The sequence below is a fragment of the Spinacia oleracea genome, chromosome 5, assembly GCF_020520425.1.
Source record: "Spinacia oleracea cultivar Varoflay chromosome 5, BTI_SOV_V1, whole genome shotgun sequence".
Classification (NCBI taxonomy): Eukaryota; Viridiplantae; Streptophyta; class Magnoliopsida; order Caryophyllales; family Amaranthaceae; genus Spinacia; species Spinacia oleracea.
In genome coordinates this window covers 57,288,283-57,360,371 of record NC_079491.1, presented here as the reverse complement: position 1 = coordinate 57,360,371, position 72,089 = coordinate 57,288,283, and the positions used below count along the sequence as shown (strand labels likewise).

The window sequence follows — 72,089 nt, the reverse complement described above, 5'->3', positions numbered from 1 at the left end:
GAGGGGCCTAGCATACGACCCGGGGGCACCACAATCACCCACACGAGCCTGCAGCGCTCCAGTCTGCAAAACACAGATGACAAGTCAGCATGCATACAATCAACTGACAAAACAAGATAAAGTGATCAGGCACACTACCTGAGTCGAGCTCGGGTTGTTGCACGAAAGAGCCGCCCGTGCCGAGGACAACGCGACCTTCAAATGGTTGACCACCGTAACTACCTAGTTGACCATCCTAACAGGTACCTGACACAAAAAAATGTGTCGGCAATCAAGCCTAAAATAAACATGCAATGGGTATGATTGCAAAATAAAAGCACTATACCACACGAGCATCCGCAGGAAATAAGGGATGGAGTCGCCCCTCGTTAGGAATGACGGACACCTCCTTTGTCATCATGAACCACCCGTCGTGGTATAACGAATCACACAGTTAGGCGGCACCCAACCGTCGTGATCAGTAGGCTCAAGCTGCAACACAGACAAACAATTAAGTCAAAACAAGGCAAAGAAGAGAAAAATACGTGCATATCGACAAAATCCAAGATTACACGTACCTCGACAAATGGAGGAAGAAAAATCCGATTTGCGCACGAAATCGGGATAGCTTTCCCCGATCCGCACCAGCTGTCCCGCAGGCACATCCTGTCGTAACTCTGCCCGGCAGCTAGGACGAATTCCCGTGGGACGCAGCATGCTAGTAGGCGGCGACAGAGGCACTCGGGTGAGCTCTGAAGTCTGCAGAAGTACTCGCTCTCCTAGAAACCAGGCAGGACCCCTAGGACCCTGGTACAGAATATGGCACCGTGACTAACGCCGATCCTCCGCCAACGCCTCTGTCTCATCTAACTCAGCCCAGTAAGACCAGTGCACCTGTTTGTGAAACCAATAAGAAAAAAGACAGGTCAAATAACTCGCATAAAACGAGATAAAGGGAAAAGGGAAGCTAATGATGCTTACCAAGTTAGGACGCCCAACCGCGATCATATCCCTGAACCTCTTCATAGGGGGTCGTCTCTTCAGTTTCCCTTCACCAACCCAACAGTTGGCCACGGGGTAACCCCTATCCACTCTACCGAACCGAAGGGCAAAGAACGGCAAGCGCTCGAAATCCCACAACTGGAGAAAAATGATAACAGTGAAAACAAGTTAGAATAAATACCCAATCCATTTAGCATTCATAAATAAAAATAATAAGGGCACGTACCTCAATAAGTTGTGGCACGGAGAACAAGGAAATGAGCCTCATAGGCCTATCCGGGCCATCTAGAACCCACAACGCCACACTCATGTGGTTAATCATAAGCTGGCTCACCCCAGCAAAACGAATCCAGCCCGGCCAGATTCCCCACCAACGGAATCAACCAAGGATCAACTCTCTAAGAACGGTTCTACAAGATCGTCGAACTCAAGAACAATAAGTAGAAGATGCGAGCATATAACCTCGCCGAAACACCAAAAGGGTCGCCTTCCGCCCAAACATCCACCAGCAGGGAATAAGGCATCGCCTTCCCTCCGTACTTCTTCACCTCAACAGACAGCTCCTCCTCGATACACTCGCTAACCGTCTTCTCCGATCGCATGTCCCCATCCCTGATACTGAAAATCGAGGTGCCCGTGAAGGACATACCCGTAAGGGCAGTGTAGTCCTCAAGGATAATGGTCATCTCCCCCCACGGAAAGTGAAAGGTGTTGGTGGTATCCCACCACCACTCAAAGATCAAGCGCAAGAACCGCCTAGATGCGTTAGGGCCCACTACCTCCCGGAAAACGCACATGGTTGAGAACAAAGGGAATCCCTCCACTACCCCACGAGTCCCCTCGTCCAGCTTCGCCAAGCGCTCCACAAAAATGGACCCACCACAAGGTCGACAAGTAGTATCCGACCCGGCTCTACCAAAGCCGAGACACCACGTGATGCTCCAAATCATGGTGTCGATCGACACCACCATACTCAAGCGAGCCCCAACCAAGTTGGCTCCTCCTCGGGGTTAGGATCCCCTCCTCTTGTAGACTCCAACGGAGGAGTCGAAGAACCGCCCCTCGTGTAACACCCCACATTTTCAAAACATGTTTTTATTAATACTAATTATTATTATTAGCTTAAAAACGTCAAATTATATATATATATATATATATATATATATATATATATATATATATATATATATATATATATATATATATATATATATATATATATATATATATTATGAAACGTACTATTAGTAGAATAATTTTTACAATTTAACCTTTGTGAAATAAATATTTTTATTTAAGATTTTAGAAACTATTTTGATATTATTTTGACTAATATATCATTAACCAAAGCCCAAAGTATAAGCCCATTTAACCAATCTAAAAATCAGCTATAGTTTGTCAAATTAAGAAACCACCCATTAGTCAACAACTAGAAGAACCAAAGTCTTCTTCTTCCTCCTAGTTGTCGTATGCACCTGCATACTTGGAAAACATGGAGCTTGCCAGACAATCTAACTTGTGACTCCTTTCACCAATTCAAGCCAACGCATAATCCATAAAAGCCATTGTATACTACTGGTTTTTCCCATTGATTCTCCATGTCCTCTCTATGCTCATTGTTTCCCGACAAAACCACCAACAATAGCTCATGTGTGACGTTTTTGTATCCCTCGTGAGCTCTATAAATAACTTACTGATTCACCAATTCAATTCACAACCAAGACAACCATCTTATTCCAGTTTTCACCATTCAAAATGGTGAAGTTTTCTTACCTTATTAATTCCTCTAATTTGATCTCGAACCACCACCACCATCGCAGCCGTCCCTTCCTCAGCTTCCATTACCACCGGAAACCTCCAACAAGAAACACCAATTAATTTGAGACCACCACAAAGGCCACCCACGTCAACCCTTTGCCGCCTTTACGTTTTTTTCATCTTGGTCTTTATCACATTTTACCCCTGCCTTTCTCTCTCTTCTCCGCCCCAGCCAACAACCACCAGTTTCGCCCTTCCTTCGATGTTCTGCTCCGTTGCTCACCGTCATCCGTGGGCCATACCCAATTTGTCGCCTCTCTTCCTCCTCCCTCTCTTGTCTTCTGATCCCTTCTGTTCCGTGTTCTGTTAGTGAAGACCAGGTTGGTCTTTGAAACTTTTTCCCCCAATTGGAGTTATATGGTACAACTGTATCATGCACCTAATTTACAAAAGTCAACTTTGTTCCTTTTACCCACCAAAATCAAATTGAGTAAGTCTCCTTTATTTGATTTTCAAAGGTCTTACGTTTTAATATATTCTCAAATAATATAAAATTATTTTCAAATAATTACTATTTATAAAGTAGTTATACTAAGTTAAATTATGTGATTTGGAATAGTTGCTAAATTAATTAATTTATATTTCTAAATTACAAGTATAATTAGTTTTCGGAGCTCGGGAAGAACGGTCCATCAAACAGGAAGTATAAAACTACGGTTGAGGTAACATCTATTGCTAACACCCACAATATATCCCCTTATGAAATGTGTTTTATGAGATTAAGAAATGTGTTTTATGAGATTATGAAATGTGTTTATAATGATATGCTTTTATTGGATTGTGGGATATGAAATGTATTTATAAAGTGTGTTTTATGCGTGATGATATTCAAATGTGTTTATGATTGATTTTATAAGAATGATATTTATGAGTTATGAATAAGATACGAAACATGATAAATAAAAGTGTAACAGATGCTGGCAGTTAGTGGGGTTACTATTTCTAGGTCGTGCACGTACCGCCGTACCGCGGGACACCAAACAAGGGAGAGTACGTGCTCCTTGAGGGTTACCGCAAGCTAAAAAAAAGAAACTATTTAGGTACGGGCGTATGTCCAACAAGGGAAAGTGCTCCTTGAGGACTATCGCAAGGTGGGAGATGTCCCGCAAGGCTAACTTGTCAGTTACCAAGTAAAATGAATGTTTATGAAAGATAATGAGAACTATTAAAGTTTCAAGTTATAAATGATGTTTTGTTATAATGCTTTTATGAAAGTGATTTACTATATTCTATTCTCCCTATTTGCAAAGTAAATAAAATGAATTGAAATGAATTTACGTTGTTAGAGGGTAGTATGTTACTGGGCTTTGGCTCACGATATTGCTTTTTATGTTTTAGGTACAATGAAGACTACGGGATGCCTTAGTGTGAGGATGTAACAGCCAAGTTGATGTATGACATATAGTAAGATTAGTGTTTCACTAGTAATAACGGATGTAATAATTAAACCTTAGTCTGATTTCAAGAATTAAGTTAGATTATAATATTAAGTTTTAATCAATGTCACGTGTATTTATTATTAAAATTTTATTTAGTTAAAGTAAGAAGTATTATGTCGCCTTGTATTTCCCGCGAGGGAGATACGGCATGTGACGCTCCGACTAAGTTAGGGTTTCCGCTGCTAATTAAAGATAATTAACCTAATTAAATATGGTTAGAAGTCGGGGTGTTACACCTCGTCCCCGAGAGGCCCGAGCAGGCCGATAAGTAGACTCTCGTCTCATCGTACGAGAAGGGATTATCCGTGGATGTACCACGTAAACCAAAACATCCCCCTCGGAGGAAGACGAAGAATCACCTCACATGCTAAATTTCGCAAAAATACGGAAAACCATAAGGCATCATACCTTAATCCCAGCAATGCAATTACATATCCAAAATTTTGAACACGATAAAACCAGTGGCAATAAACAGCTTTGTTCTCTAAGTATGAACATATTACTATGTTCAAAACTAGTACTAAAATTCATACATGCAAAATTGACCACAAAAAGTTCCAAATATCAAATTCACGCATTTTCTATCATCTATAGACTACGTGGATAGCAAGCCATGAATCAAGAACACCTACATTGTGCCCCAATACCAATTCGTTGGCACACTTGGGGGCTAATTTTTAACAAGTTCAAAATTATCCCAAATAAATATACTTGCAAAAATTAACATGCCTAGACACTTATACATGTTATAAACATCACATGTAAGCAAATAATTGCAAGAAATTGGGGCAAAAAAAAAACCAATTCAATTTGAGCATGAAATTTCACACAAATTTCTACTCGAAATTAAGCCAAAACTCAAGTTAAAACCAAAAATACTTACATATATGTGATCTAGGATGACTAGGGAACGATTCTGGTGAAGCAAGAAACCAATTCGAGCAAGAATCGACCAAGAACATTGAGAGAAAACTCGAAAATATGAAGAACAACAACAATAGAAATGGCGAACTGCCACTGCGATGTTCGTATTTAAAAAAAATTTGCGCTGGAAATTTCCAGCACTCAGATGCACACGCTGGAAAATATCTAGCGCACAAAAGCACGGGTTGGAAATTTCCAGCGCACATTTGTTCTCATTCAGACAGAATGTTGGTCCACTTGCCCATTTCACGCCAAATAACCGTCCAACTGCTTTTATTTTCCTTCCCGCGAAAAAAATAAAGGTATTTAAAAAAAAATACTTTATCATTTTCAAAAAATAGTAATTTATTTCATTAGCCCACTTGCAGGCAACGATGTTCCGGAAATAAATGTAGCCCATTAAGGGAAAACAGTTCTCTAACAATTCACTTCGTATGTTTGCTGAATTTTTCAGAAATCCTAAAAACCCTGTTTTGAAGTCTTAATCATACCGTATGTAGGGTTATGAACAATATAAACAATATAATTCATGTTGAAAAACCATAAAGCCATGAATCCAAATTAATTGCCACATAGTTGTAGGGGGTGTAATTTTCCCGCACGTGGTTTTTTTCCCCTACGGGTTTTGAGATTTTGAATTTTGAAGGAGTCTCCACCAAACAATATTTAAGGGTCCGGTTCAGAAAGACCAAAGTTTACTCTTGTGGATCAGGCATTGAATCTTAGCAACCGAATGGGTGAGATCCGGGCACGGGAACGAACCGCTTATTTGGCAAGCTTTAAAAGTACATTCAAATACAAGACAATGATTGTTTTCAAGAAATCCTAATCATGACACTAAGTCGGTTAGATCATGCATTTTAGAATATCGAAGTTGCTATTTGTATGTGATCACTTTGCTTTAAAGTTAATTGAAGGAACCTAAGACCGGTTTATCCAAAAATTATCTTTGTTAAGCATGATGTAACCTTTGTATGTTGTTGTATTTAGCATGTCGGGTGATGAAAGTAATAAACGTGTAAAGGATCATCACAAGATAGTAGGAATTATTGAAATGCGTACAAAACCACATCACCTTTTAAAAAAGGTGACTAAAGAGTGCAGAATTGAAATAGCAAGCATATAGAATAAAGGTGCAATATTAAAAGTGCGTTAATGAAATTGCGATATTGGAAGTGCGATATTGAAATTGCGGTATTGAATTGCGGTATTGAAAGTGCGGTATTGAAAGTGCGGTATTGAAAGTGCGATATTGAAATGACAATATTTAAATGACAATATTGAAATGACATTATTGTACTTGAGATCCGAACGCCAAACAACTACTTAATAATAAGTGTGCCCGAAACGGATTCAATTCTCTAAAAATCTCACCTTTAGATAAGTTTCTCATCATAAAGCATCCTTGATTTTGATTATTGAAATAGAACTTGAATATTGAACTTGAATATTGAACTTTGAATATTGAACTTGAATATTGAATATTGAAATAAGGAGACTTGGTTCTTAAAGATTAGACCTTTTAATGTTGAAAAGGCCTCACCTTTAATATGCTCCATGATCTTGAAGTTGATTCTAGTTTAAGGAGGAATTGCTCTCACTTAAACATCATCGAATATTGAAAATAGAACTTGTATTTGAACATAAAGGATTGCATGTCCATGTGTTCTAGTTTGGAAAAGGGTTTGCATTTTTCCAAACATCCTTTAAATTTTTTAAAAGATTATATTTTGCAAAATTGTATGATGATTGTTGTAAAGGAGAGACTTTTCAAGAGTGAAAGCTCGACACTTTACTAATCATTTTTAAAATAAAGCTTAGATCTTGCATGTTGATATAGAAAATGTGCTTAGAAAATCATTTAGGAAGAGTTTCAAGAATGAAAACCTCCCCAAATATGGGACATTTGACATGTTTCCTAGTTAGTCATGAGTATGAACTCAAATGACAACATCCTTGGAATTGTATATTGAATTTCAGAAATGAGGAAGAGTAGAAAAAATCAAAATGATTTGATTAGGGATTCTGAATTACCTATTTAGGAGTAGGTTAGTTTTCCAATTAGTGCTCCCAATTGATTAAATATTTGAGGAATTGTAATGGAAATTGTAGATTTGAACTTGAATTTTGTATTTGATTTTGAGAGGAAAATTGGAGATTACGACGTTGTATTAAAAATACGCCTCCCATTTTGTGTGGAAATGAGGGTTTATATAGGGGATTAGGCGGCTAAACGCCAAGACCCACCAGCGCCTAGCGCAGGTCCAGCGCCTGGGGCTGGTGACGTGTCCCAAATTCCACCAAAACAAGGACGATGACACCGTCCTTGGTTTGTTTTGTAATGTTGTACCTTTGTAAGATTTGTACGAATTTGGCACGTAGTATTTTCTTGGAGGTTAAGTCTTGGGTTTGCGTCTAAAAGCACACCTTTTTTGAATTCGGATTTCGTGTTTGGACTCGGTTTTACGGGACGGTGCCCGGCATGCTCGATTTTGTGGGTCGGCGCCCGATTTTGGATTGCTTAATGTCATTTGACTGGAAAGGGCCTTGTAAAACCAATTGAGAGGTCCATTGGGTGAGATTGCGTTTGGTTTTTAAAATTGATTTTTGGAAATTGAACTTTGTACCGAGTTCCGAAATGGGAATGGGATCGAGAATTGGACTTTGGATTTTGGATTTTGGAATATACCTTAGCAATTTGAACTTCCGCACGAAGTTTCACCAACCACCTAGCAAGCATAATAGTATCGTCATCATCCCATTAGGGGAGACATGAATTAGGTGTCTACAGAAGCCAAGCCCCCACTTTGACTGAGCGTTCGGTTAGGAAAGAGAAAGTCAAAGTTTTCGATTAGGGCTGGAGAACGGTAAAGGGAAAACGGTCAAGACGCTCTGCAATCAGGACCATTCTTTGTACGCCGGTACCTGCACAAGACAAGTGTTAGAAAAATGATAGAGTCTACCTCCGTGCGAATTTGACGACTCTGATTTTTTTGTATTTGTATTGCTTTTCCATCTTTTACTTAGAATGGAGCTTGGCATCGAAAATTTTGAATTTTGACTCTTGAATCTCTATTTTTGAATTTTTGAATCTTGAATCTTGAATTTTGAATACCTGGAGTTAATCCGCTGGGCTTTTATACGAAGTGATGTCCGAGGGTTGATCCGCTAGGGAATATGTCCACTGGGGAAAGAGTTTTTATTGACTCTTAGAATTTTGAAAATTTTGTTGACTTTCCCGGTGCTTGGGTCCGCTAGGAGCTGAATGCTTAAATCCGCGTATTTTTCGGACTTTGTATGATTGAGATATTTACCTGTCAATGCCGGAGAAACAGATGTATACCAAAATTTATTAGAAAGTAGTATGATTTGATGTTTGATGCCAGGTGCAGAAAATCGTAGCAGCAAAGTACGCGCAATCGGCACGGATGACCGCGCCTAGATTCTCCGCGCATGGATCAGGGCCTGCGCTTGGCGCCAGGGCCAACGCCCAGCGCATGGCTTGCTTATATAAGGCCCCCTCCGTGCTCTTGCATGAGCACATTCACTTGTTCCGTCTTGTTTTCTCAAAGTTCGATTTCTCTCTCCCTTTGGTTTCGTTGCCCTGGCCTTGCCTCTACCATTGTCCATGTAAGTATTTCAAGTTTTGCTTATGAAATTACCTTAGAATAGGTTTTTGCTCTTGAAATGTTCTCGTATTCGTTGATGTTGTACTTGTATGGTAGTAGGCTTCTTGTATCTTGTATGAAGAAAATTGTTTGGTAGCCATTTGAACTTGAACTGTTGGAACTTTGTAGAAATTGAACTCTTGTATTTTGAATTTTGTACTTAGCACTTGTAGATAGTGATTTCACCAGAGACCTTGGTGGGTCTTGTAGGAGAATAGGCCTGGATAGCCTAGGCGTTGGTGTAGAACTTGAATACCTGCTTCGGCGTGGATAGCCTAGGCGTTGATGTAGAACTCGAAAGCTGCCTTGAAACAGGGGTCCCTGGCTAAACTTGCATTGCCACTGGGCTATTGTAGACTCTTGAATTTTGTACGGGATAGTATAAGATAGCCCCCAGATTTTGATGTTGACTTTTGTATTTTGAATGTTTTAGTATGCCTCGTCACACTCGGAGGAAACTTGTCGAATGCTCGAGTAGTCGAGTGTCCATGGAGGATGCTTCGGATAATGAAGTTGCTGAGGTAGATCCACCGCCGACTGGCATGGTTCCGAGGGGAAGACCTATTTTTGAGGGTCACGACTGGCAGCCCATGGACCTTGTATTCCACCCGGGGTTTCATTTGTCTCAGCGGCCACGCGCTGGTTTGGTATGCCTTGTACTCTGCTTTGAACTTGTACAAGTTTGTATTGATCCACCCTTTTTGTAGACTGATAGGGACGAGATACGAGTGTTTTGGTCTTTGGAGGAGCTTTGGACTATCTCTCCGACCATTCTTGGCCTCGAGGAGACCCGAGCGATTTGGGATCAAACTGGCTTTGCTCCTTTCTAGGAGGCGAAGAGAGGCTTTAGAGGGAAGGTGGGCGTTGAAGGAAATAATGCCCTTGGTCCAAGTATGCATTCTATGTTAAGTCTAATAAATGCGGTTCAGTATTAATTAACAAGTTAATAATTCAGTGAGATCAAGTGAGCTGAATGCCTAGCTAGAGGCCGCTTCAGTTCAAGTGGAATTAATGATATTAATCCACAGCTTACTCTTGACTGAACCCGTAGGGTCACACAAATAGTACGTAAACGGATCAAGTATTTAATGGCATTAGATACTCCATCTATGGATATTCGAAATCGACGGATCTTGGTTTCAGTGGGAGCTGAGATCGTCACAGGCAAGAAATGAATACTCCGGAAACGATGATATTGCCGGAAACGGAAATATGGATCGTATCGGAAATATAAATATTATCCAAGTCGTAGATGTTGCCGGAAACGGAAACATGGTACGTATCGGAAAATATTATCGGAAATGGAAATATTGCCAGAATCGGAAATATTGCCGGAAACGGAAATATTGTCAGAATCGGAAATATTATCGGAATCGGAAAATAATTCCGGAAACGGAAATATTAAATATTTGTTCGAAACGGAAATTAATTCCGGAATCGGAAATATTAAATATTGTTCGTATCGGAAATGAATTCCGGAATCGGGAATTTAATCGGAAGCGTATCGTACGAATTAGCATCAGACGAGGCCCGCTAGACGAAGGCCCAGCACGAAGCTGAAGGAAATAATGCCCTTGGTCCAAGTATGCATTCTATGTTAAGTCTAATAAATGCGGTTCAGTATTAATTAACAAGTTAATAATTCAGTGAGATCAAGTGAGCTGAATGCCTAGCTAGAGGCCGCTTCAGTTCAAGTGGAATTAATGATATTAATCCACAGCTTACTCTTGACTGAACCCGTAGGGTCACACAAATAGTACGTAAACGGATCAAGTATTTAATGGCATTAAATACTCCATCTATGAATATTCGGAACCGACGGATCTTGGTTTCAGTGGGAGCTAAGATCGTCACAGGCAAGAAATGAATACTCCGGAAACGATGATATTGCCGGAAACGGAAATATGGATCGTATCGGAAATATGAATATTATCCAAGTCGTAGATGTTGCCGGAAACGGAAACATGGTACGTATCGGAAAATATTATTGGAAATGGAAATATTACCAGAATCGGAAATATTGCCGGAAACGGAAATATTGTCAGAATCGGAAATATTACCGGAATCGGAAAATAATTCCGGAAACGGAAATATTAAATATTTGTTCGAAACGGAAATTAATTCCGGAATCGGAAATATTAAATATTGTTCGTATCGGAAATAGATTCCGGAAATGGAAATTTAATCGGAAGCGTATCGTACGAATTAGCATCGGACGAGGCCTGCCGGACGAAGGCCCAGCACGAAGCCGGACCATCGCCCAGCAAGCACGCACGCCACAAGCCCAGCGCGCACCAAGGCCACGGATGCGTGGGCCGCGCTGCATGGGCTGCTGCTCGCATGCGCATGGGCAGCCCTTGTGGCTGCCGTGTGTGTGTGTGAGTTTGTGCTCATGCGAGATTCCTAAAACTGCAAGAGTTAGTGTGTGATTAAATTCCTATTCCTAATTAGATAAATTAATTAAATAGAATTCATGTAGGATTCTAATTTCAATTAATTCGTATCCTACTAGGATTGCGATTCCTTTTCCATAACTCTATAAATAAAGGCCTAGGGGTCATTATTTATATACAAGTTTTTAAGTATTCAAAACTAAGATTTTTAAGCAGAAAAATCAGCCAATATTCTTGCCTACCTAACCGAAAATATTAGAACCTTAAGGGCGATTCTAGTTGGTCAATCTTAAGGCGGATCCGGACGTGCTGTGGACTATCTACGGAGGGACGACACTTGGAGTCCTAAAAAGACTTGTTCTTGTTCGGTTCGGGCGCAGCTAGGGAGGGCACGCAACAAAGAGTATGCATCTAAATTATGCTATATGATTATGTGTAAATAATATGTTGTCCTGGGTTAATGGTTGTTTCCGCATGATCTATGTAATGTCATATGTATCATAACCTAACAGTGGTATCACGAGCCCCTTATTATTTTCATAATCTAAATTGCATGAACATGGTTAAATATTACAAATTTGCAAGAATTAAAAGGGGTGATTAATTTTCGTAATTGTTAATTAATTGCAAATTGCGTTTATTTAATTATATGTACGCAGTTTTTCGGCAGTTTCTTCATTACTCATCCGAATTGAGTGATTTTTGTGTCAATTCCGCATGTAAAAGGCATTCTAAAATTTTGACAAAAAAAGTATTTTTCTGCCGAACCCAGAATTCTCAAATTCGAAGCCTAGCTATGACTTTTCGAAGGTTTTAGTTTTTCGAATGCAAAATTTCGTAAATTTAAGATGTTAAATTAAATATTTGCGATTCCTGTTGATAAATCTTGAATTTTTGATTGACCTACTGCATATGTTTAACAAGTTTGAATGCCTAGTCTTGTTAATTATGCAATCTAATTTGTAATTATGATTAATTTGTTGAAAATTAGAATAATTTAGAATTAATTTGATTTTCATAATTAATTGTAATTTAATTAGAAACCTATGATTAAAAACCACCATAAAAAATTGTAAATTTACGATAAATTTTAAATTTTTATGACCTAGACTTGAATCCATATCAATCGGAAATCAATTGGATAATAAATTTTCGATTTTTTCGCCCTAAAATTATGAAATTAATATTATTTATTAATTTGTCATTAATTTTAAATATAAAATTTTAAATTTTTATGCGATTCGTTCAAATAACTTGCACGCACGAAGCAATGGACGCTTCGTGTTACCCTTAAGGGGTGTTGTATAATGCGGGCATGCGACGACGAGCAAGGGAGCTCGTCGCCCGTGCGGCACGAATGCAATGAGCAAGGGCGTAGTGCACGAGCACAAGGCAGAAGCCCTGCCTTGTGTCGTGTGCCACGAGCAATGAACGAATGGGCATGGGCGAAGGGCAAGCCAAGGCAGTCGCGTGTGGGCAGCAAGCGAGCTGCGCCACAACGCGCGCTGCCTCGCACAAGTGCGCGCAGCCTCGCGCGCAGCGAGCGCAAGCTCGCGTGCCACGAGCGCTGCGCCCAGCACTGCTCGCGCGCGCAGCGCGCGATGTCGCTCGCCCAGCGAGCGATGTCGCGCCCCAGCGAGCGATGGCTCGCGCGCGCAGCGCGCGATGTCGCTCGCCCAGCGAGCGATGTCGCGCCCCAGCGAGCGATGGCTCGCGCGCACAGCGAGCGAGCCAGCGCGCCCAGCGAGCGAGCCAGCGCGCCCAGCGAGCGATCTCGCGCGCGCGCACTGCGAGCGATAGCTCGCGTGCGATGGGGCGCTGTGCGGAGGCTTGCGATAGGACAGCAGCAGCTATGCGACGAGCGCATGAGCTGCGCGCACATGGCCAGCAATGGCTGTGTGCGTGCGGCCCATGGGCGTGCAACGCATAGGGTGTTTGCGTTACGATTAGATCGTTTTGAATGTTTAATTTGAAAATTTCAGTTCACGTAATTTTAATTAATTTTAAAATTAATAATTTGAATTAATTTCTTGGATTTTAATTTTGAATATTATAATTATAATAAATGGAATTTATTCTAATTATTTTACTAAAATTAAAATCATGAATTAATTTAAATGCGACTGAAATTAAATTAAATTTTTGGATTCAATTATAAATTTATATGAGCTTTAAATTTTAATTAAATTTGTATGTTTCCGGTTAGACTAGAAATACAATTTTATGTTTAAAATTAGTAAAGCATATGAATTTATTGGTTTGAGTGGGAGCGCTTTTTAGTCATAAACTCTTGATTAGGTCTACAAATCCTTAAGGTTAAAACAACTCGATTAGAATTAATAAGGACTGAATAATTGGTAGATTATTGGTGCCCTTGATTAATTGCTGCAAATGTTTACGTGATGCATAATGTGTTTTACTAACCAGCTATGTGGGCCATTCATGATAATGAATGGGTGAATGGTATATATTGTATATGTACTGTTTTGCAGGTTATGAAGTGACTAGTATGGCCCAAATAGGATAGAAAATATGGTCTGCGTACCATTAATTTGAATGTAATTGGTCTAAAGTACCAAAGTTATTTTTCAATTCAAATATGGTCTGCGAACCATCAAATAGTTGTAATTAGTTATAGCTTATCCTATTTGAAGAAAATGGTGCCTCCCACGGAGATTTTCAAGACGGACTTTGAAGTCAAAGCTTCAAGATGAAGTCGGGCCATACTAGATCACAAATATCTTATGCATGTTTTAAGTTATTTATTGTTTTAAATATGTCTTAAAATGCATGAGATCAAAAGCTTGATTATGTTGCATGATTAAGGATTTTAGTTCACTTAAAATCTAACCAACATAGTAAGAGCCTTAAGTTCCAAACTTAAAAATTGAGTTATAAGGTGCCATGCCAAAATATACACTTGCTTGGATATCCTTTACATCAATCTAGTAATAGTTTTCGCTCAGCGAGGTGTTACTTATTGGTCCTAAAGGGGCAAGGTACACAAATAATTGTGAGTACATGTTAGTTTTGGTGAAACTCAACGATATAAGTAAGGAGTCCTTTTATGTCGTGGCAAAATCGATAGGTTTTCCTAATAAGTTCTTAGACGTACCTATCAACCAAGAGTAGTTTCTAGACTATTAGCAAAAGGCTTTTGCTTACCTAAAATGTTTTAGAATTGAGTCGACAAACTGTGCTTAATTCTTCAATGGTTTTAGGATCTTGGAATCATTTTATTCACACCTGCCGGAACAATAAAATCGAATAAAATGCTAATAACTTGTTTGAATTGCATGGTTGCTTTAATTTCAAGTTATTATTCATGATAAATGTTTAGACTTTGCATGCTTCAATGTATGTTTTAATTATTGTTTATAATTAAATATCTTGCACTGCAATAAATCCTTTTAGAAAGGTAACAGTAAATTTCCTCGATTGGTAGTGAATCCAAGAACGATTCACGGAAAAGAGAGAAAGTGAGCAATTTAAAATGTACGTTTCTTATATCGACTTTTATGGTTGTTTTCGAATATCAAAATCGAATGGCAAACCAATTGGTGCTTGTGAATTCAAAATACACTGTAGTTTTGAGATCATAAAGCATTGAGTCTAATACGCTCAGCTTTACCAATGGTTAACAACCTAATATCTTTGTCCATTTAATTCTCGAATGAGTCTAGTCCCTAGACATTCGAATAGATCGATACTTAGAGAACTTTAGAAGCTTCTGGTAAGATCATCTAGTTGAAACAAAATATTCAACATAAATTAAAATGGTAAAGAACCTTGTTGGTGACATTGGACATGTCTAACAAAGTATAAAAGTCAACACTAAAGAATTCAATTCTTAAGACTATAAGAAAGGGTACAAGAAATAGGAAAACAAAGGAACAGATGACAGGAATTTACAATTCCGTTTCTACCTATAAGTTTATGTTTAAAGAGAAGTGACCTAGGAATCAAACTTCCTTGGTATCATATACCGCTTGAGGTTCTTACTTCGGTAATAACTCAAATAATGGAAGCTAGGCTACACTAATGGCCTACAAGTGGGAAATGAAGCATTGCAATGCTACATTAGTTGTAGGGTCATCTAGTTTGTTTTAAGTCCTTTCAAAGGCTGGAACTTAATGGCTATTTTGTTCCATAATCAGCATACCTAAATTTCTGCTTCAAACACAGAAAGACTCACACTCAAAGAAAAACAAAAACAATGTTTGTTTGTTTATTTGAATGAAATGGTCAATTACAGGTTGAGTCAATATGCTTGATTAAAACAAACAACTCTTTAAAGAACTTTACTAGGTTCAAATCAACCCCTTGATTTGAGTTCCACTAATCTTTGGCATTGTTGCTTAGACCATATCAACAAGTTAACATTCAAAAACTCTATGGACTTTTGAAAGTTGGTTGATTTCTAGATCAACTTAAGACAAGCTAGTCTTACTTGTTGAAAGTAACAAAAGATGTGAACTATTGTTAGAACGCCTAGACAATAGAGTTCAAAGCTAAAGAAATATTTTATGACTTTATTATTTCGCATGGATTTGAGTGAATGTAGGTTTATTTACTCAAATGTGATATAAGTTGAATCTGTTTGGCTAGTTCAAAGATTCAGAAGTATAAAATCCACTTGGCAAGAAATCATAAAGATCTAGGTTAGATCATGTTGATGATTACTTGAGACCAAATATGATCATCAATGATTGTGTGTTGTAATTTCACAATCTAGGTCCATAAGATATGTCATATCGTAGTTGGAATAATCGAAGTCAATTAATACTTGATTCGATCAATGATGAATCATAAAGACTTTTCCTATAATTTCTAAAACAAAATGCTCAACTACCACCAAACTAAACCAAATTCGTCAAAGCTATTGAAAAGTAATTTCAGGATATCTTTTCAATTATATATATCTAAAGAGTTGCTAAACTCAGTGGGAGCTTAGTGTTTGTTATTCAACAAACTAAGGCCCAAGTCTAGATATATGTTTCATTGTGATTTATTCAAATGAGACACAAGGGTATTGTTTCTACCACGAATTTTTGAGAACATAATGTTTGTTTGCTCGAAATAATGTCCTTTTGGAGATTCGTTTCCAAAATGACAAGTGGGAGAAAATAGACCTCGAAAGTCTTCGAGGCGAACAACAAACATAAACGGACATTCCGAAGGTTTTTCGAAGTTCTTCAGAAAATCCGAACTTATTCTTTAAGGACTTTAGAAGTGGCTTTAAAGAATAGACATCTCTTAGAAGACTTCACAAGTGCTTCAAGGAGAACAGAATATTCAAAGGACTTTCAAGTGGCTATTGATATTCTATTGTTTGATGTTCTATACCCAAGTAGGCATAGAATTCAAGTCACTGAAACTATGAGATTCTTCTATTAAATAGTGAAGAAACCTACAACTTGCAGTCAAACTGTTATCATGTAGATTAATGAGTTTGTGACTTGTAAGAAAGCTATGACAAAACCCAGATTCCCTAAAATGGTTAGAGGCCATATATAGACTAAATGTTTTAAATGGTTAGAGGCCATAAAACATACTCAATGTTTTGATGACAAAATTGAAATTTTGTTGATTTGCAAGAATAGTTTCACACCTATTGGTTGCAAGGTTTGTTTTAAAGATAAAAACCATCAAACATGAAATTGTGTTCACACGCAAAGCTAGATTAGTTGCTAAAGGTTACAAGCAAATTCATGACGTGGATTGTGTTGAAACCTCATGCAAAATCGTAATGCTTAAGTCTATAATTCAAGCAATAATTGCATATTGGTACATATGGCAATTGGATGACAAAACGTATTCCTCAATCAAATGTTGGAATATAATATGTACATGGCATGTCATAGAATTTGTGGATCCAAATAAATGCTTGAAAAGGAAAGCTAGCTTATAAAATCTAAGTACAGATTTAAGCAAGCAATTGGGAATTGGAACTGTATTTTAAGTGAAGCTAATAAGCATTTTAGTTTCATAAAATATACATGATTCTTATAGATGTATAAGAAGTTTAGTGGGAGTACATAAAAACTTATTTGGTCCTATGTGTATCACACACATATCTCTCTATTGTGAAATAACATTCAAATGCTAATTACTTAGATTTGAAATTATTCATCAATGATGGACCATGGCGAAACTTAGTACATACTGGGTATTAAGATCTATTTACAAAGATCTTATGATATTGTTTTGGATTAAGTAATGGCATTTACTAAATCAAACACGAAAGTCTCCATTGGAAATATTCGACCCATGTGAATAAATCTAAGTAAAAGATGTTTGAACTATGTATAAGCATTTACTAAGTTAAACATCAAAGGATCTAAATAAGATTCTTAACCTATATTATATGTCAAAGAATTTAGCTGAATTTAGTATCTACTGAAACTAGATAAGCTAAAGTTACATGAATAGAATTCAATTGGGAATTATTCTGCAAAAGAATTTATCATGTATGATATAATATGAGGATCGCCAAAAACGTATCGTATGACTTTAGGCATGACGAACATATACCAATCTCTATTGATCTAAGTGAAGATCAACTAGATTGAGATCAAGAATACTTATGGTACTTGAAAAGGTACATAGGAATAGTTCTTGATTCAAGGAAATAAAGATATGCTAAATATTGATGCTACACGCATAAACACTGGCAAAGGATCAAGCAAGACCCTTTGGAGTTAACCATTGATAAGGACGAGCTATAGAGCATCGTGTTTTGAAATGGCAACATGGGTTGGAGACCATGAGTTGTTGCGTGGGAAATTAAAATAATAATTTCTATGTTCCAAGATATAGTTGGAGAATCTTCCACATATCTATGAACTGCCTGGATAGGTAAATCCAAACAAAGCATCACTAGCAACCTATACAGTTGAAGTAAAAGTAATTATTGCCTAAGAAGCAATAAAACAGGGTTGTTTAAAGTTCTTCACTGAACTTGGGTAGATCACCTATCTGCTGGCTTGATGGTTCTTCATTGAAAAATGCGTAGAACCACTCTTGAAGCAAGAAAAACGTCTGCTATCTTGATGGTTCTTCATTGCAAAATGAGTAAAACCACCATCGAAGTAAGAAAGACTAGATCACATAATAAACAAACTCGAAAAGATCTTATCATCATATCTCGAAGAACATTCGATGAAAAGTATATTGAGATTGGCAAAGCATGATAACTAAACCTATGCAACAAGTGAGAAGCAACACTCACGTTGTAGCACTGGAAATCAAGCATAGCTTTGAATTCCATGAATTGTTTTAGAAGATGGGTTTGAGGCCCATGGTTATAAAACATTTGGGTTGAACATTTATCATATATGAAATGTATTTTCATATTCCATTTAATCTTGGTTTAGTATTAAATGATGAGTCCCTTCAAATTTGACGATATATTCAAGATAGACTGTCAGGACCAGTCCTGTGACTAAGAAATGTCTATCAAGTGAACTTGAATGTCAAAGGTTGAAAATGGTCCCTAATCGGAGTTTTCTATAAAATTGGACGCATAGAAAACGTTAGACGATTAGAATGCAAGATGACTAGTAGTTCTGTTTCTTGAACTATGTGGACATGGCAATGTCATAATCATTTGCATAGATACTTACTTTGGGAAGACTAGTATCGGACAAGACCTATGAAACTTTACTGTAAGAGATGAAAGTCTGTCATAAGTAAATTTCATTAAATTATTAGACACTAAATCCTCAATACCTGAGTGATTTGAGATTACTTGTTTGAGAACTGGTTGCTTTGACGTTGACCAACCGTCGCACCGTAAAAGGAGGCTATAAAGGCAACGCTCAGGTAATCACCTATCAAACGAAGTCTAATCTCAAGATCGCAAGATTGGGATTGTCCTCCCATAAATCGGGAAGAGATGCTTAAAAGTTGTACAAGGCCACTCGGAGAGCTAGAAACTGTGAAATGCATGGCCGTGCTCGGATGAATCATAGGCTATGATTATCTGTTTATTTGATCAGTTGAACTCTGAAACCGAGGAACACCTCTGGACATAATAAGGATGACAACTCTTACCTTATGTTCAAGAGCAAGCATCGAGCGACAAAGGAATTAGGAAATGCACACTTGTCCCTAAGGACAAGTGGGAGACTGAAGGAAATAATGCCCTTGGTCCAAGTATGCATTCTATGTTAAGTCTAATAAATGCGGTTCAGTATTAATTAACAAGTTAATAATTCAGTGAGATCAAGTGAGCTGAATGCCTAGCTAGAGGCCGCTTCAGTTCAAGTGGAATTAATGATATTAATCCACAGCTTACTCTTGACTGAACCCGTAGGGTCACACAAATAGTACGTAAACGGATCAAGTATTTAATGGCATTAAATACTCCATCTATGAATATTCGGAACCGACGGATCTTGGTTTCAGTGGGAGCTAAGATCGTCACAGGCAAGAAATGAATACTCCGGAAACGATGATATTGCCGGAAACGGAAATATGGATCGTATCGGAAATATGAATATTATCCAAGTCGTAGATGTTGCCGGAAACGGAAACATGGTACGTATCGGAAAATATTATTGGAAATGGAAATATTACCAGAATCGGAAATATTGCCGGAAACGGAAATATTGTCAGAATCGGAAATATTACCGGAATCGGAAAATAATTCCGGAAACGGAAATATTAAATATTTGTTCGAAACGGAAATTAATTCTGGAATCGGAAATATTAAATATTGTTCGTATCGGAAATAGATTCCGGAAATGGAAATTTAATCGGAAGCGTATCGTACGAATTAGCATCGGACGAGGCCTGCCGGACGAAGGCCCAGCACGAAGCCGGGCCATCGCCCAGCAAGCACGCACGCCACAAGCCCAGCGCGCACCAAGGCCACGGATGCGTGGGCCGCGCTGCATGGGCTGCTGCTCGCATGCGCATGGGCAGCCCTTGTGGCTGCCGTGTGTGTGTGTGAGTTTGTGCTCATGCGAGATTCCTAAAACTGCAAGAGTTAGTGTGTGATTAAATTCCTATTCCTAATTAGATAAATTAATTAAATAGAATTCATGTAGGATTCTAATTTCAATTAATTCGTATCCTACTAGGATTGCGATTCCTTTTCCATAACTCTATAAATAAAGGCCTAGGGGTCATTATTTATATACAAGTTTTTAAGTATTCAAAACTAAGATTTTTAAGCAGAAAAATCAGCCAATATTCTTGCCTACCTAACCGAAAATATTAGAACCTTAAGGGCGATTCTAGTTGGTCAATCTTAAGGCGGATCCGGACGTGCTGTGGACTATCTACGGAGGGACGACACTTGGAGTCCTAAAAAGACTTGTTCTTGTTCGGTTCGGGCGCAGCTAGGGAGGGCACGCAACAAAGAGTATGCATCTAAATTATGCTATATGATTATGTGTAAATAATATGTTGTCCTGGGTTAATGGTTGTTTCCGCATGATCTATGTAATGTCATATGTATCATAACCTAACAGAAGCCAGGCCGTCGCCCAGCGAGCCAACGCACACCAGCGCACGCCAAAGCCTAGACCAGGCCCAGCGCAAGGCCAGGCCCAGCCAAGGCCTTGGGCGCGCGCGCGGAGCACAGCAGTGGGCCGAGCGTTGTGCACCTAGCGTGGGCCGCAAGGCTTGCGCGGGTGTACGGTGCTCGTGCATTGCTTGTGCGAGAATCCTGAAGCAATCAGGATTCAAAGTGTGATTAAATCCTAAAACTATTAGATAATGATTATTTAATTAGAGTCCTAGTAGGGTTATAATTAAATAAATTAGTATCCTAATAGGATTCCAAAACCCTTTCCATAACTCTATAAATAAGTGCCTAGGGTCACATATTTTCACAGATTATTCAAGTATTCAAAGTGAGTTTTTGAGAGAAAATTCAGACACATTTCTTGACTATAAGTGCCGAAATTCTTTAGTACCTTAAGGGCGATTCTAGTTGGTCAATCTTAAGGCGGATCCGGACGTGCTGTGGACTATCTACGGAGGGACGACACTTGGAGTCCTAAAGACTTGTTCTTGTTCGGTTCGGGCGCAGCTAGGGAAGGCACGCAACAAAGAGTATGCATCTAAACTATGCTATATGATTATGTGTAAATAATATGTATTCCTGGCTAAATGGTTTTTCCGCATGATTTATGAATTGTCATATGTATCATAACCTAACAGTGGTATCAGAGCCTCTTATTATTTTCATAATCTAAATTGCATGAACATGGTTAAATATTACAAATTTGCAAGAATTAAAAGGGGTGATTAATTTTCGTAATTGTTAATTAATTGCAAATTGCGTTTATTTAATTATACGTACGCAGTTTTTCGGCAGTTTCTTCGTTACTCATCCAAATCGAGTGATATTTGTGTCAATTCCGCATTTAAAAGGCATTCTAAAATTTTGACAAAAATAATATTTTTCTGCCGAACCCAGAATTCTCAAATTCGAAGCCTAACTATGACTTTTCGAAGGTTTTAGTTTTTCGAATGCAAAATTTCGTAAATTTAAGATGTTAAATTAAATATTTGCGATTCTTGTTGATAAATCTTGAATTTTTGATTGACCTACTGTATATGTTTAACAAGTTTGAATGCCTAGCCTTGTTAATTATGCAATCTAATTTGTAATTATGATTAATTTGTTGAAAATTAGAATAATTTAGAATTAATTTGATTTTCATAATTAATTATAATTTAATTAGAAACCTATGATTAAAAACCACCATAAAAATTGTAAATTTATGATAAATTTTAAATTTTTATGACCTAGGCTTGAATCCATAATAATCGGAAATCAATTGAATAATAAATTTTCGATTTTTTCGCCCTAAAATTATGAAATTAATATTATTTATTAATTTGTCATTAATTTTAAATATAAATTTTAAATTTTTATGCAATTCGTTCATATAACTTGCACGCACAAAGCAATGGACGCTTCGTGTTACCCTAAAGGGGTGTTGTATAGTGCGGGCATGCGACGACGAGCAAGGGAACTCGTCGCCCGTGCGGCACGAATGCAATGAGCAGGGACATGGTGCACGAGCACAAGGCAGCAGCCCTGCCTTGTGTCGTGGGCCACGAGCTATGAATGAATGGGCATGCGAAGGCAAGCCATGGCAGTCGCGTGTGGGCAGCAAGCGAGCTGCGCCACAACGCGCACTGCCTCGCGCAAGCGCGCGCAGCCTCGCGCGCAGCGAGCGCAAGCTCGCGTGCCACGAGCGCTGCGCCCAGCGTTGATCGCGCGCAATTGCTCGCGCACAGCGAGCGATGGCTCGCGTGCATCAAGCGCTGGAGCGCGCGCAGCAAGCGCTGGCGAGCGCGCACAGCGAGCGATGGCTCGCGTGCGTCGAGCGCTTGCGCGCGCGCAGCGAGCACCACTTGTGCGATGGCTTGCGATGGAAGATGCAGCAGCTATGCGACGAGCGCATGGGCTGCGCGCACATGGCCAGCGATGGCTGTGTGCGTGTGGCCCATGGGCGTGCGATGCGTAGGGTGTTTGCGTTGCGATTAGATCGTTTTGAATGTTTAATTTGAAATTTTTCAGTTTACGTAATTTTAATTAATTTTAAAATTAATAATTTAAATTATTTTCTTGGATTTTAATTTTGAATATTGTAATTATAATAAATTTTATTTAATCTAATTATTTTACTAAAATTAAAATCATGAATTAATTTAAATACGACTGAAATTAAATTAAACTTTTTGGATTCAATTATAAATTCATATGAGCTTTAAATTTTAATTAAATTTGTATGTTTCCGGTTAGACTAGAAATACATTTTTATGTTTAAAATTAGTAAAGCATACGAATTTATTGGTTTAAGTGGGAGCCCTTTTAGTCATAAACTCTTGATTAGGTCTACAAATCCTTAAGGTTAAAACAACTTGATTAGAATTAATAAGGACTGAATAATTGGTAGATTATTGGTGCCCTTGATTAATTGCTGCAAACGTTTACATGATGCATAATGTGTTTTACTAACCAGCTATGTGGGCCATTCATGATAATGAATGGGTGAATGGTATATATTGTATATGTACTGTTTTGCAGGTTATGAAGTGACTAGTATGGCCCAAATAGGATAGAAAATATGGTCTGCGCACCATTAATTTGAATGTAATTGGTCTAAAGTACCAAAGTTGTTTTTCAATTCAAATATGGTCTGCGTACCATCAAATAGTTGTAATTAGTTTTAATTATAGCTTATCCTATTTGAAGAAAATGGTGCCTCCCACTGAGATTTTCAAGACGGACTTTGAAGTCAAAGCTTCAAGATGAAGTCGGGCCATACTAGATCACATTTATCTTATGCATGCCTTAAGTTATTTATTGCTTTAAATATGTCTTAATTATGTATAAGATTGTGGCTTGATTATGTTGCATGATTAAGGATTTTAGTTCACTTAAAATCTAACCAACATAGTAAGAGCCTTAAGTTCCAAACTTAAAAATTGAGTTAAAAGGTGCCATGCCAAAATATACACTTGCTTGGATATCCTTTACATCAATCTAGTAATAGTTTTCGCTCAGCGAGGTGTTACTTATTGGTCCTAAAGGGGCAAGGTACACAAATAATTGTGAGTACATGTTAGTTTTGGTGAAACTCAACGATATAAGTAAGGAGTCCTTTTATGTCGTGGCAAAATCGATAGGTTTACCTAATAAGTTCTTAGACGTACCTATCAACCAAGAATAGTTTCTAGACTATTAGCAAAAGGCTTTTGCTTACCTAAGATGTTCTAGGATAAAGTCGACAAACTGTGCTTAGTTCTTCAATGATTTTAGGATCTTGGAATCATTTTATTCACACCTGCCGGAACACATAACTTGAATAAAATGCTTAATAAACATTGAATTATGCATGTATGCTAGGATTTAAGTTTATTAAGAGAAACTGTGAATGGTTATTTATTTGTTTATTCTTTTCAATTGTAGTTTTTAGTATGGCAAACAACAATTCATTCAACATTCGATCAATTCTCGAAAAGGAGAAGTTGAACGGGAAAAACTTCCTTGACTGGCAAAGGAACTTGCAAATAGTTCTTATGCAGGAAGAAAAGGAGTATGTCCTAGATGAGGCGATGCCCGAAGCCGCAGGCGACGGGGTCACTCAGGCAGCCCTCAATCGTTGGATTGATGCCAACAAGGATGTGAAATGTCTAATGCTCGCCACCATGAGTGCGGATCTGCAGAAAACGTTCATCAACTCAGATGCTTTCACAATCATCAGTGAGTTGAAGAACATGTTCCAAGATCTGGCTCGAGTCGAAAGATTCGAGACTCATAGGCAAATTCTTGAGACCAAGCTTAAGAAAGGCGAGCCCGTAAGTCCACATGTTCTCAAAATGATTGGACTCATTGAGAATATGAGTCGGCTGGATCAGCAATTTTCTCAGGAAATGGCTATAGACACCATCCTCCATTCTCTTCATAGCGGGTATGATCAGTTCAAACTGAACTACAGTATGAATAGTCTGGAAAAAACGCTCACTGAGCTTCACGGTATGCTGAAGACCGCTGAAAAGACGCTCAAAAGTGATAAGCAGGATGTGCTTATGGTGCGTGGGGGCAAGTTCAAGAAATCTGGAAAGAAGAGGAATGCTAAGAAAGGTGGCGACAAGGCCAGCCCAACTAAGCAAACTGGCGCCAAATTTGTAAAGAGGAAGGTCAGTCAACCCACTTCTGAATCCGAATGCTTCTACTGCAAGAAGAAGGGGCATTGGAAGAGAGATTGCTTGAAGCTAAAGGAAGATCAGAAGAACGGAACAGTCGTTCCATCTTCAGGTATTTTCGTTATAGACTGTATACTTGCTAATTCAACTTCTTGGGTATTAGATACAGGTTGTGGCTCACACTTATGTTCCAATCCACAGGGACTAAGAAGAAGTAGAAAGTTAAGCAAGGGTGAAGTCGACCTACGAGTGGGAAATGGAGCACGGATTGCTGCATTAGCTGTAGGAACTTACTATTTGTCGTTACCCTCCGGGCTAGTTTTGGAACTGGAAGAATGTTTCCATGTTCCAAGTCTTACTAAAAACATCATTTCAGTTTCTTGCTTAGATGCTAAGGGATTTTCCTTTTTAATAAAAGACAATAGTTGTTCGTTTTATTTTAAAGAGATGTTTTATGGATCTGCTAGATTAGTCAATGGACTTTATTTATTAGATCACGACAAACAAGTATATAACATAAATACCAAAAGGGCCAAAAAGGATGATTCAGATCTCACTTATCTGTGGCATTGTCGATTAGGCCATATAAACTTGAAACGCTTAGAAAGACTTCAAAAGGAAGGAATTCTAGAACCATTTGACTTAGAGGATTATGGTAAATGCGAATCATGTTTACTTGGCAAAATGACAAAGCAACCTTTCTCTAAAGTTGGAGAAAGAGCAAATGAACTATTGGGTTTAATCCATACAGATGTATGTGGACCAATGAGTACAAATGCTAGAGGTGGTTTCAGCTACTTTATCACTTTCACTGATGACTTCAGTAGATATGGTTATGTCTACCTAATGAAGCATAAGTCTGAATCATTTGACAAATTCAAGGAATTTCAGAGTGAAGTAGAGAATCAATTAGGCAAGAAAATTAAGGCACTGCGGTCTGATAGAGGCGGTGAATATCTGAGCTATGAATTTGATGACCATCTGAAAGAATGTGGAATTCTATCAGAATTGACTCCTCCTGGAACACCACAATGGAACGGTGTGTCGGAACGGAGGAACAGAACCTTGCTAGACATGGTCAGGTCAATGATGGGTCAGGCCGAACTTCCATTAGAATTTTGGGGACATGCACTAAATACAGCTGCACTCACTATAAATAAAGCTCCGTCTAAAGCTGTCGAAAAGACTCCATACGAATTATGGTTTGGAAAGCCTCCAAATGTGTCTTTTCTTAAGATTTGGGGATGTGAAGTATACGTCAAACGATTAATTTCAGACAAACTTCATCCAAAATCTGACAAATGTATCCTTGTGGGCTATCCAAAGGAAACAAAGGGGTATTACTTCTACAATACATCTGAGAACAAGGTGTTTGTTGCTCGAGATGGTGTCTTTTTGGAGAAAGATCACATTTCCAAAATGACAAGTGGGAGAAAAGTAGACCTCGAAGAAATTCGAGTCGAACAACAAACTCTAGAGAATGCTCAAGATGACATTCAGGATGAAACTCAGAGATCTTTAGAAGAATCTGGTGAGAATCATGGTCAATCTAGAAATGTTACCCCGCGTAGATCGCAAAGATATAGATCTCAACCGGAAAGGTACTTAGGTATTTTGACGAACGAGAGCTATGACGTTCTATTACTTGAAAGTGATGAACCTGCGACTTACAAACAAGCTATGACGAGCCCTAGCTCCAAGCAATGGCAAGAAGCCATGCAATCTGAATTAGACTCCATGTCTGAAAACCAAGTATGGGATCTGGTCGATTTGCCAGATGGCTACCAAGCCATTGGAAGCAAATGGGTTTTCAAACTGAAAAAGGACAAGGATGGGAAACTTGAAGTTTTCAAAGCTAGATTGGTTGCAAAAGGTTACAGGCAAGTCCACGGTGTGGATTGCGATGAAACCTTTTCACCAGTTGCAATGCTAAAGTCTATTCGGATAATGTTAGCAATCGCTGCATATTACGATTACGAAATATGGCAGATGGATGTCAAAACTGCTTTCTTAAACGGCGTTTTAACAGAAACTGTGTTTATGACACAGCCTGAAGGTTTTGAGGATCCAAAGAATGCTAAAAAGGTATGCAAGCTAAAGAAGTCAATCTACGGATTGAAGCAGGCATCCAGGAGCTGGAATATACGTTTTGATGAAGCAGTCAGTGACTTTGGTTTCATCAAGAACGCAGACGAATCTTGTGTATACAAGAAGGTCAGTGGGAGCAAAATTGCTTTCCTAGTATTATATGTCGACGACATATTACTTATCGGAAATGACATTCCTATGTTGAACTCTGTCAAGATTTGGCTTGGGAAATGTTTTTCGATGAAGGATCTAGGAGAAGCACAGTACATATTGGGCATCAAGATTTACAGAGATAGATCTAAAAGGATGATTGGACTTAGTCAAAGCACTTATATCAATAAGGTGCTTGATAGGTTCAAGATGGCGGACTCCAAGCGAGGCTACCTACCCATGTCTCATGGAATAACTCTAAGCAAGACTCAGTGCCCAAAAACACTTGATGAGCGTAGACGAATGAATGGGATTCCATATGCATCATTGATTGGTTCAATAATGTATGCTATGATATGTACACGCCCGGATGTTGCGTACGCACTCAGTGCTACGAGCAGATACCAGTCAGACCTAGGAGAGGCGCATTGGACTGCTGCCAAGAACATTCTGAAGTACCTGAAAAGGCACAAAGATGACTTCCTGGTCTATGGTGGAGATGATGAATTAATTGTTAAAGGCTATACGGACGCAAGTTTCCAAACCGACAAAGATGATTTCAGATCACAGTCTGGGTTTGTCTTCTGCCTCAACGGAGGAGCAGTAAGCTGGAAAAGTGCTAAGCAAAGCACCATTGCGGATTCTACAACTGAAGCGGAGTACATTGCTGCACATGAAGCAGCAAAGGAAGCTATATGGCTAAGGAAGTTCATAGGTGAACTTGGTGTAGTCCCCTCCATTAAAGGACCAATAGCCCTGTATTGTGATAATAACGGAGCTATTGCACAGGCAAAGGAGCCTAGACACCACCAGAGAGTCAAGCATGTACTTCGTAGATTTCACCTTCTACGAGAGTTCGTTGAAAGAAAAGAAGTCGAGATAAGCAAAATTGGAACTGATGACAACATATGAGATCCATTGACTAAACCTCTGCCGCAGGCGAAGCACAACTCGCACACTGCAGCTATGGGAATCAAGCATATTGGAGAATGGCTTTGATGTCTCTGTTTAATGTTTTAAAGTTTTAGAGTTTAAATCTTTGTAAAACATTATTGGTTAATCATTCACAATAAATGAAAAGAATTCATTTTTCCATTTAATTTGTGGTTTATTAAATGATGAGTCCCTTCAATTTGACGATATATTCAAGATAGACTGTCAGGACCAGTCCTGTGACTAAGAAATGTCTATCAAGTGAACTTGAATGTCAAAGGTTGAAAATGGTCCCTAGTCGGAGTTTTCTATAAAATTGGACGCATGGAAAACGTTAGACGATTAGAATGCAAGATGACTAGTAGTTCTGTTTCTTGAACTATGTGGACATGGCAATGTCATAATCATTTGCATAGATACTTACTTTGGGAAGACTAGTATCGGACAAGACCTATGAAACTTTACTGTAAGAGATGAAAATCTGTCATAAGTAAATTTCATTAAAATTATTAGACACTAAATCCTCAATACCTGAGTGATTTGAGATTACTTGTTTGAGAACTGGTTGCTTTGACGTTGACCAACCGTCGCACCGTAAAAGGAGGCTATAAAGGCAACGCTCAGGTAATCACCTATCAAACGAAGTCTAATCTCAAGATCGCAAGATTGGGATTGTCCTCCCATAAATCGGGATGAGATGCTTAAAAGTTGTACAAGGCCACTCGGAGAGCTAGAAACTGTGAAATGCATGGCCGTGCTGGGATGAATCATAGGCTATGATTATCTGTTTTATTTGATCAGTTGAACTCTGAAACCCAGAAACACCTCTGGACATAATAAGGATGACAACTCTTACCTTATGTTCAAGAGCAAGCATCGAGCGACAAAGGAATTAGGAAATGCACACTTGTCCCTAAGGACAAGTGGGAGACTGAAGGAAATAATGCCCTTGGTCCAAGTATGCATTCTATGTTAAGTCTAATAAATGCGGTTCAGTATTAATTAACAAGTTAATAATTCAGTGAGATCAAGTGAGCTGAATGCCTAGCTAGAGGCCGCTTCAGTTCAAGTGGAATTAATGATATTAATCCACAGCTTACTCTTGACTGAACCCGTAGGGTCACACAAATAGTACGTAAACGGATCAAGTATTTAATGGCATTAGATACTCCATCTATGGATATTCGGAATCGACGGATCTTGGTTTCAGTGGGAGCTGAGATCGTCACAGGCAAGAAATGAATACTCCGGAAACGATGATATTGCCGGAAACGGAAATATGGATCGTATCGGAAATATAAATATTATCCAAGTCGTAGATGTTGCCGGAAACATAAACATGGTACGTATCGGAAAATATTATCGGAAATGGAAATATTGCCAGAATCGGAAATATTGCCGGAAACGGAAATATTGTCAGAATCGGAAATATTATCGGAATCGGAAAATAATTCCGGAAACGGAAATATTAAATATTTGTTCGAAACGGAAATTAATTCCGGAATCGGAAATATTAAATATTGTTCGTATCGGAAATGAATTCCGGAATCGGGAATTTAATCGGAAGCGTATCGTACGAATTAGCATCGGACGAGGCCCGCTAGACGAAGGCCCAGCACGAAGCCAGGCCGTCGCCCAGCGAGCCAACGCACACCAGCGCACGCCAAAGCCTCGACCAGGCCCAGCGCAAGGCCAGGCCCAGCCAAGGCCTTGGGCGCGCGCGCGGAGCACAGCAGTGGGCCGAGCGCTGTGCGCCTAGCGTGGGCCGCAAGGCTTGCGCGGGTGTACGGTGCTCGTGCATTGCTTGTGCGAGAATCCTGAAGCAATCAGGATTCAAAGTGTGATTAAATCCTAAAACTATTAGATAATGATTATTTAATTAGAGTCCTAGTAGGGTTATAATTAAATAAATTAGTATCCTAATAGGATTCCAAAACCCTTTCCATAACTCTATAAATAAGTGCCTAGGGTCACATATTTTCACAGATTATTCAAGTATTCAAAGTGAGTTTTTGAGAGAAAATTCAGACACATTTCTTGACTATAAGTGCCGAAATTCTTTAGTACCTTAAGGGCGATTCTAGTTGGTCAATCTTAAGGCGGATCCGGACGTGCTGTGGACTATCTACGGAGGGACGACACTTGGAGTCCTAAAGACTTGTTCTTGTTCGGTTCGGGCGCAGCCAGGGAAGGCACGCAACAAAGAGTATGCATCTAAACTATGCTATATGATTATGTGTAAATAATATGTATTCCTGGCTAAATGGTTTTTCCGCATGATTTATGAATTGTCATATGTATCATAACCTAACAGGCGTGAAAGCCCGGATACAAGCCTTGCTGGAGCGTGACGGGACCATAAAAGGAAGGGTGTTGGGAGCCCACCAAAAACCAAAATAAATAAATAAAGTAAATGTGGGACCGTACCGACAGAATTCCAGCGCATAAAAAGAAGAATGAAACAACGTCTTGTGTCATTCGTAGGAGTACAAGTGTTTCGGCAAGACTCCCCCCATTGTTCATACTCAAGGTATATATGTTCCAAGAGTTTTGAAGCTTGTTCTGGTTGCACTTTACGTTAATTAATATTTTATTCACAAGGTGAACTCAAAACACCACAACATTACGTAAAATAAAGCAACCAAACAACACTCTTCTTTTAATTCATTAGGACTTGTGATCAATTTACAAGACTCAAGTGATATTACTCCCATTGTTACCTCTCAATATACTATTGAGATAACCCGATATTTCCAGTTAGCAAGCGGGTTGTGCACAAGGCACGAAAAATCCTTAGCTCAATTCACATAGAGTTCCCAACAGACGGGATATAATAAATAGTCAACGAGGCACAAATACTTGGCTCAAAGTATGCTAGACATTACGTACAATAGCATAATAATCATCCCTTGCATGTGAAACAATCATACATGCATAATAATACTTGAACACCATGCTTGATATTAAATTCAATGATTATAAATAGTCACAACATGCTCGTTCACATAGAATTCATAAATTCAATAATAACCCATAACATGTTTGTTCACAACATCAAACATGAATCCAATAATAATCCAAGTCACATGATTCACAATAATAAAGTATCACAAAAGTCCTCATGTAAACGGTGGTCACCTAGACATGTACGTACCTTGAATATCTAAGTACGGGGGCCACTTTGCGAATCACGACTCAAGATTAGAAATCACCTCCTATCATTAAAATAATGAAAACCATTTATTATTCATGCTCACTAAATTTCCAGCAACTTTTATAAATTCTAAAATCCTTGAATTAGTTAGAAATTAGTTGTCCATTAATAAAATAACAGTCTCAATTGAAAAACTAAGTCCTAGTATGAAAACATTAATTTTCCACCTTTAAAATCCTCAAAATCGACACTTTTAAACCTTGAAATAATTCTGAAACTTATATTTGATTTCCATAATTGAAATTAACATTAAATCATGTAATCATTCCATCATTAAGTTGGGATTAAAACCCTGACCCTAATTTATCATAAAAGTCACTTTAAAAATTGACACTTGATTAAATAAACAAATCAGAAAATTATAGTACTTTAATTTAAAACACTCCTCATAAATCCAATCATACAAATCATCCAATTTCGTTGTTCGTAACCGATCCCAGCAGTTTAATTAATCAAAATCAATTATAATAATATAATTTAAAATACGGAATTGAAATAGAATAGGCAAGGAAGAAGAGAATTATAACTAACCGGCCTATAGCACGTTACAATCACGATTTGAATGTGATTGGGCACAAAAAGATCAAAGGAACGGAGTATAGTACTCGGCCACACACGACTTGGTGTGCGTGTGTGGTGCGCGACGGGACAACAAGGGCAGCAGCAAGGCTCGCGCTGGGCGTCGAGCAAGAGAGAGAGTGCACGAAGTGTGCGAGTGTGTGGGTTGGGTGTTGAGGGAACAAAGCAAGACAACAACAACTTCACTCGCAAGGTGTGTTGTTGTGCGGGTATGAGCGGACGAAGCAGCGAGAGAGAGAGAGAGAGAGAGAGAGGGGGGGGGGGGGTGAGGGGTGAGTGGTGTTGTGCGGTGATGCACGAGCACAAACATCAACATGGGGCAGCGAGTGCGTAAGGGCACGAGACAACGTCGAGACACGAAGTGCTCGGCTGCTGTGCGTGGGCAAGGGGACGAGAGAGCAAGAGAGAGAGAGCCAGGTGCAAGGGAGGAGGAGAGAGAAAATTAATGAGGGGAGTGGGGATCAATTCAACATGAGGGGTATATTTATAGGCTTCCCCAATTCCTAATGGGCTAGGCTTAGGAATTAAATATTGGGCTTTGCAAATTAGATGGTTGGGTTTGAATTGGAAATTGAGATTAGAAATCTCAGTTGGGTCCAATCAGTGAAACGAGTTGGGCTTAGAATTAATTCAAACCATTTAAAAATCGAACCCAATAAATTCCCGACTTCGAATAATAAATTCGTTTCGTAATTAATTAAAATAATAAATATTTTAATTAAATAAAAACACCTTTAAATAATATTTAAATGCGATTTTAATTCTAAAAATCATAAAAATACTTTATAAATATAATAAAATATATTTATAAATATCGAAAAATATGAGGTATTACAGTATCATTCAAATGGATTTGGCGTTTAAATATTCCCCATAAGATTAAAAAATATTGCGGAAAAATTGTGTGGATGTGCTTCCATCCAAGGACAAACTTGAAAGAAGTCATGTTTCAATTCCAATGAACTGTGCTATTTGTAATCATTTTAGAAAAATAATTCTCACATACTACCTCCGTTCCTAAAAGTTCTTTACGCTTTCCGTTTTAGTCCGTTCCTGAAAGTTCTTTACACTCCTACTTTATTCCATTTTTACTCTTATTTGGCCCACCATAGCTTACCCACTCACAATACTTTAATATTAGTTTTCACCCACTCACATTGTTGGACAATTTATAGCCACTCATTTTCCATTTGTTACCCCACCATCACATGTTCACCAAAATTCCTTAATTACCGTGCAAATAGTAACCGTAAAGATCATTTAGGAACGGAGGTAGTATATTATAATTGCCAATTTATCCAATATGTATACCTTCACTTGAATGATGTGGAAGTAGATTTACAGTTTTTCGAGAGGTTGGAGGTGACACACTATTTTGGGGAGGCGAATAAGACTGCAAACTTTTGTACTATTAAAGGTCATTCATGTTCGTCACTCACCAATCCGTGGACTATGAACCATGGTCACTCACCTAGTTTTTTTCTTATCCCAAAAAAAATATAAAAATGGACATCTCAATCACTATTTTTTTATTCCTTTCGTTTTCCCTTGTGCAAACCAAACAAACCCGTTATTAGGTAGTCCGTACTAATCGTTGAAATAGAAACCACACCGTTGATTTCAATAAAGATAGTAACGTGGCAAAATCGGAGCCATTAATAGACCCTCCTCCAACACCGGCAGTGAGCCCAGCCGTTTCCGAGTACTCACCGTCTCCCCCCTCTTTTATTTTCCTCTGTTCTTCCCCAATTTTTGAATCGACAATCTCAATTTTACGCTGACCTAAAAATCCCATTCTCTCTCCTCTCATTCTTCCTCTTCCTCTAAGACTTAGGATTGCTAAGAGCTTGCTGCGGATTTCTGAATTCACAAATCTTCCATTGATTTTGGAGCTAGGCTTTTTCTTTTCTGCGGTAAAAATTGTTTGTTGCTGGTCAAGGTACTCTCTTTCAGATTTTTCAGTTGACCTAAAAAGTATTATTTTCTGTATGTTTCGATTTGAATTGCGATTCATGATATTTTGGTTTTCTTTAACTTTCTTTTAAAAAATCTGGATTTAAATTGTGGAATTGAAGTTATAAATTCAGAGCTTAACCAATATGAGTAATTGAGTATACCCAAGTTTAAGTTTTGCATCATACATGGATTTTGTTAAAGTATTCTGAAATTATTGGTTGTTTTGATCAAGGGACACGTCTGGAGAGTGGAGAACCCAGGCTTTCGTTGGGTCGAGTTTTTTCATAGGCGTTGATATTAAATATTGTTATGTTCTGACGGGTTATGGTTTCGGGGATAGGGAATGTGGTATTGTTTCAGTTTCCTGAATTGTGCAAGGTTGGTGGATTAGAGGTAGGCATTTAAGGAATTAGCAATGGTTCCGTTACCTGTTTAAAAATGTATATTAATAGATAGTCTCGAACACAGCACTTACTTTGGGGTAATACTGATTCACTTGGACCGTCTCTGATATAATAAATATGAACATGATATCGTATACCGTAACAGCATCGCTTGAGTTATTAAGAATTAAGACTCGTTTTGGATCATTGGAGTAAAGAATAAAATTCTATCCATATATTGAACTTTGCAAACAGAAATATCTATCATAAAATTTTGTATGCTCTGGGATTGAAGAATTTGGACCTCCGAATAATGGGAGCTAAACCCGATGCCTTACCTGCTTTGCAAATGCTTGAGCTCTATAAAAACTTGTGTTTAGTGGATTTTTTTTTATCTATGCCGTATCCAACTTCAGCCCTCATCGCTACCCTTGTAATGCTGTAAGGTACTGAGGTGATATTCAGTTGCTCTTCTGATCAAGGGTCTGAAATGAGCTACCTCTGCTCAATTGTAGTGGTAATTTGTACATGCAGTTGACCTTCTAACCCTACACTAGATGGAGATCCGTTGACTTTGCGACAGTTTTGTTTATTTTCAGTGTTAATTTATATACTACCTTGCTGGCCAATCTAATTGTTTGTGGCAAGGAATGTGGATCTGGTGCCATTGTAGTTAGGTTCCCCTTGACAGATGTTTTAGTTGTTGAGTTTAATAGTACCTATGAATCTATGATTGATGAATGTTGGTAATTAAGGTTTGAATTCTGTAACATTCATTGAATGTTTTAGAGAACATTTTTTCTCAAAAAGTTGCAATCTGTGTTGCTATATTATTAGACGTTATGCAGTTTGAATCAAGGCGAGGAATGAGTTTATTGATGTTGAATTATTGATGGTTATGCTTTTCCTTTCGGAAAAGAACATTTTATTATTTGGCCAGTCAGAAGAGTTTTCATTGGCTAGTTAGTTGGTGTATTTTTCTTGGTGATACTTGTCTGTTTAGACTTTAGAGAAATGGGATGGGTATATGTGGGCTATGAGGATTCCGCTGGAGGGAAGGCCGTGTCATGACAATTGGTTCTTGGTTCATCGTGGGCATAACAGTGTGTTTGTGCATCCATTACAGGAAAGTTTTGCAAACATCCTGATCCTCATGCCAAGAGCCTTGCAGGGTTAACTTCAGCAAGTTACACAAGAAATGGATGGTCGCTATGGTCTTCAGCATGGATGGGAAAATAACAGCGTAATTGTGGTTTCCTTTTTAATCACCTATATGGGATATGGGATGATAATACACGAATTAGGGCTCATGTGATTGTCCATTATTTCTGGCATCTCATCCTTAAAGAGCAATGAGAGAAAGCCGTGGACATTGAGGATATGGAATGATTTTCCCTGTCTTGTACCATGACTGTTTCTTGCTGACATAACTTATTCTCTTCACTCCACAGGCATTGGAGGCATATGGTGCTGTCCATGAGTCAAATTACCGGTGAGTGATTGATTGTTGCTTTAATATGACGATAACACAGTTATATGTACGTTGTTTTACTTTTGCTCTTTGTTTGCAAGTGGTCACGGTTGTGTGTGGTTGTGTCACTCTTTGATTATTTGACATTTTGGATTTATCTTTCTATATATATGTAAATTATTTGATAATCATTCTAACTTGCTTGCTGATTTAGTGTTGTAGTATTTAATATTTTATCGTGGGTAATTTCACTAACTTGCTGGAGAAAAGTGAGATTTCATAGATAGGGCGTCAAGTGAAAATTCTTTGTGGGATTTTGGGCGAGGATAGTGATTTTTTTGCTCATATTCATGAGGTTTCCCCGAGAAAGTGCCTTTTTAATGCATCTTATGATCAGAGTTCTTTCTTTAGGTTTCCTAAATTTGAAGAAAATTGGTTCTTCTTTGTAACTCTCTTATCTTTCTTTAGGTTTCATATTCAATGTTTTATTGTATTGTTCTCTCCCTCTTTGGCCCCTCTTATGTTTCCTTGGTGGGGTTGGCAGTGCTTATGATGATAGGAGATTTTTAGATGAAAGGTTCCCCAGGGATAGTGCATACTCAAGGGGCACATTTCATCGAGATATTGAGAGAGACAGTTATGGGGATCCTCCACCAGTTGGTCTATGGCCTCAAGCAAGACGGAGAGGTTATGAAGAAGAGTATCCTCTTGAAAGGGAACCTAGAAGACATGACAAGTCATACTTTGAGCCATATCATGAGATGGATGATTTCCGTGATAGTCACAGGTACGAGTAGATGAGTGCAAATGAGAATGTTGATAGCTTTAGAGTTGCCTTGCTTACTGCCGACATCATGGATTTTACAGGGCTGGGAGATTTGGCATGCGTGAGCGTGATGATTATGCTTTTGATGATTATGATTATAAGCATCGTAGAGACAGTAGTCGTGAAAGAGATTATGATAATGGCAGACATAGTCATGATTCTGATTATGATAGAAGCAGAAAGGATGACAGTTGGAGGCGGCGTGGTTCACGTGACAGGAGAGCTTTGAGTCATGAAAGGGATTTGAGTCCTTATAAAAGGCATTCACGCTCCCGTTCACGGTCTCGTGGTCATGATGACCGTTCCAAATCGAGGTCTCCCCGTGGTCGTAGCCGTGGCCGTAGTCATCATGAGGACAGTTATGAGGATCGGTATGATAGGATGGAGAGACGAAGAGATCGTGATGATAAACGACATGAGCAATATTCTGTGGTATGTTTTTTTCAGAAATCTTGTCGATATACAGTCTTAATTCTTTTGCAAGTGGAAGCGTTGACAAATCTTGGTTTCTGCTAGACGCCTTCTGCTACTGTAGTCGTTAAGGGTCTCTCACAGAAGACCACTGAAGAAGATCTATATCAAATTCTTGTATGTTTATCTTATCTTTTTAGATGTCTGACTGTATCATCTGTCGTTCTATCTTTTTTGACCTTTAACTGAGTTATATCCTTTAATCAGGCTGAGTGGGGGCCTCTACGCCATGTTCGAGTCATCAAGGAGCGGAATTCTGGCATTTCCCGTGGATTTGCTTTTATAGATTTTCCATCAGTGGTTGGTGCTCGTTCCATTGTTTCCTTCTGAACTTTTTGTTCTTACTATTTTATGTTGGATTGAGTTAGAATATAAACCTTGTGCCACAGGATGCAGCGCAGGCGATGATGGATAAGGTTGGATTGGAAGGCCTTGTGGTAGATGGAAGGAAGCTTCTGTTTGAGTATAGGTATATATTATGATTCTGGCTTGACTGTCATTTGCTTGTGATTAGTTGTTGTCTCTTGAAGAAAGTTTATTTGCATCTTGGGATCTGGATTGATACTAACTGCAGTTAGGTTTTTTTTTTTTTTTTTTTTTGAAAAGATGCAGTTAGGTTATTTGTTTTTTCATGTCAATATTTTAACTATGGAAGATATTAATTCTATTGAGTTATAAGAAGCATACTTCTTTCATCTGAAAATCACGTTATGATGCAGTAGCAAGCCAACTGGGGGTTCAGGCGGCGCACCTTATGGACAAGATGGTCTGAGGTCCTCAAACACTAACCATAGAAGCACCGTCCCTTCTGATTGGATGTGTACTATCTGTGGGTGTGTCAATTTTGCTCGTCGAGTCTCATGCTTTCAGGTCATTTTTTTCTCTCGTTTCATTGATTTTATTACAAATAGACTTGTTAGAATCCTTGTTGCATATCATGATATAATCCAGTGCTGGTGGTGTAGCTTGCATGATTCATTTGAATGTTAAATAGTCTATATTTAGGATATAATTTTGTGGTCATCTGATGTCATATTTTTATACTATTGGTCATCAATATGCTTGTCAGCTTATCTGTTTACCTCCTAAACACTAACATACCCTTGAGGCAGAGATCTGTTGCTGAGCAGACTTACTGCTATGTAGAAAAACAATTAAATTTACATGTTTTCTTATGATATCCTCTCCACCTTTAATTTTCTACAATCTTGGAATTAAACCTCAAGGTTTTGCTGAATTTAAATGTACTAGCTTAATAAGAAAATAGGGAGTTTTTTCCATTCTTGCTGAACTTAGGGTTAATATTTGTTATCTGATGCAGTGTAATGAGAGCCGGACTGATGATGCTCCACCAGCTGACATGTCTTCATCAACTCCAGGACAATTGGGTAGAAAGGCAGCTGAGGCAGGTTGGTAGCATTTGCAAATCACATGTTTCGTTTGGTATTAGTTACCAGTAATTTGATAATGACTTAATGTATTCTCAGGGCCAACTCATGTTTTGGTTGTACGTGGGTTGGACGAGAATGCTGATGAGGAAATGCTTCGCTACGAGTTCTCTAAACATGCTCCAATCAAGGTACTTCACACAGATGAATTAATGCTTTCTTTCTGGTGTACTTTATTATGTTTTAGATGATTCTTGAAGGTGAGTTGCTTCTAAAACAAGTTATTTTATATTTATTTTGCAGGATCTTCGTCTTGTTAGAGACAAGTTTACCCATGTTTCAAGAGGATTCGCATTTGTTCACTTCCACTCAGTATGTTCTTTTTGTACTTGTGACAAACTCATCTATCCCATTTATTCATGGCTTCACGCACTTCTGAGGGCGTGGTTTTATGTCAATAATTTTGTCATTGTTTGTGCTTCGGAGCTATCGAGAAAGATGTTTTCCACTATTATTGCAAGTGGCTTTTATGCCCTTAATTACGCTAGCTTTAGAATTTGGACTTATTCGTAAGTTTTTTTTTTTTTTTTTTTTTTTTTTTTTTTAAAAAAAGTTTAGAGACTCGTGATTTTGTGTAGCAGTCTGTGGCTGCTGAACATGTCATAATTCATTCAGTCCAAAAATTTAAATTTGTGCTTCCTTGTTGAACAGGTTGAGGATTCCACTAAAGCCCTGGAAGCAACTAATGGAACAAACCTGGAGAGAAATGGTCAGATTCTACGTGTGGCATATGCAAAAAGCATACTTGGTCCTGGATCAGGGTCCTCCATGCATTCACAATCAAGCAGCCTCGCTGCTGCTGCAATTGAGGCAGCAACATTTTCTCAACAGGTAGAATTATTATAAGCTATATCGACGTTAAAATTTGGTTGTTTATGAGATCACACTATTCTAACTGCTAAGCCTAAAATGTGTCTTAGTGTGTCAATGATCTAATTATAAATTTACAAGGATCTTTTCCTTTGAGTTGAGGATTAGGAGGTAGACATTCCAGTAAACGTGTCTTCAGTGCTTTACAATATTCATCCAAGTTTCCGATCTCTTGGTTATTCGATTGAATTTTTTTTGCTTGCCAATTTGGAATCTCAGGCTCCTCATTTCTCTTTCAATATGGGATATTGGGATGTTGGGTTTTTTTTAATGCTTGATAAGTTGATAGAGACATAGACTTGATAGTTGTGGTGCAAAGGTCGCGTTTTAGATTATGCAGGCCAACATCTCATGTCCACCCTCCGTGCCTAAAAGATAGCCCCATTTTCACGGTCTCCAAACCACGACTTAAAACGTAAATATATCTAACTCTACACGCGTGAAAAATGTAAAAGTTGATATTCAAGAATACATATTGAAAGTTTGAAACGAATCTAACAAGACCCCACATGACTATATTATTTATTTTAGACTAGTGAGAATTTGAGGCAATGGGGTAATGATAATGAATGATAATGAATGAGTGAGAATTCATGGTCAAAATTTTCAAAGTTTGACCCAAAAAGTTGCAATTGCGCAATCTTTTAGGGACGGAGGGAGTAGCAATTGGAAATACTCTGTAAACATGAAGTCATAACAGATCAATGGTCATGATTTTGGTTGAAGCAATTGAGGGTTTTTAGCTGTTTATATGCAAAATAACCAGCTTTTAATCAGAACTCTCAGAAGCCAGTAAGATAGTTCTATCTGGCTTTTAATTTTGGACGAGAAGTTACTAAACACAGACTTTGCTGTTTGACATCATGAAAAGCGGAAATGGCAGTAAAAGTAACCAGAGATTAGCTAAGGCCTGAAGGTAGTAAGCGAAACAGTTACAAAGTGCTATTGTTGTTCCAGTGGTTTGCAATTTTGCATAATTTGAAGTACTGATATTCATCAGTTACTATCTCTCTTTTCTCTCAAGAGAGTGATCATTGGTGGAAAGACCGAACTTCTCATCTGTATCGCTCATTGCTAGTTTTAATCAGGATTCTTAGAAACAAAGCTCCTAGTTATAATTGTTTCGGTGGGCTGCTAGTAGTTCTTTTTACCCTGTCCAGTAAGTATCATGCTTCTTGATCACGAGGAAAGAAGCTAGAGGATTGTCCATGGCTGTTGATTCATTTAGTCGTCTTTTTGGAGAGGCAATTCCCCCAGCACTCGTGGCCAGGCTGGTCTGCAAGCGAGGCAATTGCTTGTAAAGTATGTCAACTTTGAAGATTGTGCAAGACAATCTCCCTCTTCAGTTGGTGTATCAGTACAAAAAACTTGCTTTCCTTTGCCTACTAAGCTAACTCACTTTAAAAGAATTCCTGACTTAATGTTGCCGAGCTTTAAAAGTTTTGAGAAAAGGAGCAAGGCAGTGCAACTGTGAATGTTGGACCTGGATGCTCTTTCCTCTCTTTGGTGCTGCCTTTTTCTCTGTTTTTTGGTCGCATATGCAAAAGATCTTCCCGTGTCCTACCTCTACTCTGTTCTAAGCTTCCTCTGGAGGGGAAGCCTTCTACCCAGTCCCTATTCACCTTTTCCTTAGTGCTGTATGTTGCACGGAATTTCTTTCCCCTGCTTTTTGAAAAGAAGCTCTAGACTTCCTTTACTCTGCATGCAATGTAGATTGATGCTTTTTCTATTGTGCAATTGCCCTAAACAAGCACTTATTCTGGCTTCGCATTGTTGTTCAGTATGATGCTGTCGGTTGGGCACCTAAGGAATATAATCCAGATGACAGACAACCAACTGGCAGCCAGGAACCAGCCACAGAGGTTGCTAGTCGAAAAGAAGGTTCTGCTCCTCAAGCTGGTTTTGTGTGGGATGAGGCATCAGGCTACTATTATGATGCTTCCTCTGGTTTCTATTATGATTCAAATACAGGTTTGTCCATTATGGTACTCCTCAAGCTGTTCATGGTTTCTGAAATGGCTGTATTTTGATTTCCTCTTTCGTAACTGTAATATTGTGTAAGCCATTCAGCAGTTGGAAAATTGACTCTTCTAAATTCATTGCTAATACTAGGTTAAAGAGTCAGACGCTGATTAACGTATTCAAGTTTTAATCTGTAGGATATTTTTAGGTAACAGAGAAGTCTTGGATGAGTAAGATTAGCGTTGGTTATGGGGGATTATTCCTTAGTGACGATATTCTTTTTCCTTGCTTGTGATCCACATATGTTCTTTCTGTTGTGTTGGAACTTTTAATATTGAACTTTTAGGAGTAAGATTAGCGCTGGTTATGGGGGATTATTACTTAGTGACGATATTCTTCTTCCTTGCTTGTGATCCACATATGTTCTTTCTGTTGTGTTGTAACTTTTAGTACTTGAACTTTTAGTGCATTTATTTCTGCTGCTGTTCTCTCACACTTTTAACTGCTCTCTTTCTACTTTCCCCTGCCTCCTGTGCACTTTTGTCCCCATCCCCTCTCAACCTACTAAGGAAGCATTTTGTTTAACCTCTGATGTCAGGTGTATGGCTAGTCCGGTTAGATATCAAACCCATGGGTTTGGAATAACTGAGAACTAAGACTCCTTTACATATTGCCAGATGTTTGGTTCATTAAATTTGAAGTAACCCCCCCCCCCCCCCCCCCCCCCCCCCACTTCACAGTAAAGGTTTTGAAGTAAAAATCTTAAAAATAAATCCCATTTTGTAAATTTTGTTAACTGGAAGTATGGGTTTAATACTTCAATTCATTCTAAACCCATGCCTGATACATAGAATGACTGAACCAAAAGCCCTGTAATAGCAATGATAGTTCTTGATCAACTAGGCCGGAATGACCTTGGACACAGGAGTTACTAAGACGATATAGAGCTGTGAGTCTGTGACAATATCTCAAAATGAAATTTTACAGTGTTCGTATCGTGCCTGAACGGTATCTGGAATGGGGGAACAATTGGCCCCCAATAATTATGATAGTTCTTGATCAACAAGCTCAGAATGAACTTGAAGATCTGAATTACCAAAATGAATTAAAGCTGCGAGCCAATATTTCAAGATGAAACTTCACATTCTTTGTACAGTGTCCCTAAATCTTCATGTTGAGTAATTGTTGCTGTCACTCATTGCATAGCTGAGATAGGTTTGATTGATTTTCTAGTATTTTACTGCTCTACACTTCTGTGCTGGTTAGTGTGTGTGTGCACATGTTACTGTTGACACTTATGAATCATTATGTGAACTTTGCCTGCCTGAAATCAAATTACAGACTGTGTTATTGTTGCATGCATTATCGTTTCTTTATGAATTATCCTAATGGACAAAAACATTCAGGTCTATACTATGATGGTAATGGTGGGGTATGGTACTCATATGACCACCAAACTCAGCAGTATGTTCCTTGCGTTGATCAAAATGCTAACAAGACAGTGGAAAAGGAATCAGAAGCTCCTAAGGCAGAGAATAGTACTACTAGAAAAGTAGTGATTTCTGCACCTGCAGCTACGATAATATCGAGTGAGAAACCTGCCTCATTACCTGATGCCGTTCAGGCAGCTGCCTCTGCTGCGTTAGCTGCTGAAAAGCGAGAGAAAGAGAAGTCCAAAGAAATAAAACTTGCTTCCAAGAGCAGCATTTTAGCCAACAAAAAGAAAATGAACAATGTGTTGTCGATGTGGAAGCAGAGAAGTCATGAAGGTCAAACACCTCGTGTGGCGCTAGATGATGGTCAGTCTAACATATCTGGTGACCGTCAAAACTCCATTTCAATGTCCTTGAAGTCAAAAACAGTGGGTTTAAAGGAGAATGTGATTGCTAGTTCTGGGTTCTTCTCAACTACATCAGCCCCTCAGACCACAGTTTCGGAATCTGATGTTAAGCCTCGTCCTGTGAGCAACAGCACTGGAGGCACCTTAATGGGAGTAATTAGAGGTTCTGGAAAAGGGATTATCAAATCCGATACGGTTTATCCAGGAACGACTAGTCTCTCCACGCCGTCATCATCCTCATCTCGCTCAGTTGCTGTTCCTGCAACAAATTCTGATATGCATGGAGGGGCAACTTCATTTAGAACCGATATATCTGCTCTTGGCACCTGTACACCACCTGCAGCCTCAGCAAGTGGAAGGAGGAGATTTTCTGAGACACCTTTGCAGTCTGCATCTATTCAGAGGGAGCTGCATCAGACTACATACCGAGACCGTGCCGCTGAGAGACGCAGAATGTATGGGTCAACAGCTTCTTATGGTGACGATGACCAGGAGTTGGGAGATCCAAGTAAGCTGTCATTTTATTTTGAATAATCTGTCTTACTTCCTCTATTTGTTAAGCATTGTTCTTGTCTGTTTAAAACACTATGAAAGAGAAAGGAAGAGAAAAGGATAGTGCTAGTTTTTTGTTTCAAGTACTGATAGTAACTTTTGAGTACGCCAGAAATGGAAGTAGGACGATCATAGCGAAACAGAAGTACTGTCTGTCCGGTTATGTTTAGTTTTAATAATATTTTTTCAAAAGGACATTCCTGTTCTTTCATTTTGCTATTTGAGTGTGTATTTACACATTGGAATTATCCTGAAAAAACGGTTTATTAAAATCTTCAACGCATTTATTGATTTGTGTGGAAATTCGTGTTTACTTATGAATTGGCAAGATCAAGATGTGGGGTTCAGAAAGGGTGCATCAGATTTGGGTTCTATGCCGTTTCCACCTGGTGTTGGTGGCCGTGGGACAGCAGACAGAAATGTGCAAAATTATGATGTGATTTCATCTGACAAAGCAATTGATGAAAGTAATGTCGGTAATAGGATGCTTCGCAACATGGGTTGGACCGAGGGATTGGTATTACTCTTTCCTTTCATGTATGCTGATTATAATCTTTGCTATGAATTGCTAAAACACTTTAGAAGTATCTACCAGGAAAATGTGTCAGTGGTCAGCTTTTATTGTGTAGTAGTCATATACTCATATTCTATTTACTGACACTATTCTGGGTATTGGTTGTCCTTGTGTCTTGTTTTGGTGTGTTGTACTATATGCAGGGACTAGGGAAGGATGGTAGTGGGATGGTGGAGCCTGTTCAGGCACAGTCATTTGACAGTAGGGCGGGTTTGGGAAGTCAGCAAAAGAAGGTAGATGCGGGCTTAGAAGTGCACCCAGGAGATAGCTACAAAACTTTAATACAAAAGAAAGCACTTCAAAGATTTCGAGACATGTCTTGAATCAACCAAGCAAACCGTGAGAGAGTGCAATTTTGGAGCTTAGGACATATCAGAACAAATACTATTTGAACATGGACCATGAGTTGCTTTTGCCCGCTAACTAGGATTGTTATCATTTGGCTTCTTGTACAGAACTACGGAATTTTATTATTTCGGGAATTTATTTGCAAGAGTAAAATGTTATTTTTTTTTTTTTGCGTTTTTGTCACTTGGGGAAACTAATAAGATTATACATGGGAAATTCCCCATTTTTACTCATTAAGAATTCCAGAGGTTGTAGGCTTGGACTTGTTTGTGCCCACTACTTTGTTCTTGATCCAGGAAGATTTTCTCATCATGTACTACAGTACTACTACTTTAGTCCATCAGTACCTTTTGTAAATTACTAGTTGTTGGACCGTGCGCTAGCGCGCACGGTCCCCCAAGATATAAAAATTAATCGGCTAAAATATCATGCAAATCACGATGGTAATTAACTTGCAAACATAGGTACAATAGATGTTAAGAAACATAACTACTTACATATTATAGAGTTTCTTGAAACCTGATGGAAATGTTGTTCACTATTCGATTTGGTAGAAAACCTTTTAGATTGCAGTGTGTTCAAATCCTGTTATTGCTAATACAAACTCAGAAAATTGGACCTGCGGGTTGAAGTGTATGGGATAGGTCAACTTCTTAAAATTGCTGGAATTCCGCCCAAAAGGGGGCAACATAGCCATAGATTTGTCCAACTTGCAAAGACTGTGGCTGTGAATGCTCAATTACAAGCAAACAAAACCTCTAAACCAATATATTATGCTACAGAACAGAGAATCCTAGTCTCAGCTGATTAACTCCAACCTACAACAGGAAGAGACTCAATATTTCTTTAAAACTTTCATACACACCAAGGGAAAGGAGATGACAATTTAAGAAGAATCCTAAACCACATCTTTATTCCAAAAGTACATATCTAGACCCTAAAAGAAGAAAGAAGCCATATAGACTGATACACAACTCCAACCTACAACAGGAACCATGGTCCATAGATAAACCTTATCATTTCAATAGATGTTCAAGCGATGGCTACAACAAACTATGCAGTTAACAATACATATGTGTCATCATTCCAAAATGTTGCCCTCCATATTCACTTCTCAGCCGTCTATTTAGCTGTTCACTCAAAAGACAACAGTGCATAGGTATTAACAGGCCAGACATTAAACACAAGGCATATCAAGAAAGCATATTTAAAAACTCTTCTTATAGACAAATCGTACCTTTATGGATCAATCTGATCATCTTTAAAGCATATCCCTAGACAACTTAAATAAATCTAAATTAACTAAAATGCAGCTAGTCCTTTCAAATGGTGAAGAATGTCAATTTCTTAAATAATACAAAGTACATTATAGTTGGTACTCACTATAAAATGAACCCAAAGGAATATGCGAAATGCACAATTTCTATGAAAAATGTGACTACAGCATAACCAAAAAATCATACATAAATGGAAGTAAATAGATGTTTTCACAAACAACAATATAACAAATAAGATATCAATAGGCTAATTATTAACAATAAATAGTAAAAAATCTTATATAAGTGGAAGTATGGAGATGTTTTGTCTTTGAACTTGTTTTAATTAGTAGATATTACACATTTTCCCTTCATGACAAGTAATGTACACCTAAATAAATGTTCTTGTAATGAAAAGTTGTTCTAGAAAACCTCGCCAATTCTTCTCCTTTTTCCCATCCTAGAGAAAGTTGGAACATCTGTACTTGCAGAATTGTGATAATTCTTACCCTTTTTCTTTTTTGAAGATTATTCATACCAACTTAAACACCAATAAACCCGCCTTTTAGTCGAGAACCTTCGATAGGGAAATTTTGATTTTAAAAAAAAAGAAAGAAGAATCACCACCATCTCAAGAGCCCTTAAGTACTGTTTTTATGTCATATGATATTCTATCCTCTATGATAACTATGTTATCCTCAACAAGTACCAATGAGATCCATATTGAGAGTTTAAAGATAGATAATAGGGTACATAACCAACTCTTACAGTTAATGATGCAATAGAGTTAGAAATAGATGATAGGAATGATCTCAATGCAAATATTAATTGCAAAGGAAAAGTACAGATATATAGATACTTTTATGTCGCACTTCAATAAATAGACTCTATGTACCATTGTAAGAAGCACGTTCCCGTGGATGTTTAAAGAAGGAAGAGCAAGCAACCTGCAAGATTTTTATAGAGATCAATATAGTAAGCTTGTGTTGTTAATCAAATTTGACTCGGTCCGAAGTTAAAAAAGAACGCATCTATGCAACTGATTTGGCTTCCAACAATACAAGAAAAAGAGAAGGTTCAAAATGTCCATGCAACCGGCTGACAATGAGCTGTTAGACATAAAAGACCGAATATCACAATATTAAAAATGTAAAAGAAAAACAGTGTGTTGTCGACCTTGTCGTATCAAGGGACATGTGAAGTGCACATCCATGAGGAAATGATGAGAGAGTGACTATTCTAGTTTTATTATATACCGTCGAAAAGATCATGTAAATAATCATTGAATAAACCACCAGGAGAAAAGCATGGCAGTGTTTGACAATAATTATTAATTACCAGCAAAAGGAGAAGATAGTTGGAATTGGGCGAGATGGAGAAAACTCATCATCTTGAGGCCATTGACTAACATTTATAGGAAGTATATGATATCATAGAAATCCCAAATATTAACCAACGTTTACCCGGTTATTATCCAAAAATTCACAAAATAGAATATGATATCATAGAAATACATTATGATATCAAAGAACACCTCATAGAGTATATAGGATGTACATTATAATATATATATATACATATATATATATATATGTATATATATATATATGTATATATTACAATCACAGTTACAACTAAATTACCTAATACTAATACACCTAAGAAACAAAAAGTACTTCCCCCTTGTCATTTGGCATGAGGTGTGATCTCGTCTCGTGACATTTAAAAGAAGAGCTATTTCCATGACAAAACAAGTATTATAAGGTTGTTTGCCTTGAGTACCTCTTGAGCTTGCGCCTATGAAAACACAATTTGTTATTGGGCCCTTAAGAAAGTTATCTTATAGGATGGTATTGACACTTTGAACAAAAAACGGAATGAAAATGACAATCATAATGGAGCATCACTTACACTATAAGCTGGACATTTTATAATCCTACTATCACCTTGCACTTGTGTAGAAAGTCAGTCAGTGGTTTAAAGTTTCTATAGTTCCTAATACCTTTTCATCAATATTGTGGACCAATTGGAAGTAAAATATTAGTTGAAGATCGACTAACATAAAGACTTAACAAGCAATATCAGTTAGGTTGTGCATCAAACTTTTCAAAATCACCTTTCAAACACTAACTTAAGTTCAAAAACAGGCTACTTTAGTGCATGACGGAAAATTAATATAACTTTTAACCAAATGTAACGTTTCATTTAAGGAAAGAGGAAGTACAAAAAGGTCAAATGTCGCCTACTATTTAAAAATACAGGTATCATTGGCAATGATACACACTTTTCACATACATCACAACGTACCTTTTATCTCTGTTAAACTTGTGCGAGAGAATTAGTATTAATGAAAAACAAAGTGAGTAAATTGGAATAAAAAACGGAGGGAGTGTCAGCAAAAAAATATTGTCAAGACGAGGTATGGGATAGTGTAAAAGTCAAAATGTTACAGTTAAAGAAAATAGAGGAAGTACAATTTAGCTATAACATCTCTGCTAGTATCCTAATTTTCAAATTACCAGACTGGTTTGATTTATTTTTGGACGGTATGTGAATGTTCATATAATCAAAATGATCTGTTAATGTCCAGCACTTAAGGAAATTATGACCTGATATGGAGGACGATAACTAATGATAATATGGAAAATGCAGATATTTGGCTATTTTCTAATATGGACTTCTCATAATAGACCGACCGAAATCCCTTGATGAATAGAGAAATTCACATATAGCTAGCACATACAGTTGTTCATTCGAGCCAATATTTTCTGCCATTGGGAGTCTTCCGGTCCTGAAAGTTGGAACTTGAAAATTAAGGTAGTTTTAGTTCCTCTCTATCTCTTTCTCTCACAAATGTGATATCAATTAGCTATAAATACAACTTTCGGTGTAACTCTCATTGCAGAACTTTTAGCCAGATATATATTCTATCCATCCAATTTCTTGTACCTATGTCCAATGCAGTTACGGAAGAATTATATTCGTTTTTTGATCATGCGTAGTGCAAGATGTGCCTTCGTATTCTACCCAACACAAAGATATCTAAATTATACTTTGTACATGAAGTTGACAACATAACCAGTGTGTTTAACAATATTACAGAAAATAGCCGATTTAACTCCAACAGAAATTCCAATAAAACATGAACAAATCACCAGGAACCTGAAATTCACTAAATAGAGCACAATTAAAATTTTCAGAAAATGGAAACAACCTCTAAATTCAAAACATTGCATACAATCTCGCCTCCGTCAGCCGTTCTAAGATCTAGTAAATCCAATCTAAACAAAAAAAACAACACTGAAACCCTAGAATTCACTCGGGCACTCAAAATAGACGAGAATAGGGAAAAATGGTTAAGAATTTTGAAATTTACCTTCGGAATTTGAACATCGCCATAGCTAGAGGCTAAAGTGATTCGAAAATGGAACATCGCCATAGCTTGAGCCTGAATTGATCAGAGAATCGCCACAACCAACATCGCGTCAATAGTATGAGGAAGAACTGGACTCCATCTCTAACCAAGAACAGAAGGAAAGCCACTTTAGAGGAGGACAATGAATGGGTGAAGTTTAGCGTGTAATGACGGTAGCTGCCATCAAGATCGAGGGAAGGTGAGACAAATAAGAGAGGGCGGATGAGAGAAAATTAGGTTGAGAATGGGTTGCTGAGGAGGAAAGTTGGCTTGGAAGCCTTGGAACAAAGTGAGTGGGGAAGAGGTGAGACCGTAAATTCAAGAAGGGATTAAGGGTAAGGAGGTAATTTCACTATTCTTAAGGAAAGTTAGAAGGCATTCCTTTCTTTTTAAAGGGTTAGGATGTACGCATTTCTTTCCATTTCTTATTGACCCATACACTAAAATTCTCTGTAATCCCCCGTAAATTTATAAATTTTATTAATATATTTTAACATATATTATTTATATGTAAATAGAATTTATGAATTTTAGTAATAAATATATAATTAACGTATATTTATTTTATTTTAAGTACGTTCTAAATATTTAACGATTTTTGGAACTTTATTATATTTATATATTTAATGTATATTTAATTTCATTTAAATATATTCTAAAGATTTTAACGGTTTGTGCAATCAAAAATAATTTTAGAATTTATGTTGAAATGAATTTGAATTAGGAAAACTCGTTGAATTCGAAAAAAAAAAAAACAATCCTATTCGGTTTGACTCAAACACTAAAACCCAAATCCTAATCCTAGCCCACATGGAAAAAGCCCAAAGAAAATTGCCAAAACTCTCACCCTTTCACTTCACGTGAAATAGAAGAAAGAAAAAAAAATAAAAAAATAAAAACCAAACTCTCAAACTCTCTCTCCCTTTCACGTGAATTACTCAAACCCTCCTCCTTGTTTTTTCGCCGAACCACCAGCGCCGTCGGCCATCCTTCGCCGCCACCACCCGACCACCGTCGCTCCTCCTCCTCCTGTGTACGGTAATCCTTCCTCCTCCTTCTCCTCCTCCTTCTCCTTCTCCCCTCATTCGTTTTTCTTCTTTTCGTTCCTTGCTCTATCTCTGAACTTGGGTGTTTCTGTTTTTGCGCCAGCGACCACCACCAGCAGCCGCGCAACCACCGCGCCGCCCTGCTGCTGCCGCACCCTCCACGCACAGCAGCACTCCTCTTTCTTCTCCGCGCGTTCGTCTTCCCTTCTTCACGTCGTGCAACGACCTCCCTGCCACCTGAACCGTCGTTGCGCCACCAACATTCACGACCATTTGTTCCTGCTGCCGCCGCCCCTTGTCGTCGGCTATCCTCTTCTTCTCCCCTTCTTGTTTTGGTTATTTCTTAAACCCTAAGTTATTTAAATATTTTGATTTAAGTTTATTGATTTTAATTTATGTTTCTTGAATTAAATTATTAATCTTTATAGTTAAATTATAATTTTCAGATTTGATATTGAGATTGTAAATTAATTAATTTCAGTTTTGGTTGATTAATATGTAAGTTAGGGTTTTAAATTAGTTTAGTGATTTAATTCGTGTTTATTGAATATACATTAAAAGTTATTATGATTAAAGTATATTTTCAGAATTTATATTATGTTTAAGTAACAAATTTAATTTCCAGATTTATTAATTTGGTTAAATAAGTATTTTAAACTATTAAAGCATGAATTTTTAAGGTTTTATTATGTTTAAAATCATAATAGAATGATTATACCTATTAAAGTTATTATTTTTACGATCTTAAGGATGTTGATTATATTTTGAGCAAGTTTTGAATTATTTTATATTGCTGGAAATTTAAAAAGGAACGTTTGTTGGAGTTTATGATAATTAGGGATCGTTAGGAATTAATCACTATTCTAGGAAGTTAATTAATTAAGTTTCAATATTGGGGAATGTTCTAAATATGTTTAGGATGTGTTTAGAGTACGTTAGTGTTGCTGTAAATTATTAGGAATTGATTTGGGTACGTTTCTTGATTATCCTAGGCGGAGAATTCTTTGTGGGCGACTTTTGAATTCGTTAAAGTGGCCTATCAGTTTGTTTACACAAGGTACGTACATACCTGTGTGCTTGGATGTGTGTTGTATTGAGAATATGATGAATGTATTTATGAACTTGTTTATGTTGGAATTTCATGTTCAATGTCGTTGAATTAATGCGTTGAGCATAGAACTTTATTTATAAGAATTGAATCATGTTAGCATGGAATATTGATGCAAGCATGTTGGTTTTGGGGAACTTTATATTATTTAATATTGGTTTAGATCTTTATTGATCGTTGTTCCTCTTTAGATTTTCACTACTTTATAAGGGCCGAGGACCTTGTTTGGTAGTTGAACCTTATACCTAATAAAAGTTTTTAAATATGGATAAAGGAAGGATTAAAATAGTTGGAATTGGCTCTTGGTTGAACGTTGTGATCACTGGTTTAATTCAAAGATAAAAGAAGTTGTGTTTACATGTTGAATATAATATTTATGTTTGATGAGTCATAACCAAGTATTAAAAGTTAAGTCATGTAAAGTGAAAATGAGTAGCAATAGCTTTAGACTGTGCACGTCTAAAGTGACGGACAATCAGGAGTTGGGGTCATGGGTAGCCTATGGCTTTTTCTGGGGCCGGATTGATCACCGGTTCTATTTTATTTAAAAGTCCCTCGATATCGCAGGTCATTGGGGTTTACGGAGTCGCGCCCGTACCTCGTCTTCCTTAGTGAAGAAGAAGAAGTTTCTAGTAGACAACTCAGTCCATTGACTATTTCAATTAAAATAATGTTAATGATACAAAGGTCTAGTTCAGTCAAATATAGTCTTCAAGTCAATATATCTTGATTATCCTTGCTTATGTTTTATTTAGTACCATGTTAGGATTGTTCGTTTAATAGAATCATGTTAGGATTATTATTGATTTAGTATGTAGTACTCAGCTTTGCTGATTACGTGCTTTTGCTTGTGCATGTTGATCATGGCTATGCCTTATTGATCATGTGATGACCCAATCTTTGGTGAGCAGTCTCTAAGGATCAATAAGCATTGTCCATCTGCAGGTTTGAAGATGTTGCATCATTGGGATCGGGAATAGAGAGCTTGTATTTAGTTTTGATTTGCTGAGTTAACTTGGGTTTGTTAATTGGGACTTTAAACTTGTCGTACTATTTATATTTCCTTATTTTCGTTGGATGATTTTTGGGATTTAAACCTGTAATCGATTATTTATAAACCTAAAGTTAGTTTTATGTTTTCCGCTGCAAAATTCTGAATAAGCCGTTACGTTTTCACACGGGCGATAATGCCTTGATAATTCTCTACGTTTTATATTAAAATGTTGTTTTAGAAAAGAGAGAATTGTCGGGGTGTTACATTCTCTTTATTAAAACTTGGACAAAAAAGTTACACTTGGGTTCACGTTTTGTCATTTAGTGAGTTTGTTAGGGGATAAAACTTACGGAGTATTTCTCCCGTTCCTAAAAGATTGTCCCATACTATATTATTTCCTTTATTAAGATAGAAGGTAAAAGAAAAGCAAGTGTGTTATAGTTTTGTCCTTTTGTTAATTTAAATAATAAGATATGAGAAAAGACACGTTAAAATCAGATACTATAAATGGTATGGGGGCAAACTCAAAGGGACAGATCAAAATGGAAAGTGGGAAATCTTTTAGGGACGGAGAAAATACCATATAAATCATGAAACAAACTCGAAGGGACCTACGGGGCTAAAAATAAGAGATAGGGGGAGTATTCAGTTTAAATGTTTAAAATAACAGTTTGTTGATTGCATTTGGAAAATAAGGTCACATATAACAATAAAGGATACTAAGGGTATAGTTGTAGTTGTACTAGTATACAATATTTTTATATATATACGTCACAGGCACCCGTATTAGAATAACCGTATCATTATACTCACATGGTATCAAGAGCGTAAGTTTTCCTTAGATCCAAAAATCCTAAATCTGATTTGATAAGACCCTAGTAGTATATCAACTACCCACAAGGATGAACTCCAAGATAATCAACCAAACAATACAACTCCAATACACCACAAATAATCACCCAAAACAACCTAGCAATCAACCAATAATGGACAACAACAAACAATCAAATGCGGAATAATAAAATGCAATCAACACACACAGATTATACATGGAAAACTCCTTCAGGTTAGCAATAAATTTTGTTGCTACCAGCAAAAAAAAGGACTCCAATTCAATTGTTTACTTTTTGGAATTGAATTATTCTATTTCTATTCAATTTGAAATTGCAATCCGCCTATTTTCAAAATATCAAACGGATGACCAAAAAATCCCGAGAAAGTCTTTTATTTGCCTATCATTATAGACACTCCTTTCTGGATTATCTATGGAAATCGAACCCGGACTCTAAAACTATATTTTTTTATGATTCATTATGTCTATTGTACTGGGACTTAGTTTCGATTTAGTATATAGATTTATGAGTAGCCTATTCTTATGTGAAAAAAACCACGGGACTTATGAGGAGTCCACCCTTGTCACCTTCTCTTATTATTATAAAATAAAATTGAGGGAAAAAGAACCCAAAACAGACGTACAAAGGTTCACAACCCACCAACACTTCAGAGATCTACAATTGAGAGATAATAGATGAAGAATATCACCCAATTTAGTAGGTTCTGTCCAGCAGCGACCACAGACAGACCAGAGCTCAAAACAACGATCCAACCATTCAAAATGAGGCCATGTGTATCCCCAACAAGCTGACAAAAATCAGCACGATCCGACCGTTGAATCTCCGACAAACTACAATTTTGTGATGAATTTCCTGAAAGCTACGAACACCACTTCTCTCTTTCTCTCCTCTCATATTGTGTGTGATTCCTATTTTTCTTGTACACTCCTTTGCTGCCTCTCAAGTCAGCCAAATGTGACCCTCAGCTTCCCAAAGAAGCTTCAACATAACCCAACATTAGCCACAACAATAAGGGGAGTATTGGGCTTTCACTTAAAATACAAGCACAAATATTAACATTACTTATGTACAAAAGTGGGCTGGACCCACAACAATCTCCCCCTCCAGCCCATCACTGGGAAGACACGATCACTCCATGATCACTTAAACCCAATCCCGTCAAGCTTACTACAAAGCTCAACCTTGCTTCTGGGACCTACCTTTGTCAACATATCTGCACCATTCTTGTCGATGTGGACTTTCTTCAGTTTCATTCTCTTCTCTTCAATCACATCCCGCAACCAATGATATCTAATTTCAATGTGTTTGGTGCGAGCATGATACATTGAATTCTTTCTCAAATCCATAACACTCTGACTATCACAAAATACTACATACTCACCTTGCTTTAAACCCAACTCTTGAAGGACCTCCTAAGCCAAAGCATCTCCTTGCTCGCTTCCACTGCTGCAATATACGCTGCCTCAGTTGTGGACAATGCTACACATATTTGTAGCTTGGATTGCCATGAGATGGCTCCCCCTGAAAATGTAAACACATAACCTGAGGTAGAATTTCTATTATCAAGATCACTTTTCATGTCTGCAAGTATATGTTTTCCACCTCCATAACATAGACTCAATTTGAAGATGCCCCGTAAGTATAAGATCCACTACACTGCTTCCCAGTGAGCCTTACCCTGATTGGATAAGAAATGACTCACCAAATCGATCGCATGTGATCAGGTCTAGTACACACCATAGCATACATCAAAGAACCAACAACAGAAGAGTAAGGAGTGGATGACATAACTTCTTTCTTTTCCTCTGTTGTAGGACAAGCTCTCTTACTTAGCTTGAAGTGAGTAGCTAGTGGTGTACTAACAGGCTTAGCATGCTTCATATTGAACCTTTCAAGCACCTGTTCAATATACTTCTCATGGGATAACTACAATTTCCAACTTTCCTGTCACGAGAAATCTCCATGTCTAAGATTTGCTTTGCAGGGCCCAAGTCTTTCATGCCAAACAACTTGGACAAGACTTTCTTCAAACTTTGAATCATATCTGCATCTTGTCCAACTATCATTATATCATCTACATATAAAAGAAGGATGATGAATTTATCTCCAGGGAATTTTCTGAAATACACACAAGGATCGGCTGTAGTTCGTTTATAACCATTGCTTGTCATAAACGAATCAAATTTTCGGCACCACTGCATTGGTTCTTGTTTTAGCCCATAAAGACTTTTCTTCAACTCGCAAACAAGTTTATCTTTCCCTTTTTCTTCAAAACCTTCAAGTTGGTCCATGTAGATCTCTTCATGCAAGTCACCATGTAAAATGCAGTTTTTACATCAAGTTGCTCCAACTCAAGATCAAGACTTGCTGCTAAATCCAAAAAAGTTCTGATAGATGTCATTTTGACCACCGGATAGAAGATCTCATCAAAGTCAATGCCCTTTTATGATTGCATCCCTTTACCACTAATCTAGCTTTGCGCTTCACTATCTTCTCACCATCTTTCTTGTTCTTGAAAACCCATCTGTTTCTCAAGACTTTCTTGCCCTTGGGAGGCTTCACTAGCTCATAGGTGTCATTCTTTTCCAAGGAATCCATCTCCTCCATTGCATCGAGCCACTGGTTTTTCTCATCGTGAGACAACACCTATTGATAGTTCTTTGGCTCTCCATCTTCACTAACTAGAATGAACTGTGAGCTTGGATACTTTGTTGAAGGTTTGCGCTCTATAGTGGACCTTCGAACATGTGTATCCTCCATTTGAGGGGTAGTTTGCTCCCCCTACTCATGAATCTCTTCATGAACCACTTCCTCATGTGCATCTTCCTCATGGATTTCTTCATCGGATAAAGACTCATCAAGATTATCATCAACATGATCTGGTTCACCAACATCATCATGTACATCATCAAGTAGATCCTCAACATTCTTATTTGCTGGCTGAATAATAGGAGGAGTAGAAGTAGAACCATTAGTAGTATACAAGACAATTTTGAAGTAGAAGTGTACCTTACACTCAGAAGATCTGCATCCTTCTCATGCTCAAAGAATACTACATCTCTGTTTCTCACTACCTCCTTCTTCTATGGATCTTAGAGTCTGAAACCATACTCTTCATCCCCATATCCAAAAAATACACATGGATTGGATTTCGAATCAAGCTTTGACCTCTGTTCTTTAGGCACATGCATGTATGTAATCCCCCGTAAATTTAGAAACATTATTTATATATTTTAACGTATAGTTAATTATATTTAAATAGAATTTACGAATTTTAGAAATAAATATGTAATTAACGAATATTTATTTTTATACGTTTTAAATATTTCAACGATTTATGAAATTAAAATAATTTAAGAATTCGATGTTGAAAAGAATTTGAATTACGAAAACACGGTCGAATTTAGAAAACAATCATAAGCGGTGTTGAATGCTGTGAGGGGGTCGAAAAAGCACGAGGCTAATGCGTGACCTCGTCCCTCGTGGGTGTGACGATTCTTTTATTCAATCAAGTGTAATTGGATTTCCTGTGAGTATACACCCAATTGACTAGTAATATAGGAGTCGCCATTCAGTTTTTAACGACAATGAGAAAAACGGACAAAACCCGGTTATCGTGACATAAAGGGAGTGCAATTATGTTTGACCACGACGGCCGTAGGTTCCCTTGTGATCCCTGGTGTGGGGATCTCTCAACATACACCCGCAAGGTAGAGATTGAGGGTTCGGGGGACTGTAACTACCGAGAGGAGTACTTCGCTCGTCGATAACTCCAGAGGCAGGATATCCTTACTAGCTCAGCATAAATAATTGAAGGGACATGCGTTAACTATTAAACTAATCTGAGTTGATTTTAGCAATATGCAACATATAATACTAGATCGATCGTGATTATCTGATTTAAGTAGTATTAAGGGACCTAGCATGATAATTCGATTTCCCGAAAATATTATATTTGTTAGGCGTGATAGAACAATCAGATTTAGTTAGTTTAACAGTTCATAAAAAGGGCGAGGAAATCAGTTAAATCATCGAAAAGGGACACATTACGACGCACCCTGGAGAGGTGCGTCACGGTTCTCAGAAAACTAACCACTTTGACTTTGCTATTTCTCCTTTTTATTTAACGAATCTCAATTATGGGACAGGATACGTTCTGTTCGATTTATGGATCGATTGCGACAGAACGCGTGAACAGTTTCGCAGCGTGAGGCTTAGGCTAAGGGTTGGAGTCAATACTCAGAATATGAAGATTTCGGCGCCCAGAGCCAGCTTTGAAAATAGGGTCTGGGCTGTTTTCTTAGTCAGATTTGGATTCCTGAAATCCGTAGAGTTTGAGACTTAATCGAGTCTTTTAGTGCGTATTAACCTTGTGACGGGATGCGTCTGGGCCCGTTACGAACTCTAGGCTCGTTAGGATTTTAATTAATACGTAACTCTTATTTCCGAATCATATTAGGAATAGGATTCTCGCAGTTTTCTATCTCATTTAGGATTTATGTTGGAATGCAACACCTAATTCTGACAGGTTTCTATCCTTTATGATTCGCCACTTTTAGAAGCTACCTTTTACGGAAGTTACTATTTTTAGCAGGTTTCCATAAATAGCAGTTTTCTATAAATATCAGGTTTCGGGTGAAATGAAAAGGGGAATTGAGATTCGTTTATTTTAAGGAGATGCGTCGTCAAGTGGAGATTTATGTTTTCATCATCGAACCTTTCCCTTTCGGGAATGGGGAAAAAAGTAGGTGTCTATAGTTAGCCCCCACTTTGACTGAGTCTTGGAGTAAGACGATGGTCAAAGTATTAAACGGAGTGCATCACACAAGCCATGGTGTATGTGACTTGTTTTGCGAGGGTCTCACGAGCCCCCGAGTGATAACATTTGACTTAAGGGTCATCACTTAAAATGTCGACATATCCCTCACGTGTCATTGGGATTAGTCAACTGATAGTATAGAAACTTCCTCACTTTGTCATTGGAAGGATCTAAAGGTGCGTAGAAACTCCCTCACTTTGTCATTGGGAGTAGTTACAGATGTTTTCGAAATCAAAGCTATAAAGTGTAATTGGGCCTGGCCAAGCCCAACCACGAGGTAAAAATGTTTTTAAAGATTCTCATTTTCAGGGCTAACTAAACGAGGAAACCCCCTTGTTTTTATGGGACGTAAAACGAAGGAAAATCCAGCACATCGCTCTTTTTTGGAAAAAACGGAAAACCAATCCTTTTAATTTTTGGAAAAGGGAAAACCAGAAAAAGTTTATCGCTGCAGCGACTAAGGACCTGCACGGTTAGTGATGCAGACCCCGCCGGCTAAAGATGGCGAGCCTGTCCGCTAAGGGTGGACACCCCGTCCGATAGAAGTGGACGAATCTGTTTTGAAGTTTGTTTGCTTTTTTGAAAATAAGGACCTACGTGGTTTGTGACGTAGACCCCGCCGGCTAAAGATGGCGAGCCTATTTTAAATTTGAAGACTTTATTTTTTCGAAAACTGAGGACCTGCGCGGCTAGTGACGCAGACCCCGCCCGCTGAGGATGGGCGAGCCCTGTCCGCTGAGGGTGGACGTCCCTGAATTCGTTTTTTTCGATTTAGGAACTCGCGCGGTTTGTGACGCGATCTTGCCGACTGAAGATGGGCAAGTTCCTATTTCTTTGGTTCTTTGTGATTTCTTTTGAGAATTTCTTTTTATTCATTCTTGCAAGAGCGAATTCTTTCGAGGGATGCTCGAATTTAGTTGTAACCTGAACGTGGGCTGACAACGTGTTCAGACGGACCTTTGTCTTGCGACCGTCTGCTGTCGTGATTTTGAGCTAGTCTTTACGGCTCGACTTGGTCTTCGATCAAAGGACCGTGCACAAGTGTCAATGACGACCTTTCGATGAGGTCGAACCTGTTGTTTTTTTTTTGAGATATCCAAACATGATATGGTGTATGGCGCAGTCCGGGAATATGTTTTTGATCGTGCGCTCCTTGTTGGAGTCTATTTTTCGCGACCCCCCAAGCACTGGGGCTCGTCGGTCAGATGAGTTTGGCGGTACGCGACTCGGACCCGAGTAGACGTCACTTTGTGATTATATTAGCGGGAGTGCCGCGTTTGATCGAGGTATGTGCCTAGACTTTCTTTTGTTTTCTCGCTTTTACCGGGCCTCTTTTTGATGTTTTATTTTCCTTTTGCAGCTGTGTGCCTTTGAGCACTTACCTTGGATGGCTCCCCGAAAGGGGCAGAGGCCTTTGGAGTTCCCTGCCGGTCGCCGTTGGGGTTGGAAGAAGAAGCTGACAGTGCGTCCACCGCCCGATACCGTGTGGGATCTCATTCGGGACGGGAACCCTGAGCATGTGCAGAATCTTATCCTTTATCTTGTATTTCGTCATTCTTTTTATTTTCTATGTGCGAGATCTGACCGTGTTTGTACAAAAACAGGTGGTTTGGACCCCATGGCTCTCTTTTAGGGGTACTCATGCTTCGGTCAGGGATAGTTATGCCCTGAGCCAGATGCGGGTCTTGTTCGTTGGCCGCCGGGACCCTGTCTGGTACCTGGGAGAGCGGGTACGTATGCAGACGATCGGGGCTTTTTCAGTGCCTAGGCCTCCGCCTGCGACCATGCTGTCTACTCGCTCGATAGGCGAGTCGTGGAGGGTCCACTCGAGGACTGGCGTGCCGGCGACGGAGTTGGTGATAGAGGGAGCTAGCTATTACCAGTTTATCCAGGATTCTCTTCGTGTCCCGGAGCCTGGCGTTGTAAGTTGCCCTCTCTTTTCGTATTGATTTTAGTGTTTTCATGCTCGTGCCCATGTGTTTATGTCTACTGTGTTTTGTGCAGGAGTGTCCTGACCCTTCGTTGGGGGGATGGGTGCTTCCCGATGCTCGGATCTCGTACACCGGAGAGAGTGGATCCGAGATTGTGGAGACTTTCCCGGAAGACCGGGTTTTCCATGCTCCGCTCCCTGAGGGAGTACAAGCGGTATGCACCTTTTTTTTTTTTTTGTGCACTCTTCTTATATTTTTTTCTCTTTTTTTTACTAACATTCCTGTTTCAGGTTCCGGCCCGTACGGCCAACGCGATGGTGGGGGTGATCAACCGGTTGAAGTCCGCGTTGGTTCGAGCCCGATCTGCACTTTCTTGCAGGAGCCCCCACTCTACTCGGGTAATGTGCCCTCTTTTTTCTTTTGATCTGTACCTTTTGTTTGGCTTTCGGTTACTCACTCTCTTTTTTGTCTTTTCTTGTAGACGGGTGTTGGACGCGCCGGGGCCGACGACGCGGGTCCTTCGGCCGGGGGACACGATCGTAAGAGAGAGAGGGAACGACACTCGCCCCTACGGCATCGCCGTTCTGACGCGGGGGTGAGTTCTTCCGGGGAGAGGTCCGAGCCGGAGCGTAGGCGACGTTCCGTGTCGGTGGCTCGAGAGCCTAGCCCCGAGTTGCAGTCACAGCCTCATTTTTGGGGTGATTCTGGCTGGGGGCCCTCATACCACGGGGAGTGGAGTGGATGGACCGGCGAGGCTTGGAGACATGGAGCCGATGACGAGTCTTAGGCTTACCTCCTGTTTTGTACATATTCATTCTTGTACACCGCATGTATATATATTTTTTTTGTGATTTTTGGTGCAAGAATGTTTTGAGCCTTCCGTGGGCTTTGTTTTAACATATTATAGTAATATTAGCTTTCTAAACCAACGACGAATTTTGAAAAGGGAAAGACTTTCGAAAAAAGAATGAGTTCATACAAGAGTGCACACATATTTTTAGACTAACCGACTACTTGGGGTATTACATATGCATGTTCACTATTTTTTTGTTTTTTGCCGACTCGTGCCATACTCCTTTGTTGGGCTTGTTCCTGAAAGTTCTTGTGGCTTCTATTTGGTCTTGCCCGTGCATGGGTTAGGGTATAGTGCCCTTTGCAATATCCTTTCTTCTTGATGCGTTGCATGACTTCATTATTTTTTAATTTTTATTGGACCGAATCCTTGATAAGGATTGCCTACGTATCTTGTCAGAATCAGGTCGAGCGTAGTTCTAGCTTTTGAATTTTTTTTGAAAGGGTGTTCATCACACGTCTGCTTCCCCCCCCCAAGTGTTCGTGATTTTTTTGATGGTTCGAAAAAGGAGTACGAACACTTGCAGAAGCGGGAGGATAGGTGGCAAGAGAGAATGACGCCCGTTCAAGGGCGAAGGAAATTTCGGTGCCTAGGCCTGGGCGTGAAAAATAACAGCGCCCAGTCCTGGGCGTTGAAGTTTTGTCCTTCGCTTTTTCTACTTTATCGAGTTTTATGCCGTTTGCTTAGAGTAATCGCAGAATGTTTGCTTATGAGTCTTAATGTTTTTTCTTAGATGCCTTAACTCCGGACTGAATTTTATTAAATATAGTACTTCTTCAATTGGTCTAAGTTCGTGAGGTTAGCGAATTCCGCTCCATCTATGTCAGCTAGTTGTACTGCTCCGCCAGGTAGGATGGTCTTTACAAAATATGGTCCTGTCCAGTTAGGCCGGAATTTTCCTCGAGGGTACGTAGTAGGTGCGCGGACTTCCTTTAATACAAAATCGCCTTCTTTGATATTTCGAGGTTTGACTCTTTTGTTGAATTGCCTTGCGATGCGCTTTTGATACACTTGCACGTGATGTAAAGCTCTCAACCTCTGTTCGTCTAAAAGGACGAGCTCGTCGTACCTAGCTTGAACCCAATCAGCTTCGGGTAGCTTGCTTTCTAGGACGATCCGGAGGGAGGGAATTTCCAACTCGATCGGTTGAACTGCTTCCATTCCGTATACCAAGGAGTAGGGTGTTACTCCAATGGAGGTGCGGATTGACGTTCGATAGCCCCATAATGCGAAGTGTAATTTGTTGGGCCAATCCCTATAATTTTCGGCCATTTTTTCGATTATGACTTAAATATTTTTGTTGGCCGCCTCTACCGCGCCGTTCATTTGCGGCCTGTAGGGAGAGGATTTATGGTGTTTGACATGATATTTTTCGAGCAGGTCTTGGACTTCGGCCCTAAAGTGGGAACCTTGGTCACTTATGATTTCATGTGGAACCCCGTATCGACAGAATATGTTCTTTTCTAGGAATCGAGCGACATGTTTGGCCGTTAATTTTGCATAGGAGACTGCCTCTACCCATTTAGTGAAGTAATCAATTGCGACTAAAACGTACTCGTGTCCCCCTACGCCTGTTGGTGTTATCTTGCCGATTATATCTATACCCCAGGTGGAAAAGGGCCATGGAGAAGTGAAGGTGTATAGTTCTGAGGGAGGCAAATGGTTAAGGTTACTGAAGATTTGGCATTTTGGGCAAGTTTTTACAAAGTGATGGCAATCGGTTTCCATAGTGGTCCAATAGTACCCTGAGCGGGATATTTTTCGGGATAGCATTTTTCCGTTCATATGGGGTCCGCACACGCCGTTATGGTATTCTTCCATTAGTCTTTGGGCTTGGTTTTGGTGGACACAAAGTAACTTGATTTTATTCGGCGTGTATTTGTACAGTTCTCCCAGAATTATGCTATATTGTGAAGCGAGGAGGCGTAGGGCCTTTTGTGCTCGCGGGGAGGTATTTGGGGGGGAATTTCCCACTTGTTTTGTAACGAAGGATGTCCGTGTACCATGGTTCTTCTTCGGTGTTTTCAGGTTCGGAGTCTATGGCACAGCAATAAGCCGGCTCTTTCCTTCGCTCGACCCGAAGGGTCATTCCGTCCCATTCATTCGGGATGTTGAGCATTGAAGCTAGCTTCGCTAGTGCATCCGCGAATTGGTTGTCGTCTCTTGGCAAGTACGTATACTCGATTTTTTCAAATTGCTCGACTAGTTGGTCTAAGTGAGCTTGATATTTTGAGAGAATAGTGCTTCGGACCTTCCATCTTTTGGATATATGGTTGATTATTAGGGAAGAATCCCCGAAGACTTGTAGATGTTTGACTCCGAGGCTAGCTGCGGCCTCTAGCCCAACTATGCAGGCCTCGTATTCGGCGGCGTTGTTTGTGGCCTCGAAGTCAAGTTTGACGGAAATTGGTATATGGGCCCCTTCGGGACTGACTAGGAGAACTCCGACGCCGCATCCTTTCTGGTTGGACGCGCCATCGAAGTATAGTGTCCAATAGTCGTCTCGTATAATCAGAAGTTCCTCGTCGGGGAGGAGGTAAGCTTCCGTGGTTTCCTCATTCGTGGCATGCTCGGCCAGGAATTCGGCTACCGATCTTCCTTTGATTGTTTTTTCTGGCATGAATTTTAGGTCGAACTCTGAGAGCATGACTAGCCACCTGGACAGGCGACCATTTAGGGCGGGCTTTTCGAACATGTATTTTAAGGGGTCTAGTTGTGACACTATATGAACAGTGTGGGCCAATAGGTAATGTCTGAGTTTTTTGGATGCCCAGACGAGGGCGAGACAGGTTTTCTCAAGTTCTGTGTATCTCGTCTCGTACTATATGAACTTCTTGCTCAAGTAGTGAATGGCTCGCTCGGATCCATGTACACACTGTGAGAGCATAGCTCCCGCTGCAGTATCCGTGACGGTTAGGTATAGGCGTAAAGGGATTCCAGGCAAAGGCGGGGAGAGGACGGGTGGTTTGCTTAGGTATTCTTTGATTTTATCGAAAGCAGTTTGGCATTGTTCATCCCATTCGACCTTTTCTTCTTTTCTTAATTTTTTGAATATTGGCTCACAAGTCATAGTAAGCTTGGAAATGAACCTACTAATGTATTGCAGCTTTCCTAGGAAGCCCCTTATCTGTTTTTCAGTTTTTGGTGGGGGCATTTCGGTGATGGCTTTGATCTTAGATGGGTCAATCTCGATTCCTCGCGTACTAACAACATATCCTAGCAATTTTCCCGAGGTTACCCCGAACACACATTTTTGTGGATTTAGTCTCATGTTATATTTCAAGATTCGGGTGAAGAACTTTTTAAGTGCCGGGAGGTGACCGTGCCGGTCTTTAGATTTGACGATCATGTCGTCCACATAGACCTCGATTTCTTTGTGTATCATGTCATGGAGTAACGTGGTGGCTGTTCTTTGATAGGTGGCCCCCGCGTTTTTCAAACCAAAAGGCATTACAGTGTAACAATATGTACCCCAAGGGGTAATGAAAGTTGTTTTTTCCATGTCTTCTTCTGCCATGAGTATTTGGTTATATCCGGCGTACCCGTCCATAAAGGAGAGGAGCGCGTGCTCTGCGGTGTTGTCTACTAGTATGTCAATGTGAGGTAGAGGGAAGTCATCTTTAGGACTGGCTTTGTTGAGGTCTCGAAAGTCTACACACATTCGCACTCGTCCATCTTTTTTAGCTACGGGGACAATATTAGCCACCCATTCTGGGTAGTTGGAGACTTTTATAAAGCCGGCGTCTAATTGTTTAGTGACTTCTTCTTTTATTTTCAAGGCTATCTCTGGTTTGAGCCGCCGTAGCTTTTGTTTTACTGGCGTCATTTTGGGATCTAGCGGAATTTTATGTTCAGCGATTTCTCGATCTATTCCTGGCATGTCCTTGTAGGACCAAGCAAAGACACCCTCGAATTCCCGCAAAGTGGAGATTAGATCGGCTTTTTCAGCGGGAGTTAAGGTGAGTCCAATTTTAATAATTTTAGGATTTTCTTCTGTTCCAATATTTACCGATTCTGTGTCCTCAATTATAGGAGTTTTGAGTTCTTGTTCACTTACAGCTTTCATTAGTTCGGTATATTCCTCTTCTGGCTCTTTTTCGTGCTCATTAGTGGCGAGACATTCTGCATTATTACTCGGATTTTTAAGCGGCACATACTCAAAAGTTTTGTTTATCTTATTAAAGTCATGAAGCATTACATTAAAAAGATCTCCCGGAGTAGAGATTTCCGGGTCTAAACTATTTTTGGGAGGGGTTACAACTTTGCTAGGTTCGGACTCGGAGTCAGACTCGGATTCAGACTCTAATTCTTCGTACATCGGACCCTCTCCCGCAGATATCTTGAATTTCACCCCACGAGCATTAGTCCATTTGAAAGTCTTGCGCCACCCTCGTTCGATTTGGTCATCTTTTGAGGGTGATGGAGCGATCAATTTAGTAGGATCGAACACTTCATCTTGGAGAGCTAATGCCATAATTTCTGTTTCATTCTTCGCTCTTTTCTTTTCTAACCCAAACAATAGCCCGAAAGCATGTGAGTTGTGGAGCGTTTTTGGCATAGCATGATTCTTTGGGGCGAGTGGCCTTTGAGAACGTAAAGGGTCGTGTCCCAGAGCATGCATCTCTTGGGTTTGTGCGACCTCTAGGTATAGATGTTCGGGATATGCTTCTTCCATCGCGTTCCTTGATGGCTATCACGGGCAAGTACTCAGGGGCCCTGCATTATTGTTGTGGAGTAGGAGACACGTTAGTTCGTTTCGTGAGTCGGTTTTTTAGACATTCTATGGCTACCCTTAAGTCGGACTAGTATATTTGGACTGCTATGTGTGCACTTTTGAACTCTTTATATTTTCGAAAATCTCTGCCCGTGTGACATTAATAATTATTTGCATGGTCGACTTTTAGTGTCGAGCATTGCCGTCGTAGGAGGCCTAACAACGACGCAAAGAGTTATTAATTTTTTCACGAGTCGCTTTTGAAATCGAGTGCTTTTCTTACGCCTTCGTAGCAATTCTTTTTACGGACATTTTTTTTGTGCTACGTATTTTCCTTTTGTGCGGGCACCGAGGCTGCTGCGCCTGACCAGAAGGCCAAGCAGCAACTTCAGCGCCCAGCGAAGGGCGTGAGAAATTCTGGCGCCCAGCCAGGGGCGTTGAAAATGCGTCCCTGGCTGGTTCTCGTTTTCTGTCTTCTGTTTATGCGACTTCGATTTGCGTGCTTGCCTAATAACGTCCTTTACGCGTAACAACGTTTGTGGGATTCGTTACAGGCCATCCCGAGCGTCGCTTATTTTTGTGGCGATCATTCGGGTTTGCGGAACACGTATTTCGGTATAACTCTTTGGCAAATTAGTCTATGAATATTTGGGCAATTTTTAAGGTCGTTGGTTTTCCGGGATAGTTTGTCACACACAATCACATATTTCGCTACACATAACTACATTACAAACATGGATTTGAAAGTTAAACATGTCACATAGTTTATGATAGGCTTCTATGAGTAGTTTATTTGCGCCTGGCTTGGTACCGCTTCTATCGTAGATCCAACACATGCCCCGGTCGAGGTAGTGTCTTCAACAGACGAATTTCGCCCAAGAGGCCAACCCGCAAGTGCAAGCCAAGGGGGCATGCAGGCGAGAGGGACCTAATGAGCGAGCGATTGGGTTCGGGATAGGTGTACTACCTGCACAAGTACCGAGTGGGCAACATGCGCGGCGTTGCACCCCCCTATTGGCGGAAAAAGGTATCCTTAGTCCCAACTCCCGAGGGAGCCGAGATTCGTTATGCGGTTCTGCCCGTTCACATTAATATGCTGATTTTCAGGTCGTCCCAACTTGATGGGGAAATAAACGCGGGGTAGGTTCGTTTCACCCTTCGGCTATTTTGATTACCTACAAGCACGAGTATTTCCTTCACTTCCCCAGTGGAGTCGCCACTGTGAGGGGGTCGAAAAAGCACGAGGCTAATGCGTGACCTCGTCCCTCGTGGGTGTGACGATTCGTTTATTCAATCAAGTGTAATTGGATTTCCTGTGAGTATACACCCAATTGACTAGTAATATAGGAGTCGCCATTCAGTTTTTAACGACAATGAGAAAAACTGACAAAACCCGGTTATCGTGACATAAAGGGAGTGCAATTATGTTTGACCACGACGGTCGTAGGTTCCCTTGTGATCCCTGGTGTGGGGATCCCTCAACATACACCCGCAAGGTAGAGATTGAGGGTTCGGGGGACTGTAACTACCGAGAGGAGTACTTCGCTCGTCGATAACTCCAGAGGCAGGATATCCTTACTAGCTCAGCATAAATAATTGAAGGGACATGCGTTAACTATTAAACTAATCTGAGTTGATTTTAGCAATATGCAACATATAATACTAGATCGATCGTGATTATCTGATTTAAGTAGTATTAAGGGACCTAGCATGATAATCCGATTTCCCGAAAATATTATATTTGTTAGGCGTGATAGAACAATCAGATTTAGTTAGTTTAACAGTTCATAAAAAGGGCGAGGAAAACAGTTAAATCATCGAAAAGGGACACATTACGACGCACCCTTGAGAGGTGCGTCACGGTTCTCAGAAAACTAACCACTTTGACTTTGCTATTTCTCCTTTTTATTTAACGAATCTCAATTATGGGACAGGATATGTTCTGTTCGATTTATGGATCGATTGCGACAGAACGCGTGAACAGTTTCGCAGCGTGAGGCTTAGGCTAAGGGTTGGAGTCAATACTCAGAATATGAATTGTGTGTGTCTTCACGTCGAATTTAGGGCTGTATTTATAGGGAAGAGTTCGTGGAAAGATAGAATTGCAGAGTTCTAATCCATAAAGAATTAGGAAAAAACACGTACCCAGGTATTTTCAGCGCCCAGGCCTGGGCGCCGAAGATTTCGGCGCCCAGAGCCAGGCGTTGAAAATAGGGTATGGGCTGTTTTCTTAGTCAGATTCGGATTCCTGAAATCCGTAGAGTTTGAGACTAAATCGAGTCTTTTAGTGCGTATTAACCTTGCGACGGGATGCGTCTGGGCCCGTTACGAACTCTAGGCTCGTTAGGATTTTAATTAATACGTAACTCTTATTTCCGAATCATATTAGGAATAGGATTCTCGCAGTTTTCTATCTCATTTAGGATTTATGTTGGAATGTGTGAGGGGGTCGAAAAAGCACGAGGCTAATGCGTGACCTCGTCCCTCGTGGGTGTGACGATTCTTTTTATTCAATCAAGTGTAATTGGATTTCCTGTGAGTTTACACCCAATTGACTAGTAATATAGGAGTCGCCATTCAGTTTTTAACGACAATGAGAAAAACTGACAAAACCCGGTTATCGTGACATAAAGGGAGTGCAATTATGTTTGACCACGACGGCCGTAGGTTCCCTTGTGATCCCTGGTGTGGGGATCTCTCAACATACACCCGCAAGGTAGAGATTGAGGGTTCGGGGGACTGTAACTACCGAGAGGAGTACTTCGCTCGTCGATAACTCCAGAGGCAGGATATCCTTACTAGCTCAGCATAAATAATTGAAGGGACATGCGTTAACTATTAAACTAATCTGAGTCGATTTTAGCAATATGCAACATATAATACTAGATCGATCGTGTTTATCTGATTTAAATAGCATTAAGGGACCTAGCATGATAATCCAATTTCCCAAAAATATCATATTTATTAGGCGTGATAGAACAATCAGATTTAGTTAGTTTAACAGTTCATAAAAAGGGCGAGGAAAGCAATTAAATCATCGAGAAGGGACACATTACGACGCACCCTTGAGAGGTGCGTCACGGTTCTCAGAAAACTAACCACTTTGACGTTGCTATTTCTCCTTTTTATTTAACGAATCTCAATTATGGGACAGGATACGTTCTGTTCGATTTATGGATCGATTGCGACAGAACGCGTGAACAGTTTCGCAGCGTGAGGCTTAGGCTAAGGGTCAGTCAATACTCAGAATATAATTGTGTTGTGTGTGTGTCCTTTTCACGTCGAACTTAGGGGTCTATTTATAGGAAAAAGTGGCGTAGAAAGATAGTTTTTCAGGAATTTGAATACGAAACGGATTAGGAAAAGAATCCGTCCCAGGTATTTTCGGCGCCCAGCTCTGGGCGTCAAAGATTTCGGCGCCCAGGGCTGGGCGTTGAAAATAGGGTCTGGCTGAATTCTTTGTCAGATTGGACTCTAGAGTACGGAGTTCATTAAGAGACTTAATCCGAGTTATTTGGTGCGTATCAATTTACGACGGAATGCGTCTGGGCCCTTTACGAACTCTAGGTTCGTTATGAGTTTAATTAATACGTTAACTCTTTTATCGAACTGCGATAGGAATAGAATTCCTTTTACAATTTCTATCTCTTTTAGGATTTATGTTGGAGTGCAACACCTAATTCTGACAGGTTTCTATCTTTTTATTCTTACTACTTTTAGCAACTACCCTTTACGGCAGTTACTATTTTTAGCAGGTTTCCATAAATAGCAGGTTTCGGGTGAAATGAAAAGGGGAATTGAGATTCGTTATTTTATAGGAGATGCGTTGTCAAGTGGAGATTTACGTTTTCATCATCGAACCTTCCCTTTCGGGAATGGGGACAAAAGTAGGTGTCTACAGAATGCAACACCTAATTCTGACAGGTTTCTATCCTTTATGATTCGCCACTTTTAGAAGCTACCTTTTACGGCAGTTACTATTTTTAGCAGGTTTCCATAAATAGCAGTTTTCTATAAATATCAGGTTTCGGGTGAAATGAAAAGGGGATTTGAGATTCGTTTATTTTAAGGAGATGCGTCGTCAAGTGGAGATTTATGTTTTCATCATCGAACCTTTCCCTTTCGGGAATGGGGACAAAAGTAGGTGTCTACAAATGCAAATACTAAGACTAAGTGTTAATTCTACCCCAATTGGGTGAAGCCCAAATGATAAAGCCCAAAGCTCTTTACTCCTTTCAATTGCACGTAAAAATCAAAAACAAAGAAAACACAAAAAAAAAAGAAAAACCCCTTCTCCACTCCAAGTTCACGTGAAGCTTTCTCAAACCCTCCTCCTTCTCTTCGACGTTGCTTCCCCGGACTGCTGCTGCTCAGCCCCGCCGCCACCAGCCACCGGCGATCCATACCGCCGGTAACTCCTTCGTTCTCTCCTTCTCCTTCCTCCTCTTCTCTTTTCGTCTTGCCCTAACCGTTTTGCTCTCCTCCTTAATTTGCTGTCTTCGCACGCAGTCACAGCAGCGGCGCGAGTCTTTCCTCGCCGCCAGCCCAGCCGCCGCGAAATCTCCACCGTCGCACCACACGGTAAAACTCTCCTCCTCCTCCTCCTCCTTTCTTTCCCTTCGTTTTTTCTTTTTTTCTCTTACTTTCGTGGCTGATCTTTTCTCATCCGCGCAGCCACCACCACCGCACCACCGTGTGCCGCCAACCTTGCTCAACCGTCGCCGCCGTGACTCTGTCCGGCCGCCCAAAACCCTCCTCTTTTCTTGGTTATTTCTTGAACTCTAAGCAATTGAATTAAATTTTCTAATTTAAATGTTATTGATTTACGTGATATTTTAATTAAATTGAATTTATGAATTTATGATTTAATTAGAATTTCAGAATTTTTTATTATGTTTAAATAATATATTTAATTTTCAGATTATATAAATACATTGAAATATTAAATTTTGATCGTTTAAAGTATGAAATTCAAAGTTTTATGATTGTAAATCATGGTAGGTTGAGTATGGATTATTAAATTTGTTGTTTTGAGATACTAGGAACTTAGATTGACCTTGGTGAAGCTTTCAAATGAATTTATATTGCTGAAAATTTAAAGTACGATGTTTGCAAAAAGTTTTCAACGAATTTCAATCACTAGTTCAATAATTAGGATGCTAGGAAAGCAAATGTTTAAGTTTTGATATTGGGGAAGGTTCTAAATATTCTTAGGATGCATTTAGAATGCTTTATTATGGTTGTCAATGATTAGAAATTGATTGGGATTATTTGTTGGTTATTTTAGGCGGAGAATTCTCTTTAGGCGACTTTTGAAAGTGTTAAAGTGGCCTATCAGTTTGTTTACACAAGGTATGTACATACCTGTGTGCTTGGAATGTGTGTTATTTGTTGAAACCATGTTGAAATCGTTGATGAACTTGGTTGTGTTGAAATTGTTGGTGAACTTGGTCATGTTGAGATTGTTGTTGAACTTGGTTATGTTGATATTGTTGATGAACTTGGTCATGTTGAATTTGCATGTTTAATATTGTTGGATGGACATATTGAGCATACATTTCATAATGAGAATCATAACATGTTAGTGTGGATGATTGATGAAAACATGTTGGTTGGGAACACTAGATTATTTTGTATATATTGATTCAGGTCGATTGATCGTTGTTCCCTTTTAGCTTTTCACTACTTTATGAGGGCCGAGGACCTTGTTTAGTAAGTTGAAACCTTATACCCATATAGAGGGGTTGATCAGTATTAAAGGAAAGGTTGGATTTAATTGGAATGAGTCATGCTTGATGTCTTTGTGATCACTTACTTAATTCCAAGATAAAAACAGTTGTGAATAATCGTGATTGTATGACTTATGTGATTGTTGAGTCATAACAGAGTTTTAATCTGTAAATCATGTAAAGTGAAACTGAATAGCAATAGCTTTAGACTGTGCACGTCTGAAGTGACGGACAAACAGGAGTTGGGGTTCATGGTGGTAGCCCATGGCCTTTTCTGGGACCGGGTTGATCACCGTGTTCATTTTTTATTCAAACGTTCCTCGATATCGCAGGTCACTGAGGTTACGGAGTCGCGCCTGTACCTCGTCTTCCTTTGTGAAGATTTCTGGATGGACAACTCGGTCCATTGTCTATTTCAACCAAAATAATATTATTGTTACAAGTCTAGCCTAGTCTAGTCAAGTATGGTCGTCAAATTATCATGTTTTGTCTGCCCTTATTTATGTTAATTAGTATCATGTTAGGATTGTTCGTTTAATAGTATCATGTTAGGATTTTTATTGTTTTAGTATGTAGTACTCAGCTTTGCTGATTACGTGCTTTGTTTGTGTGTGTTGATCATGGCTATGCCTTATTGATCCTGTGATGACCCATCTTTGGTGAGCAGTCTCTAAGGATCAATAAGCGTAGCCCATCTACAGGTTTGAAGATGATGCATCATTGGGATCGGGATTAGAGAGCTTGTATTTAGATTTGTTTTGCTAAGTGATTTGGTTTGTTAATTTGGACTTGAAATTTGTCGTAC

At 39.1% G+C, this 72,089-nt stretch overlaps 1 protein-coding gene across 5 annotated transcripts; it reads left to right on the top strand.

The window, feature by feature from the left end:
- The first annotated feature begins 33,510 nt into the window (after positions 1-33,510).
- Positions 33,511-44,827, top strand: LOC110778991 (SUPPRESSOR OF ABI3-5). Of its 5 annotated transcripts, none has more exons than XM_021983524.2 (17): positions 33,520-33,803; positions 35,330-35,446; positions 35,655-35,695; positions 36,219-36,461; positions 36,542-36,932; positions 37,017-37,088; positions 37,179-37,271; positions 37,361-37,440; positions 37,694-37,841; positions 38,293-38,380; positions 38,459-38,550; positions 38,663-38,731; positions 39,071-39,250; positions 41,071-41,260; positions 42,658-43,599; positions 43,973-44,160; positions 44,361-44,827. In XM_021983524.2, exons 2-17 carry the CDS (start codon positions 35,402-35,404, stop codon positions 44,538-44,540), a joined length of 3,042 nt encoding a protein of 1,013 aa, XP_021839216.1. In that variant the 5' UTR covers positions 33,520-33,803; positions 35,330-35,401; the 3' UTR covers positions 44,541-44,827. The 5 variants fall into 5 exon arrangements, with proteins under 5 accessions (XP_021839217.1, XP_021839216.1, XP_021839215.1 ...); XM_021983523.2 differs by having other exon boundaries at positions 33,524-33,803; positions 37,691-37,841; XM_021983525.2 differs by lacking the exon at positions 43,973-44,160 and having other exon boundaries at positions 33,511-33,803; positions 37,691-37,841; positions 44,361-44,517.
- The last annotated feature ends 27,262 nt before the right edge of the window (positions 44,828-72,089 follow it).

Coding starts and splice junctions, on each gene's coding strand:
- LOC110778991 (XM_021983523.2), top strand. CDS start 35,402: ATGGATGGTCGCTATGGTCTTCAGCATGGATGGGAAAATAACAGC. Junction 36,933..37,016: donor GACATGAGCAATATTCTGTG/GTATGTTTTTTT, acceptor GGTTTCTGCTAG/ACGCCTTCTGCTACTGTAGT. Junction 38,732..39,070: donor CATTTGTTCACTTCCACTCA/GTATGTTCTTTT, acceptor CTTGTTGAACAG/GTTGAGGATTCCACTAAAGC.